This window comes from Coenobita brevimanus, chromosome 61 (assembly GCF_032717465.1).
Source record: "Coenobita brevimanus isolate Jiangsu-jjx chromosome 61, ASM3271746v2, whole genome shotgun sequence".
NCBI classification, from domain to species: domain Eukaryota; kingdom Metazoa; phylum Arthropoda; class Malacostraca; order Decapoda; family Coenobitidae; genus Coenobita; species Coenobita brevimanus.
Window position 1 is genome coordinate 36,268,658 of NC_137014.1, and position 72,089 is coordinate 36,340,746.

General features: G+C 41.5%; 4 protein-coding genes across 4 annotated transcripts in view; 1 reads left to right on the top strand and 3 right to left on the bottom strand.

Moving 5' to 3' along the window:
* Positions 1–27,784: 27,784 nt before the first annotated feature.
* Nacalpha (nascent polypeptide associated complex protein alpha subunit) lies at positions 27,785–44,827 on the bottom strand. Its single transcript, XM_080275321.1, has 5 exons — positions 44,763–44,827; positions 43,571–43,707; positions 39,186–39,437; positions 30,362–30,457; positions 27,785–28,349 (listed from the first exon to the last, which is right to left on the bottom strand). Exons 2-5 carry the CDS (start codon positions 43,667–43,669, stop codon positions 28,167–28,169), a joined length of 630 nt encoding a protein of 209 aa, XP_080131447.1. The 5' UTR covers positions 43,670–43,707; positions 44,763–44,827; the 3' UTR covers positions 27,785–28,166.
* A 1,405-nt stretch (positions 44,828–46,232) lies between these two features.
* Positions 46,233–57,704, top strand: LOC145403642 (protein D2-like). The gene is made up of 6 exons (XM_080275322.1): positions 46,233–46,323; positions 47,446–47,510; positions 48,442–48,565; positions 51,323–51,460; positions 52,432–52,512; positions 54,510–57,704. Exons 2-6 carry the CDS (start codon positions 47,451–47,453, stop codon positions 54,638–54,640), a joined length of 534 nt encoding a protein of 177 aa, XP_080131448.1. The 5' UTR covers positions 46,233–46,323; positions 47,446–47,450; the 3' UTR covers positions 54,641–57,704.
* A 4,521-nt stretch (positions 57,705–62,225) lies between these two features.
* LOC145403819 (sentrin-specific protease 8-like) lies at positions 62,226–63,296 on the bottom strand. Its single transcript, XM_080275499.1, has one exon. It carries the CDS (start codon positions 63,294–63,296, stop codon positions 62,667–62,669), a length of 630 nt encoding a protein of 209 aa, XP_080131625.1. The 3' UTR covers positions 62,226–62,666.
* A 99-nt stretch (positions 63,297–63,395) lies between these two features.
* The window catches only part of MED31 (mediator complex subunit 31), a 15,052-nt gene continuing 6,358 nt past the window's right edge, over positions 63,396–72,089 (bottom strand). The window contains exons 2-4 of the mRNA XM_080275500.1: positions 69,004–69,141; positions 66,092–66,188; positions 63,396–63,669 (exon numbers count right to left, since the gene is read on the bottom strand). Of these exons, the coding sequence (XP_080131626.1) occupies positions 63,396–63,669; positions 66,092–66,188; positions 69,004–69,141 (509 nt within the window). The remainder of the gene's footprint in view (positions 63,670–66,091; positions 66,189–69,003; positions 69,142–72,089) is intronic.

Consider the following 72,089-nt stretch of genomic DNA (forward strand, 5'->3'; position numbering starts at 1 on the left):
TTCTTCTTCCTCCTCCATCATCCCTTTCTTTCCTCCTCCTTTCTCACACACTTTTCTCCTGTCCTTCTCACCTCACATTCATCATCATTATTATCATCATCATCATCATCGTCACCACCACCAACAACACCACCACCACCACCACCACCATCATCATCATCATCCCTCCCATCGTGCTCTCTCCTCCCCTCCCCTCCTCCCTCACAACTCACTCTCTCCCCTTCTCCCCTCTCTAATTTGCTTCCTCTATCATCTTCCATTCCTCCACTTCCCCTCTTTCGTCATCAGCCTCTTTCCCCTCTTCCTCGTTTCCCCTCTTTCCTTCTTCGCTTTTGACTTTTCCCTTATTTTCCTTCCTTTGTTTTTATTACCTCTTCTTTTCTTAACTTTTTTCCTTGTGTCTTTTGCTTACTCTCTCTCTCTCTCTCTCTCTCTCTCTCTCTCTCTCTCTCTCTCTCTCTCTCTTAGCATTTTGTTTCCCTCTTCCCTTCCCTGCTTCCATCTTTCTCTCCTTCCTTCTCTTTTCTCTAACTCCTCCTTCCTTCCCCTCCCCCTCTCTCTGTCTCTGTCTCTGTCTCTCTCTCTCTCGGCTCTGTGGTGGGATTTCCTAATTAAATTCCAACTATAATTGAGGTAAAAGTGGGTTAGAGTGGGATGGCAGGGAGGGAAAGAGGGATGAGACAGGGAGAGAGGGAGGGATGAGAGGGAAGGAGGGAGAGAGGGAGGGAAGAAGAGAGGGAGGGATGAGAGATGGAGGGAAAGAGGGAAGGAAGGAGAGAGGGAAGGATGGAGAGAAGGAAGGAGAGAGGGAAGGGAGGGAGGGAGGCAGATAAACAATGGGGATGAGAGATGAAGGGAGGGAAGGATGAGAGAGAGAGAGAGAGAGAGAGAGAGAGAGAGAGAGAGGGGGGGGGGGGAAACTTGTGTAATCATAAAAATAAATACAAATGCTACTGTACTGAAAAAGGTTAAACAAAAAAATAAAAAAAAATAAAAAACCTCAAGATATCTATACAAACTGCTTAGATTTCCAACTCAGACTTTAAGATGTTTTCAAGACGGCATTACAAACCTCAAAACCTCAGCATCTTTTTCTCCCTCAATGTTTTCCTTCTGTCAGGTCTTCTTATTCTTATTATTCTCAGCGTGGGAGGGTATTAGTGTCTGGAGTGAGGCTGTTTTGTTGGTCTGCTGAGATAGTTTGAGAACATTTCTGGAATTTCATTATCGTCATCGAGACAGTATTAGTTATCATTATTATCGTTATCGTCGTCGTCGTTATTATGGTCCTTGTCATCATTATCGTCATCATCATCATCATCAATCAGCATTCTACATCACCCCCATCATCCTAGCCTCCCTCCCCTCTCCCCATTGTATCAGTCAGTGGCCACCCTGATCCCTCCTCTGATTGCCCGTTATTAAATACACAACAGGCCTGCGTTAAGAGCCTATCGATTCTGAAGCTCCGAAGATGCCTCCTCCCCACAATTACTCCCATTTTGTGTGTACATTTGTGGAAGCCATATCTAAGTAACGGGACATTTTGGAATATATATATTTTTTATCATACAGGCTGCACTAGGTCACTGATAAAACTCCAGGTGTTGAGTTTCACGGGGAGATAAGGCGCTTTCCTGCCGCCCAAGACGTTCATTCACAAAATTAATAAACAAATATGGTCTAAGATTTTTTCCCTGTCTTTCCTGGTCTCCTTCTTTCATTTCTTCCTCTTTCTTTTTCCCTCCTCCCTCCTCCTTCCTTCTTTCTTCCTCCTCTTTCCCTTCTCTCTTTATCCTTCCCTCGCTTCTTTATAAACCTTTTCCTTCCTTCCTGCTCCGTAATTCCATCCATTCTTTTTGGCCTTTGTGTGTGTGTGTGTGTGTGTGTGTGTGTGTGTGTGTGTGTGTGTGTGTGTGTGTGTGTGTGTGTGTGTGTGTGTGTGTGTGTGTGTGTGTGTGTGTGTGTCTACATATATATTATTCATTTATCATCAAAATCACTATGCGTTTTTATCAGATCATCCATTCTCAGTCTTCTCTCTAACATTCATCTCTCCCTCTCTCTGCCTCTATTACTTCTCTTAATATCTTTAATTCCTCTCTTTCTCACTCTCAATATACCCTCTCTCCTACATTTTCTCTCCTTTCTCTCATTCTCTCTCTCTGTCTCATTTTTCTTTCCCTCTTGTTTCGTTTCTATATTTGTATTTTTATTATGAATATCGTCTATTTTCTCTTGCCGTCTCTTTCTTTCTGCTTTAATCTCTCTCTCTCTCTCTCTCTCCTTTGCTACGTCGTTCTCTCCGTCCCTCATCTCCGTCTATGTCCACTCACACCTCCCTTCCTTCCTTCCTTACTCTTTCCCTCCCTCCCCCCCTCTTCTCTCTCCATCCTCTCCTTTCTCTCCCCCTCCCCTTCCTTGCAACAGCCTCCCATTCCCTCTCTCCCTCCCTCCTCCACCTCCCTCTCACTCCTCCTCCTTCCCTCTCACTCTCCCACCTCCTCCTTCTCTCCACTTTTCCTGTCCTTCTCTCATTTCTTCTTTCCCCCCCTCTCTCTCATTTCCCCCTCCCTCCCTTCCTCCGCTCCCTCTTTCTCTCTCTCTCTCTCTCTCTCTCTCTCTCTCACTGAAAAATTGATTGCTACAACATCGCCCTCCACTCAGCGCAGGAGGGAAAGAGAGGGAGAGAAGGAGAGAAAAGGGAGGAGGAAGGGAGGAAAGGGAGAAAGAAGGAGAGGAAAGAATAAGGGAGAGAGAGAGGGGGGGGAGGGAGGACTGGAGAGAGCGAGAGGAAGGAAGAGAACGAGTGAGAAATCAAGGGAAGGAATGTGATCAGAGAGAGAGAGAGAGAGAGAGAGAGTCAAGCAAGGGACGCGCCGCTTTATTTTTTCCATCCAATTTTGAACGCCCGGTCAGCACCAACCAAACAACCAATCAACCACCCACTCAATCAATCAACCACCCATCCAACCAATCAACCATCCATCCACCCACCCAACAAACCAACCACCTACTCACCCACCATCAATCAATCAATCAACCACCCACTCACCCACCCAACCAACCAACCACCCACTCACCCAACCAACCAACCAACCACCCACTCACCCAACCAACCACTCACCCACCCAACCAACCAACCTCCCATCCACCCATCCAACCAACCAACCACCTACTCACCCACCAAACAATCAATCAATCAACCACCCACTCACCCACCCAACCAACTAACCATCCACTCACCCACCATCCAACCAACCACCCACTCACCCAACCAACCACTCACCCATCCAACCACTCAACCATCCATCCACCCACCCAACCAACCAACCACCTACTCACCCACCATCAATCAATCAATCAACCACCCACTCACCCAACCAACCAACCAACCACCCACTCACCCAACCAACCAACCAACCACCCACTCACCCAACCAACCAACAAACCACTCACCCACCCAACCAACCAACCTCCCATCCACCCACCCAACCAACCAACCACCTACTCATCCAACCAACCATCCAACCACCCACTCACCCACCCAACCAACCAACCTCCCATCCACCCACCCAACCAACCAACCACCTACTCATCCAACCAACCATCCAACCACCCACTCACCCACCCAACCAACCAACCAACCACCCACTCACCCACCCAACCAACCAACCACCCACCCACCCAACCAACCAACCACCCACTCACCCACCCAACCATCCAACCAACCACCCACTCACCCACCCAACCAATCAACCACCCACTCACCCACCCAATCAACCACTCACTCACCCACCCAATCAACCACTCACTCACCCACCCAACCAACCACCCACTCACCCACCCAATCAACCAACCACCCATCCACCCACCCAACCAACCAACCACCCACTCACCCAACCAACCAACCACCCATCCACCCACCCAACAAACCAACCACCCACTCACCCACCCAACAAACCAACCACCTACTCATCCACCCAACCAACCAACCACCCACTCACCCACCCAACCAATCAACCACCCACTCACCCACCCAATCAACCACTCACTCACCCACCCAATCAACCACTCACTCACCCACCCAACCAACCACCCACTCAATCAACCAACCATCCACTCACCCACCCAATCAACCAACCAACCAACCACCCACCCACCCAATCAACCACCCACTCCATCAACCAACCACCCATCCACCCACCCAGTCAACCAACCACCCACTCACCCACCCAATCAACCAACCATCCACTCACCCACCCAATCAACCAACCACCCACCCACCCAACCAACCAATCAACCACCCACTCCGTCAACCAACCAATCAACCACCCACTCCGTCAACCAACCACCCATCCACCCACCCAGTCAACCAACCACCCACTCACCCACCATTCAACCAACCACCTACTCACCAACCCAATCAACCAACCATCCACTCACACACCCAACCAACCAGCCACCCACTCACCCACCCAACTAATCAACCACCCACTCACCCACCCAACCAACCAACCACCCACTCACCCACCCAACCAACCACCCACTCACCCACCCAACCAACCAACCAAACACCCACTCACCCACCCAACCAACCAACCACCCACTCACCCACCCAACCAAACTACCCACTCACCCACCCAACCACCCATCCACCCACTCACCCACCCAACCAAACTACCCACTCAACCACCCAACCAACCAACCACACACTCACTCACTCACCCAACTAATCAACCACCCACCCACTCACTCACCCACCCAATCAACCAACCACCCACTCACCCACCCAACCATCCACCCACTCACCCAACCAACCAACCACCCACTCACCCACCCAACCAACCACCCACTCACCCAACCACTCACCCACCCACCCAACCAATCAACCAACCCCCACTCCCCATCCCAAACTACCCACTCAACCACCCAACCAACCAACCACACACTCACTCACTCACCCAACTAATCAACCACCCACCCACTCACTCACCCACCCAATCAACCAACCACCCACTCACCCACCCAACCATCCACCCACTCACCCAACCAACCAACCACCCACTCACCCACCCAACCATCCAACCAACCACCCACTCACCCAACCACTCACCCACCCACCCAACCAATCAACCAACCCTCACTCCCCATCCCCCCACCAGATGTCTCCTCTGTACCCCACCCCGCTATAACCCCCACCACAAAGTTGGAGGGGGGTTATGTGATTATCTGTGTCTGTCTGTTTACAAGATTTATCAAGAAGTAAATATAGGATTACAATTAACTTTGGTGGTTCAGTAAATGAGTATGAGAATGACGGAATTTAGGGAGGAAAAGGAAATACGAGAGAGAGAGAGAGAGAGAGAGAGAGAGAGAGAGAGAGAGAGAGAGAGAGAGAGAGGCTGCTAACTTTTGTATTAGGCAACCCCTCACATGATGCGGCTTTAGCAAAAACTGAATAAATAAAAATGAAAGATGAAGCACACGAACGGACCAATTTCCACATTAATCCAGCTGTCTCTCCAGCTAACTCCACATTCCCCTCCTCTCTCTCTCTCTCTCTCTCTCTCTCTCTCTCTCCGTAACTCCACATGCTCCTCTTTCTCTCCACGTAACTCCAAATGCTCCTCTCTCTCCACGTAGCTCCAAATGCTCCTCTCCTCTAACTCCCTTCCACTCCCTTCATTCGTATTTGAAGTCGACAGCATAAAAACCAAAGTTAGTGATTTTCAAACGTTTTAAATCCACAATATTCAAAAATTTGTGAGATTCTGTTACCTAACGACTTTTTTCTCACTCCCCTGTATAACGAATGAAAGAGGAGAGGGGAGGGGGGAACGGAGGAAGGGAGACAATGGAGGGAAAGATGGAATGGAGGGAAGAAGTGAAGGAAAAGAGGGAATGAAGAGAAAGGAATGGAAAGGATGGAACAGAGGAAAGGAAGAAACAGGGGGAAGGAGAGAAAGAGGGATAGGAGAGAAGGAAGGAACGGGGGGATGGAAGGAACGGACGGAAGAAACAGGCAGAAGGAGGAACAGAGAAATGGAGGGGGAGGGAAAAGAGAGAAGGAAGGAATGGAGCAAAGGAAGGAACATGGGGAAGGAGAGAATGGAAGGAATTGAGGGAGGAAGAGGAGGGAATGGAAAGGAAGCAACAAAGGGAGGGGAGGGACAGAAGGACTGGAAGGAGAGAGAGAGAGAGAGAGAGAGTGAGAGAGAGAGAGAACCCTATACATATTTTCTTTTAATACGCAGACTACGAGACTGTGGGCATAGACTAAGTAATCCCTTCCCGGAAGACCAAGGAATCCTCTTACACGCAACAGATGGCCCCACGCACTTTCACATGTCTCGACTTGGACACTCACACCGTACCGTCCGTCCGTCCGTCCGTGTGTGTGTGTGTGTGTGTGTGTGTGTGTGTGTGTGTGTGTGTGTGTGTGTGTGTGTGTGTGTGTCCTGCCCTATCCTGGGATCGATATCGCGTTCTTTCGGTCCTCCGTCCACTATCCTACCACCAGATAACCTCCTCCTCCTCCTCCTCCTCCTCCTCCTACTACTACTACTACTACTACTCCTACTTCTACTACTACTCTACCTTTGATGACTGCACACACACACACACACACACACACACACACACAAAATAATCCTTTCCAATCTTCTCCCCTCCACCTTCCCTCTCTCCCCTCTTCATTCCCTCTTCCTTTTTTCATCTTCCTCTCTCTTTCCAGCTCTCTCTCATTCACCTCCACCACTCCTTTTCTTTCTCTTCCACTTCCTCCCCATCCTCTCATCCACTCCCCCTCTCATCCACTCTCCTTCCTTTCCACCAGCTCGCAACCATCTTTCACCCACCTCCTCTCTCTATTTTTCTAACTTTCCACCACTCCCCTTCTTTTTCGCACTTTCCTCTCCCTCTCACCTTCCTTCCTTCCTTCTTCCTTCCTCTTTCCCTCCCACTACCCATTCCAGCTTCCTCCATCGACTTCTTCCTCCATTCCTTCCTGTTCTCTTCCTCACCCGATTCCTGTCCCCTCCTCTCCTCCTTCCACTTTCCCTCTGCACCCCCCTTCTCCCCTTCCATTTCCTTCCACACACCTCTCATTTCTCTTCCACTTCCACATCTCTCTCCCCACCCAATGGCTCTCCACTTCTCTCCCTTCCCTCTCCTCTCCCTGTTCACCAAACACATCTACCTCTTCCCTCCTCTTTCCACCTCCTTCATCTACCTCTTCTCTCCACTTACCTCAGCTACTTCTCCTTTCCCTCCCCTCTCCTCTCTCTCTCTCTCTCTCCCTACCTACCTACCCACCTCATCCACGCCCTTTACCCCTTTTCACCTTTTTCCCATACACTCCTTTACCGCGCTTCTCTCCCCCTCTCCCTGCCCCTCCCCTCTCCCTCTCCCCCCTCCCCCCCACTCAGCCATATTGCTCAGAACTGCCTTCCTTTGATGGCTCGTGGTCCAACAATGAAGAGAGAGAGAGTGGACCGGAAAAATGGACCCCTCGCTGTCAGTGTATGGTCCGTCCTGCTTTTTATCGAGAGAGAGAGAGAGAGAGAGAGAGAGAGAGAGAGACAGACAGACAGACAGACAGACAGACAGACAGACAGACAGGGGAGGTCAAAGGGATGGAGGTGGAGGAGGAGGAGGGGACAGATCAAAGAGTTAGCTAAGAGTCACATATAAACAAGCGATGGTACTTGTGTGTGTGTGTGTGTGTGTGTGTGTGTGTTTTATCCTCAAGAGTCTATTCAGAAATTTGTCTATGGAAATCCTTGGCTTTTGTTCCAGTCGTAATAAAAGAGCACTTGTGACACAACGTTTTCACACAGACTCTCTCTCTCTCTCTCTCTCTCTCTCTCTCTCTCTCTCACACACACACACACACACACACACACACACACACACACACACACACACACACACACACAGACTGACCGATTTAGATAGATAGACAGATAGATGGCTAAGTATTGCACAAGCTAATACCAGTAAGCAAGACGAGAGGAAGACGAGAGGAAGACCAAAGAGACGGGGAAGTGATTGAAGGACAACAAAGATGGAGGAGATGATGAAGAAAGAAGGAAGGAAGGAGAGAAGGAGGGAGGGAGGGAAGATGGAAAGAAAGAAAGGATGGAAGGAAGGAGAGAAGGAGGGAGGGAGGGAAGATGGAAAGGAAGGAAGGAAGGAAGGAAGGAGGGAAGATGGAAAGGAAGGAAGAAGGAAAGAGAAGGGGAAGAATATGAAAAAAAAAAAAAAGTTGAGGAAGGAGAGCAATAAACATGAGAAATAAATAAATTATGCTGTTAAGTCTGTAAACCAACTTCTTTACCTCTCGCGTCGCTGGAAAAATAGTATGTTAACTTTTGGCGGTGAAGTTTGGACTTCTGGCGAAGAGATTTGTAGTTTTGGCGAAATTGGCGGTTTTGGAGAAGCGAGGTTTGGAATAATGAGTGAGTGAAGTTTGCAGTTTGGGTGAAGCTTGCAGTGCTGGCGAAATCTCCTCCCTCTCTCTCTCTCTCTCTTGGGGGGGGGAGGGGGCGAGGTTTGCATATACTGAAGTTCATAGTTTTGGCGGAGTGAAGAAGTTCAAATTTTCCGTTAAGTACTCGTAAAGTTTACCATTTTGGCGGGGCGCTGATATAACCATGACGCGCCACTGCCAACACACAGGCCGCCTTTTAACGCAATTAGGCGTAATGTGACTCGCCTCATTACGGATAATCAGAGAAGCATTCATTTTGGTGCGTATATTTCAAAGGGCGGGTCACAGGCGCGGGAACCGTGACGGATGTGGCGGAATAACTAGACTGCCGGGTCGTAAAGAGGATCCAGTATTATTTTGTAAAGGGATTAGGATTCTCTTCTTGTATAAATGATTGAACATGCTTTAGATAGTCGATAAATACAGAAGAGGATCGAGAGCTAGGATCCTCTTCTTGTATAAAGGATTCAATAAGCTTTACAGTCAAAATCAGAGGAGGATCGAGAGCCTATCCTACGTCCAATTACACTACACCTTCATTTACATTCCTTATATTTTTATAGGTACGTGGTGGGATAAAAGAAACAATAGAGCACCTAATTGTTGAATGCAACAACTACAAAGAGCATAGGGAGAAGTTAATAGCATCAGTAGTAGCGGTGATAGGAATGGAGGAATGGCAGAGAAGACTTGAGGAAGAAGATGGGGGGATATGTACAGTACTGGGATTATATGGGGATAAGGAAGAAACAGGGAGAATAATGAAGTTTGCTAAAATATTTCTAACACAATGCTGGAAGAAAAGGCAACAGCAAGAAGGACAGTAAATAAAAATATAAAAAAAATGTTACGAAAATTGAAGTGTGATCAAGAAAAGAGAAGAGGATAAGGAGCAAGAAGAAAAGGAGGACCTACGAAGCGATACAAAGCGACAGAGGTCACAAGAAGAAGAAGAAGAAGAAGGTTGGGGAAGCTGCATACTGACCAGAAGAACCCTAGGTCGACCCCACGCTCATGCAGGGACCAGTTTAAATACACGAATATGGTTAAACTGAGCTGATTCTTTTTCCACAAGACTCTTCAACTTGTCACAAATATACGTAACCTCAAACCACCACCTCTCACAGTATTATCACTATCAAATATTCCCCTTATGGCAGAGGAATATCAGTAGCCTATTTATCGATGCTCCCTATATGCCGTTTTCTTTTCTTTATTCTTTTAAGGCCAGACTCCAAAAATATTCCAAGGTCTGATGCCCCCTGATGGAGCGCTTAACGAGGTGGCCATCTGTACTCAATGAGCGGTTTGGGGGTCATCCCGGAAGCAAGGTCAATCCCTCCCTCGTGGCGTGGTCCCTGCTAACCCAACGCAATTCAGGTTAACGCAGCCTAAATCTAGACTAACTCAATTCAACAACATCTCATCTAATCCAGCACCCTCAACTAACCAATATTAATCTAGCCTAATCCAGCACAGCCTAATCTGACCCACCTTTAACTTAAAATAATCAAACCTAATCCAGTCTAATCTAACCTAACCCATCTGAACTTACCTACTCTCCTTTAAAATGATTTAGCTTTACCAAACTTAACCTAACTTAACCTAACCTAATCTAACCCAACCTAAATTAACCTAACCTAACCTAACCTTACTAATTAAACCAAATCCAGTCAAATTTAACGTAACTTAGTCCAATCTTAACCTAACCTAACCTAATCTAACTTCGGAACGGACGATATCTCAGGCCCAGAATGACCTACCCTGACCCCATCAACCAGTAAACACGTATTGCAACAGCCTCGAGGGAGAATGGTCATAAAAGAGGTCATTAAGAGTCATAACAGCATCTCATTAAGCCTCATCACACACTGCACGGTTTAGTCGTCGGTTCAAGAGAATTTTCTGGTGACCCCCCTTAATGAAGTAAAGAAAACGGGGTATTGGTTACTAGGATACGTGTGTTATAAAAAGTAGATTGCTAGTAAGGGATATTGTGTGTGTGTGTGTGTGTGTGTGTGTGTGTGTGTGTGTGTGTGTGTGTGTGTGTGTGTGTGTGTGTGTGTGTGTGTGTGTGTGTGTGTGCAAAATAAACATTCTTAAGCACATCAAGAGTATCTTGCATGTGCAGTATTTCACACACACACACACACACACACACACACACACGCACGCACGCGCACACACACACACACACACACACACACACACGCACACACGCACACACACACACACACACTTGATCTAGCGTCATGTGTGGGTTTTGGGGAGATAAACTTCAATTAACTCATTTTTTTATTTTTTTATTTATATGCACACACAGGGAGGTTTTGAACGTGAGTGAGCTGGATAAAAGAGAGAAAAAGATAGAGTATCAGGAAAAATTGAAAGATGAGTGGAACGCAGTGAAAGATCGGGAAAATGGCAGTGTGGAGGAGGAATGGCAGTTGTTTAAGAGTGCTGTGGTGGGGCATGCAGAAGAGGTGTGTGGTGTGAGACGTGTGGGTGGTGGTGTAAGAAAAGGAAGTGAATGGTGGTGCGAGGAAGTAAGTATGGCTGTGGCTGAGAAGAGACGTGCATATGAAGTGTGGCTGCAGAGGAAGGATGAGTTGTCATATGAAAGGTATAAGGAAAAGAGGAATAGGGCGAGAAGGGCTGTGCGTGATGCTAAAATGGCAGCAGATGAGAGGTGGGGTAGGCGGCTGACAGAGAATTTTCAACAGAATAAGAAAATGTTTTGGAAGGAGGTGAAAAGGGTGCGAAAGGGAGAGTCTGGGAAGGAAGAACGAGTAAAAGCAGAGGATGGAAGGATGTTAACTGAGATGGATGCAGTAAGGAAGTGGTGGGCAGAGTATTTTGAAAGATTGTTAAATGTAGAGGAGGAAAGGGTGGCTGAGATTGTGGCGGATGGAAGGGTGCAAGGAATAAATGTGTTGGGAGAGTTGAATGATTCTTTGATCATGAAGGAGGAAGTGGAGAAGGCAGTAAAAGAGATGAAAACAGGGAAAGCTGCAGGTATGGATGGGTGTGCTGTGGAATGCCTGAAGGGTGGTGGAGTGACTATTGTTGACTGGTTAGTAAGATTGTTGAATGTGTGCTTTGTGAAAGGTATGGTGCCAATTGACTGGGCAAGTGCTTGTGTGGTCCCGTTGTATAAAGACAAGGGTGATAAGTATGAATGTACTAGCTTTAGGGGTATAAGTCTGTTGAGTGTTGTAGGTAAGGTGTATGGTAGAGTGTTAATTATGAGAGTTAGAGAGGGTACAGAGGGAGTGACTGGTGATGAGCAGTGTGGCTTTAGGAGAGGGAGGGAATGCGTGGATCAGATGTTTGCTGTGAGACAAGTGTGTGAAAAGTATTTAGCGAAAGGCAAGGATGTGTTTTGGGCATTCATGGATTTAGAGAAAGCATATGATAGAATTGATAGGGAGGCTTTGCGGACTGTTTTAAGATTGTATGGACTTCATGGTAGGTTATTAGAAGGGGTGAAAAGTTTTTATGTAAATAGTAGAGCGTGTGTAAGAGTGGGAAATGCTGTGAGTGATTAGTTTCCTGTGAGAGTGGGTCTGCGACAGGGATGTGTGATGTCGCCTTGGTTGTTTAATATTTACATGGATGGTGCTGTAAGAGAGGTGAATGCAAGAGTTTTAGGTGGAGGTCTGAGTCTGGTGAATGTTGATGGTGGAGAGTGGAATCTGAAGCAGCTGCTGTTTGCAGATGATACTGCACTGGTGGCTGATTCAGAGGAGAGATTGAGACAGTTGGTAGAGGAGTTTGGAAGGGTGTGTGAAAGGAGGAAATTGAAAGTAAATGAGAATAAGAGTAAAGTGATGAAGTGTACGAGGTTGGTAGATGGTATGGGGATGAATATAGTTTTGAATGGCGAGTTGCTTGAGGAGGTAGAGTGTTTTAAATATCTAGGGTCACATGTTGCTGTGGATGGAAGAATAGATGCAGATGTGAAGTTTCGAATAAATGAAGTAGGAAAGGTGCTGGGAGGAATGAAAAAAGTGTTTAGATGTCGTTCGCTTAGAATGGATGTAAAGAGAAGGCTGTATGAGGGTGTTGTGGTACCGACTGCGTTATATGGGGCTGAAACATGGAATATAGGTGTAGCAGAGAGGAAAAGCTTGAATGTAATGGAGATGAGGTGTCTGAGGAGTATGTGTGGAGTGACGCGTATGGATCGAGTGCGAAATGATGAAGTGAGAAGGAGAACTGGAGTTGTTCGGGAGATGGTTGGTAGAGTTAAGCAGAGGGTGTTGCGATGGTTTGGGCATATGGAGAGAATGGATAATAAGCGATTGGTGAAAAAGATAACTAGATCTGATGTGAGAGGTGTAAGGCTGAGAGGAAGACCACGAATAGGATGGATGGACAGTGTGAAGAGAGCACTGGATGCGAGAGGAATGTCTGTTGAGCAAGGAAGAGTGGCTGTGCGTGACAGAAATAAATGGAGAGAAATTGTGAATGAATAAGTGATGACGCAGCCCTGAGGGGATATTCTCCCACATTTGGTCTGATCAGCTAGTCAGGTCAGGTGCGGGTAAGGGGATGGGTCTGTTATGATGTGGCAGGGGTAAACCAGTTCTGCTGTAGGGCCCTGCTGCTGATGTCACTGATTGCATTGCGCGGTTGACCCTTGTGCGGTGAGGATCTGTCCGTTCTCCCCTTTGGGGCTAAGATGCGAATGAATGTGTTTGAATGGATGAGTAAATGGGGAGTGTGTCGTCCTGTCTCGGCTACCTCCCTTTCCTTAGAGGAAGCAGCCTAGGTATATAGATAGATAGATTTATATGCAACTCAGCTTAATGAAATCATATTAATATTTCCCCCATACATTTATTTATTTATTTATTTATTTATTTGCGTGGTTGTGTGAATTATGCAAAGCAGATGGAATGTGTCAATTAAAAAAAGGATAGAGAAAAAAGGCTGTGAAAAGATTTAGAAATGAAAAAGAATTAAGTTGTTGAGAATTTATAAAAGGCGAAATGGAAAATAGATTCTTTCTCTCTCTCTCTCTCTCACGTCTTCAAGTAATTGGGTGGTTCCGGAGAAAGAGAGGAGGGGAATGGAGAGGGGAGGGGGAGGGGAAGGGGGGAGGGAGAGGGGGTGGGGGAGGGGGAGGGGGTGGGGAATGCAAGGATAAAAGAATGAGAGTATTGTGGGAGAGAGAGAGAGAGAGAGAGGGGGGGGAGGGGGTAGGAGGGTGGAGGCGGAAAGAAATGATTATATATGGAAGGCGAGAAAGAAAGAAAATTTTAAACAGCTGTAGATTAAGCCCTTCACTACGATAACATTTTATTATTATTATTATTATTATTATTTATTATTATTATTATTATTATTATTACTATTATTATTATTATTTATTTATTTACGATTAGCGAGACCCTTAATAAAAAATAAAAAAAAGATATAACTGAGGCTGTTCAACCCCTTCACAGAGAGAGGTCACACTGAAATTTCTGAAAACCGTCTGAAGGGGAACAATAACCAAAGAAAAATCGTCTGGTGCATAAAACAGAATGAAAAAATGAACCGTCGTAGTGAAGTGGTTATCGGCGTGTCAAATGAAGTGTCAAATGAGGAGTAAATGAAGTGTAAATGTGTCGTATCAAGTGTCGCATGTGGTGTAAATGAAGTGCCAAATGTGGTGTAAAAGACCTGCAAATGAAGTGTACCTGAAGTGTAAAAGACCTGTAAATGAAGTGTAAAAGATCTGTAAATGAAGTGTAAAAGGCAGGTAAATGAAGTGTACAAGACCTGTAAATGAAGTGTAAAAGGCCGGTAAATAAAGTGTAAAAAGCCCTGTAAATGAAGTGTAAAAGACCTGTCAATGAAGTGTAAAAAGATCTGTAAATGATATGTAAATGAAGTGTAAAAAAAAAAACTGTAAATTAAGTGTAAAAGACCTGTAAATGAAGTGCAAAACATCTGTAAATGAAGTGTCAAATGAAGTAGCAGCTTTAAAGGCAAAAATATCCTGTTTTATATGCACGGGAAAAATGTTTATGTTTTATGAGTGAAGCTTAGCCTGAGGGACGCCAGATTAGCCGTCAGTTATACAAATCCTTCGCTTTTCATGATAACAGAGAATGAAATAACGCTATAAATCACACCACACACACACACACACACACACACACACACACACAGCCAACAGTTCTTTAATTCTGAACCCCAAAATACGGATATAAATAACAGGACATACAGTAAGACCGTGACCAAACTACCTCTCAAATAAATAAATAAATAAATAGAGGTAATATCCAAGTTTTAATAGCCTGTGGACCGCCCCTATATGAAGGCCAATTTAGTCAGTATATTCAGTATATTCCTCTATATATATTATCAAAGGGAACGCCTGTTAGATGTATATGATGGAGGGCGATGGAGAGTGTTTATATGATTGCTATCGTAGGGAGTTTTTATTTAGCTTACAAGGGAGAAAGCCAGCAAATTCTCTCTCTCTCCCTCTCTCAATGATCCATGACTGGAGGGTTGATCTGACTAAGCAACCGGGGAAAAGGGAAAATAATGCCTCTCTCTCTCTCTCTCTCTCTCTCTCTCTCTCTCTCTCTGTTCCCATGAGGCACGTATTTATCTCTCTATTTATCTATTTATCTATCTGTTTATCTATTTATTTTAGCAAGAATATTAAAACAAATTCATCTCAACTTTCTCTTCGCTTTTACTCTGGCTAACAAACAATTACAATCATATATTTTAGGAATTACCTCTAGTACTATAAGAATCAATAAACTTATCTAAACATCCTTAAAATCCAAAAATTCTCCAAAATAAAAAATAAAATTGTCTGGAGATGCGAAGATTGGAATAAATAATAAACAATTGAATAAACAACCGGGTCAAAGGGTGAAAGTTTTGACCTCGCCCTGTGACCTTACCCCCTGACCTACTGTTCTCAAAATCGGGCCACTTCCTTCTTGGCTGACCCTCGATCCTTCCACCAAGTTTGGTCAGAATCGAATAAAAAGTCTGAGTTATAGGGACGAAATTTTGACTCTGTACGAATCTGACGGTGGACGAATGTTTAACTTTGAATACCGCGCGTGTAGGTGTAAAAAAAAAACGTCATCGAAAGGAACAGGTTTAATCTGACACACACACACACACACACACACACACACACACACACACACACACACACACACACACACACACACACACACACACACACACACACACACACACACACACACACACACACACACACACACACACTGAGGCTCCCGGATGAGATTGCAGATAAGAGGGCCTGATTTTTTTTTTTTTTAACGAGCTGAAAGTCAAGATTAAAGTTCCAGGGAAGAGGAAGTCAAGGAAGTCAAAATATCTCTGGATCTCTTCTGACTTCACCCAGCTCCTCTTGACTTCATCTCGACGTTTTTTTTTCTCCTCCTCGAACGGTTTATTTTGCTAAGGAGTCAAGAAAATACGTTCGGAAATCTTAACCAATAATTTTACACGAATACATCCTTCATTATACATTTTTCATCTCCCTTTGGACCAGATTCTCGTTTAGGACACAAAAACCCACGCTGGCAAATTCTCATTCTCTCTCTCTCTCTCTCTCTCTCTCTCTCTCTCTCTCTTTGATGTTTTCCAGGTTATTTCAAGCAAGTCAGTGGAGGAGAAAGACCACACTATATGGCTCTACATCCTCTCCTCGTCGCTTCATGGCTGGTGCAACTCTCTAGTACTGTTTCATTGATACAACTCAGCATTTAAGATGGCAATTTTAGGCCAAGTTATAGCAAAAGCAGTATAGTTACTTTATTATGCTGGAAAACTGAATATGGAAGTTACCCCTTACTCCTTAAAGTGGCATAAATGAAATAATAAGCAAAGGAAGTAAGGAAGTGTACCAATAAAGGGATGGGAAGGGAAATCAAGTTATTAATAATACTTGCAACATTACGGGAAAAAGTGTTTATTGTTTACTACACCTCTTTTACTCTATAAATTGGCCTAAAATTGTCCTCTCCTTCTTCCGTGCCGAGTTGCGACAATAAATGAACAGCAGAATATGATGCTAGTCACGAAGATATGCTGTGGAAAGGACGTCGAGCTGTAGTACTGCCACTTTCTGCTACTGAGCCACGTGAAATAAGCTGGCACAAAGTAAAATCTAGGCCAAGTTAGTGTAAAATAAATAATGTCCACGGTATCGATATGGGTGTTTCTCTTAATTCTTGGGGTGTTATTTCTCTCTGTGTAACGAAAATGAACAAATGTATAAAAGGGTACGCAAAGAACGCTAATTAATTCACTGTTCCAGCTAAAATTACGAAAATAACAGCCTATAACATGTTTGCTAATTATCGTCGTAGCGTCCGTTTAGGCACGTTGCTCCTCTCTCGCGGCATTTTCTGTCTTCCCTCCGTCAGTGGCGCCAATTCAGCTTTTCATAAATAATTCCCTGCACGGCGATGGGAAAATTATAAACGCCAGTGCACGAATTAATCCTTTAAATGTCATGGCGGCCGCTCCCTGCCCAGCCCAATTATGAGCAACGTTTAATATTTTGGTCTGTGTGATTGAGAGGGCGAGCGCGAGTTGGTCAAGGCCCGGTGGGAATTACGGATCGGCGCAAGTTCAGGATGGTTTTAAGCCGAGTTCACAGCTTGGCGATGTGAGCCATGTTGACGGTCGGTGCTTCAGGGTATGTTCACTTGTAGCCTCTCTCTCTCTCTCTCTCTCTCTCTCTCTCTCAGACTTCACCAGCATCTCCCAAAATATAGACAGGATCGTTCTTTAAATGCCATAACCTATAACCAAACCGGTTTATACGGTTATTTGCATTACATAATCAGTGACAGTACTTTTATTTTTCTTTCTCACTCTCATCTTAAATGTCAGGACCAACTTGCCTAGCCCCGGGTTCCTAGGCTCCTCTATGGGGCGACATAGGATTGGATGATGGACGGATGGATGGATTTACTTTCACCATTAAAATATCTACAACAGCACCAGTACACAGATACATAAAATAGCTATCTTTTAATGCAACACAGCTATCCTAATATTATCACACTCATTATACATTGTACACGAACACTCCTGCCACACTCACAAGTCGGGCAACGATGTCTCACGAGGCTAAACATAAATCAATAATAATAATAATAATAATAATAATAATAATAATAATAATAAAGAACCAGGGTAACCAGACACCTCTCAAAAACTGGATTCAAAATATTACGTACGGATGAGTAGGCAGGATGGGCGTGGCAAGATGCAAATGATGATGATTCAGCGCATGAGATAACTGAATGAGCGTTTATTTCTTTCCGATGTCTGTTTCGGCGTCAGGTGTAAAGAAAAAAAAGGAAAGAAAAAAATAGATTATGTGATACCGCCTTGATTTTTTTTTGGGGGGGGAGGGGGGGGCTCTCAGTGACTGTCATTATTCAGACTTGTAAATTTTTTTATCTTAAGGTTTCAGAGTTTTATTTCAAGATGACGATGATGATGATGATGAAATTACGATGATGATAATGATGAAGAGCTACGACGTGAGAGAGAGAGAGAGAGAGAGAGAGAGAAACATTACAAAGAACTCATGACCACCCTGGCTGACCTAATTACAGACAAATTAGTTTAGAGGTCAATTAGTGGACGGTCTTTTCTTGGGGTCACGTATCAGGCTAAGTCACATCCAGTCTGTCTATTTTCCGTGCATTTACGTTCAGTGTCAGGTCAGATCAGGTCAAATTAAATCCAGTTTTGCAAGTTGTAATCCAGTTTGGGGGATCCAGGTCCAGGAGATTAGTTCACATCCGTTCAGTCTTAATCACATCCATTCTGGTCACATTAAGTTAATCTGGGTTCATTAAGGTCTGTTTTGGTCTAATAAAGTATGTTTCTTTCTCTCTCTCTCTCTCTCTCTCTCACACACACACACACACACACACACATACACCGTCCCTGTTCGCCGTCTTTATTTACCCTTACTAACTACAACTATCTATACATCCACCTCAGTGCACTCCCTCTTCATAAATACACAAATATACAAATACACCAGGAACTGAAACGTCGCCGTGAACAGGCGGAAAATCAGACGTCGCAGTGAACAAGCCCGTAAGCCAAGCCAGGAGCCGTTCACTAATGTAATATGAACTCTGATGAACAGTTCAGTTGAGCGTAGGAAGCAGTGTTCAATTATGGTTTATATGTCAGTGCGATTTGCTGTTTAGATTAAGTATCAGACAGTGGAGAGAGAGAGAGAGAGCGTGGTGGTAGTTGAAATATAAACAGGCTTAACCAGGTAAACACAGAGCATAACTAAAGCCTTTCATCACACACACGCACACTCACATCATAACATATACTACGGTATATCCTCATGAACACAGCCGCAATCACCACTACCATACCACCAGCAACAGCGCCCCGGCCACTGCTATCACCATCACCACCACCACAATCGCCACCAGCAACAGCGCCCCGGCCACTGCTATCACCATCACCACCACAATCGCCACCACCATCACACAACTAAAATCATCACAATATTATTACCACGATCGACGTGTGGATTTGTGGATGTGTGGAGGAGTATGTATGTGTGTACGTGGGAGTGTAGGCATGTATGTGTATGTGTCTACTGTGTGCGTGTGTGTGCGTGAATGTATGTGTTTATGCACTGATAATATAACCGATACGTAATGAAAAATCGCGTCCACAGATATACTCAACAACAAATTCCCAGTACACAATGCTTACACCACAACATTAAGAAGCCCAGGTCATACTCACAGTGCAGAGTGCGTTGTGCTTGAGGTAGATGGTGTGTGTGTGTTCTCTGCAGCGGCGCACACAAGGGATGGGGAGGGATGAGGTGGAAGGGGGGCGATATGTGGCCATTGTCGCTCCTCCTTTAAAAAAATCGTATGTTCGCATGTGTAATGTGTCTTCGTCCAAATGTTTTGTCCCTGGAAAAAGAGAAAATCGTAAAACTTTTTCATCCGGCAAAAAATCTGATACTAAGGCAATAACAACAGGAACAACAACAACAAAAACAGCAATAATAATAATAATAATAATAATATACTAATCTATAAATCAGATTTGTTCCTGAATAACCTATAAACGTTTATGTCCTAACAAGAGAAAAAAGGCAAAAAAAATTTTCCCAGGTGCTTAAACAATATCTTAACAAAATAATAAATAAATCACGTTCTCAAAATACATCATCACAATAAAAACTAAAATGAAACAAGTCCTCAAAAAAAAAAAAAAAAAAAAAACTCAAATGTCAGCATATCGTCAACAAGAGCCTCGTAATCTCGCCAAACCCCACCTCAGGATCATCACCACCGCCGCCCCCTCTTCCCCCTCGCACAGTTCCAAAGTGAGGCCCTGACGAGGAGGCTGCAGGGGTTCACAGGGTTCGAACTACATGGTGAACCCCGCAAGTGAAGCGTTCGAAGCCCCAGACGACCGGGCTTGGTTGACTCGAAGCATTTTCCCTGTCTGTTTACTACGGGGGTTCTCGTAGCTTCACTAGGCTATGTTATGCCCTTTTTACTCTAACTTGGCCGCAAACTGCCATCTCTCTACCTTGCATGCTGAGTTGTAACAGGAGATTGACAATGGACGGGAAAATGATGCCAATCACGAAGAAGTCCTAATGAAAGGAGAGCCATTGTTAAGTCTTCCCCATTCAGTTACGTATAATAAGCTTCAAAAGGACGAAAATCTGGGTCAAGGTAAGATAAAAGGGGTACAGTTCTTCTCCCTTCAAGATTTTCGTCATTTTGCTGATTATTTACCGGAACTCAGCGGTAAAAAAAAAAAAAAAAAAAATGCATCACTACGCCTCGCCATTCTTTCCGTAATACTTCGTTGGAACTTGCATCGTATTCCGGCGTTAAATTCAGCATCATATTCTAGTGTTCGTCTCTTTTACAGCTCAGTATTCAGGATTGACAATGCGGGCAATTAAAAAAAAAAAAAAATCTATATACTGACAAACTTCACTCAGAGCACATGGATATTTAAGGAACATGCATGAATGAGAGAGAGAGAGAGAGAGAGAGAGAGAGAGAGAGACAGACAGACAGACAGACAGAGAGACATAAACCGTGGGCCACTCCACTGCCTATCACATGCACAATAAAGGAACAATCGTGAAAATGAAAACAAAAGAAGATCTGAGGACCATTCCTTAGTGTACACTCCCCAGAACCTCCTCCACTGCCGCCTCATATGCTTTCTCTCTTCACCATCCTCCTCAAGTACGCATCCAAGATTTATTATTTACTATTATTATCATTTATTTATTAACATACGATGAACCAGACGGGAAGAAGGGAGGGGAGAGACACAAAAATTGGTTAGCGATACAGCTATACTATTTTCTGTTTTATTTACTCTGCCTCCTTGACCCAGCCTCTTCTCTCCCAACGAACCACCCTATGTAAAGCAAAAAATAAAGTAAAATCCTTCCTCTTCCCCTTTGATGGCACAGTACTTTCTAGATAGGTAGGTGTATACTACGTGTCCTTTTGCGACTCTCAAAGAAGCATTATTATTATTATTATTATTATTATTATTATTATTATACGTGTCTGAGCCATATCTTTCAAATTCTGAGAGTGGGGAGATGAATTCGTCGACACAGTTTTCCTCCCTCTCTTGAACACGGCGTTAATCCTCTTTTCCTTCCTTGCCCCCCTCCTCCCACGGCCTGATACTCTGCCTCACGCTGCCTGGTACTCTGATTCCACAGCCTGATACTCTGTCTCACGCTGTCTGATACTCTGCCTCACGCTGCCTTAACCACCTGTGTTGTGTGTCTCTGCCTTCCTTCCATACACACACGACCCTTCCCCGGAACGCCCTTAGTGAGTGGGACTTGAAGGAGCCGCCTCAAGCAAGACATACCGCCCTTAGAGGAACGCCTTCATGTGGTGGCACAATTATAATTAGGTGACTCCACTGCCTAGTTAATCCTTTAAAACCCTTGCGATGGTGGACTGCAGATGGAGAGAGACAACGCAGCCTACAGTCCACCGGGTCCACTTTCAGATCACCATCCACCCACTGTCCACCCTGCAAAGAGCTAACTGTTACTACTTCACGTATGCAACAGGTCAACTCTGGAACTTTCTCGGTGTGCATTTCCTACTGACTATGACCTCCAGTCTTTTAAACGCAGTGTGTCCAAGCATCTCGAAACGAGCGGATCTTGAATTTGGCTGTTTTTATTTTTTCTTGGGAGGAATGATCTTGCGGGCCCTGGCCTTTGGTTCCTTCTTCCTTATATATATATATACTGTATATATAAAATACTTAGGATTGCACTCTGGTGGACTTGTGACTTTGCATGTTTCTATGATGATAAATGGTACTGTTATCATCATTACCAGTTTAACAATAATAGTTATAATAATAATAATAATAATAACAATAATAATAATAATAATGATGATGATGATGATAACAGAAATAACACCACCACCACCAACAACAACAACAACAACAACAATAATAATAATAATAATAATAATAATCCCCTCTACCTCCTCCCTGACGCCACTCTACTGTACACCTGTCATCGACGCGTGACCTCCTGACCTACCTTCCAGAGACAATTAATATCCAGGTGTGATACTAGGCCCGTTAATTGAGAAGACCAGGTGAGAAGCGTCTATTACTGGAACACACCGTCGGCTTATCAATTCCCTCTATATTAACCCACAGACACCAAGGACTCACTCAGATGAACTAAATCTGACACACACACACACACACACACACACACACACACACACACACACACACACACACACACACACACACGGCGGCTGGTGAGGGTAGGGTGCTTGCTGTAGTTTTTTTTTTTTTTCCCACCCCTCGGTAGTAGCCATAGTGACTTTTAATCAGTACTAAGTTCACCATAGTTATCCCTTAAAATTTAGAGAAAACCATTCCTTCACCTTTGCTGTAAGAACCATAGTGTGCACTTACATGGATGCACTTACACGAAATCAAAGTATTATAACATTAATTCTATGGCAATTATGATTTATACTGTGCATACACGAGAGACGGTTAGCTTTCTTGAGGCAGATAAAAGAAATGCCGTCTAGTAACATGCTACAGTCCACAATAACCACACGTCCTTCAATTACTGTAAAACACGTGGAATTTAATTATTTAGAGAAGAATTAAGTTTTAAAGATAGAGTTATATCTGATGACAAAAACACATGATTATACTTATTCGGAGTTTCTTGTGCTACCATAACTTCACTTAAATTTTATCTGTGTATCAGTCACTTGGAAACGCCTTCGCATCACGCCTATGGTCTACGTTGTTTGTTGTCCTATTTATGGGAGGTCCATGGGTGAGGGAGATTTCCTTCATTCCGTGGGCTTACAAGATTCACTATACTATACTCGGTTTACTTTAACGTGGCTCAAATTTTTCTTTCGCATTTTTTTTTTTCTCGTGTAGGCCTATCCCCTCAGGGCTACCAGGGTACGGGGATAACTCCCCATCCCTTTCTCTGGCCTGTCTCTTTTTAGGGACTAAAAAACTGAGGAGGGGGATGTGTCTATTATCCTGTGGCTGGGGTAAACCAGCTTTGCTGTCGGTCCCTGCTGCGGATGTCACTGACTGCACGGCGCAGTTGACCCTCGTGCGGTGTGTTGCGGTGAGGATCTGTCCCTTCACCCCTTTGGGGCTAAGATGCGAATGAATGTGTTTGAATGGACGAGTAAATTGGGAGTGTGTCGACCTGTCTCGGCTACCTCCCTTTTCCCTGGGGGAGGCAGCCTACGTATATAGATGGATTTCTCGTGTACACCTCACATCTATAAAAGTCTAAGCAAATTTGAATAAAATCGTCGGGTGGTAGCAAGAACAGTATAAACAAAGCGTCATCGTACTGAAAGGGTTAAACGAGGAGGACTGGGCAGGTATACGGTGATTAAAGTCAATTATTTCATCATTACAGGATGGTTCGGAAATAGCTCTCCATTAGAAACTCACCATGTTTTGCAGGGACGGCTCAGTCTGCTTGTGTGGGCGTGGCAGTGCAATTAAATGAATAAATGATGTTCTGTAAACATTTTTAACTTTGACCAACACACAGGATACCACCAGGTGAGTATCTAAAGGAAAAATTGTTAACATCATTGAGAAGCGAGGCTATGATGATGATGATGATGATGATGATGATGATGGTGGTGGTGGTAATGAACTAGATCCTATAATACTCGGTTTGCTTTCATCTGATGGAACTTGGGAACTCTAACACAAAATACTTCCTAAGTTTTTGTTGCGTGAAATTCTATAGAAGTCTCCTTGGTTACTAGTCAAGCCAACCCTCCAGTCTGACTACACATGGCCATCAACCGAGCTGAAAGGGTAAAAACAAACCAGCTAGAGTTTGGACACGTTTTTGAGGCGATTTTAAAAATGGTTAGAGAAATGACCTGCTGTGAGAAAGGACGCGAGTTCAATCCCAGATAGCAGTAGGAGCTGATCTGGATTCCATAAAAACATTTTCCTAGTCTTTTTACTGGGCAGTTTGCGGGTCGTATTTTCGTTTACTTTGGATACGGTATTTCGTAACACCTCCTCCTCGGTTATTTACCTTGCCAATTGCACCTTAATATCCTTTTGCATCTCGATAATAAAAGAAAAATAATACACGAGACAATATGTAGGTAAAATATGCAAAACAAATCGCTACGGGGAAAATGCTATGAAAGCTGTCTGTGGCAACGAAAATACGGTTGTGTATCGCGTCCCCGTGCGAGGAAAAAAAATAAATAAACCAAGCGGGAGTTCGTACCACTCCGGGTTACCTGTCACGTCTCAATATATTGGTTTTTCCCATCTATTTCAGGGCTCATTCAATAGAGCTGCAGAAATAGCATTTGCAGGCTGCGTAGATGAGAACTAAACCCAAAGTATGTTCCTAAACCTTCCATGAAATACAGGTTGTGGATGCTTCTTTCTATATGAAAAACACACGGTAGCGGTAATTCCTATTTTAGCATCATATCGCACATACATTATAAAGGTAACAATCTTTGTGAAAATACTTTTTCCTTAGAAAATCTTCTTTCGTGCAATGGACACTGAGGATTAAATTTTATTCTGGCTATGGTGAGACTATTTCAGTAAAAGGAAAACGATGACGGGTAAATGACTAATTGGAAATGTTTAATATATATCATTTTTTTTTTTTTAATGTGTCCGACTCTGGCCAAAGGCTTCAGGGCCTGTTTCTCGGGGGCAGTAGCCTATCCCAAGGCCCAGTAGTCCTCCTACACCTCCACATGTCACCACTTCGGTGCTAACACCCACCGTCCATATTGAATACATGCTAGGGCAGTCTCATACAGGACTGGTGTATTGGTATTAGCGGGGGTACTTTTATGACATGTCGGCGGGTCATCTGGTATATTAAACCCTCAAAAAGGTACAGAGACATGATGGAACTTATCTTGAAACGTATGGGACACATCATAGATATAATGGAACACCTCGTCCACTTTTTTTTTCCTTTTTTTTTTCACCGCTGCTTAAAGTGTCCCGTGCGGACGCATTCTCCATACAATTTAATTCAGTAAAAGTTCCCTACCACACGATAAGTTCGTCCCACTAGGAAGGATTCGGCGCTTAACATTCAGCGTCTCCGCCATTCCTCTTGCCCTCGCCTCCTCTCTCTCTCACGGCATACAAATCACGCAGTCATTTCCAAGAGCCGCCAAAAACGCACCTTTGGCCAAATGAGGAATTTAATTTTGAAGCAGAATAAGATAGGGTTTTCTGGGAGATTGCAAAAGCCGTTCAATTATTCTTTCTAGGAATTGCTTGAACCTGAGGGTTTTGCTGGAGAAAATTTTGCCATTCATTACATATATTTTTATGCTTATATATAGCATGCACCTTCATGACTGTAACACCTATTTCGATTATAGTAAAAAAAAAAAAAAAGCAGCTATTTCTGATCGAAATAGTAGCCTACAGTTTAACATATAAGCTCGTGCTGGAGAAGGGCGCCTTTATGTGGTGGCACTAATATGATTGGGTAACTCAACTACCTGGTTATACAGACGTCCTTCATCTACTTTCCTCTACCCGAAGCGGAAGATGGTGAACTGTAGGAATGGGGCAACTTTAGTCTGCAGTCCACTGGGTTCACACTTCAGATAAAGCTGGAGCTACAGCAACTTCTACAACTATTACTACTGCTACTACCACTACCACCACTACAACTTTACTATAATAATAATAATAACAATAATAATGTTCCTAAATTTGCTGATTGACCAAACCATAATGTACGGTAGGCAGCTATTTTCCCCACTGGTAGTTCCTTCCTTTTAGCAGAATTAAGAAAATGTATTGCATGCCCAGTGCTGTGGACACAAATCATCGGCACCATAAACATCATCAGCCTATATCAGCCCATTGCATAACAAAGGTTTTTTTTCCAAGTACCATCTTTTTCCATTCTGACATGGTTGTTGGCCTCTTCCTTCCTAGCCCCTATAGTAGTAGTGGACTCTCTAGACTGCCGATGTTTCTTAGTATTGAAGACTACATTATTATTAATTCTTCACTGTTACCAGCTGTAAGTAATTCACTAACTTCGCGGAATTTCTGTCCTTACGGGGCCCATTTCCCGTACTTTAGCTCTTTCACTGATTACAATACTACTGCAGCGTTTCCAAAGTATGCGACTCATCTTGATTAGCAACGTACTCTGGTGTTAATCTCGTTATGGTTCAGCATTCAAGACTGAGAGATGATAGTTTTACGTCTAGTTAGTGATCAGAGTATAAATTTGTTGCTGAACATTGTTAATAGTGCGATACGTGTGTACGGACTGGAAACAGTCACTGCAGCAAAATACAAGTTTACAGTTTTGCACCTACCTTCTGCGACTTCGTAGTTTTCCATTGGAAGATAAGATATCGAACTGTCACTGTATCACAACACGATGTATAAATGTATGGCATAAGTTAGATAATTACAACCAGAGACTTTTAGCAGGCAACCGACGTCAAGCCGTTTTCGTGCTACTACGCATGTCGGCAATGCGCAGTTACCTTAGTCTACTCTCAGATTTGGTACTTGGCGTGAATTCTATCGTAAAGAATCATTTAGCACAATTCTGGCATAATCCTGCAATGTCTAGAATAAAATTAAGAACATTTCTTATATGAAGACCACCGGTTTACCAAGTTTGCGAATTTGTCATTAGATCAAGATATTTCCACTTTTGCTTACGGCCCTACGCTCCTCATGCCACAGGGCAACCGAGGATTAGATGATGGATGGATAAATAAGTATTGCATTGAACGACATAAGAGTACCTAAATCTCAGGGATATACCTGCCAAGACATCTGAAATGATTGCCGAAGAAGGGCAAGACTTGGACAATGAGTGGATACGCAAACACTGACGGTGAACTTTCAATAAAAGGGTACTCGACCAAACTGAATGACATCCAGATACTGTATAGCAAGACTGAGACAGAAATTACAGCACTGGACAGAAAGTGTGAATTCAACGAAATCCAACTTCCCCTAGGCAGATTTTACTTTCATGAAAATTCATTAACAGCATGCAATAGTTTTTCTGTTCACCCCATATAGTACATACTTAAAACCCCTCAAACCCTTGTTCATTTACTCATGCATAGTCCAGATGCAGAAATGCAATAAATTTCTTCCAGTCCTCTTCACAAGTTTTCTCCAACCTTACTGCAAAATCCTGTGATGAGCACATCTGCCACCACTCATTACCCTGCTCATCATAGTTATCTTCCTTTGGTGTCACTTCTCCATGGAGTACCATTCCTATTAAAAACAATAGATTTATTCCATGATAATTTTCATATCCTTATCAATCATATTTTTACCATCATAATTACAGCTTCTCTTCATCATCCAGACCTCCTTTCCTGTCCAGACAGCTCAAGTTTTCCCGATCCAAATTGGTCATGCTTCCATTCTCTCAACATTCAAGCCCCCAGAATCCTGGTTCTATCTGATACGCCAAAAACTTTCACCACATTCTGTAGCAGTATTCACCACTACCCAGCTGCGTTTCATAATACAGTACACATGACCCTTATCACACGATGTTCCTAAATCCTGCTGAACAATTAACCCTCCCAGAATTGCTAAGTTTCTTCAAGTACACTCTAAATCCACCTATCCATCCTCTCAATCATTACGCCCCATCAGAAGTTATACAAGGTTAAACATCCAAAAACAGCCTTGTTCATACTATTTATTTTTATAGATGTAGTTACATTCGTTATATATACGGAAACACAGCAAGAATCAAAAGTAACCATGAATCAACCGTGTTGTGTCTGCATTCAAGAAATGCACTTGTCAATGCCAATTATTATTTTTTTCCAAGGTTGCTAATAAGATGATTATAATTATTCTTTTTGGAGGATAGTAGTGATGGGTATATAATTTATAGTATATGTTTGAAATAACCAGTTACCAGCATAAATTTGAAGACACACACTTCAAATGCAAAAATATGGAAGGAAAAACACAGTGACAAAGCAGAAGAAAGGGTAAGACTGGAATTCGGGTAATAAGGACTGCAAAGCTTTTCAAGTAATAATATGGGAGTAGAATCTCATCACATCGTCAAGTCCATGATAGCGTTTACTATGTCATTATTATTTTTCTTAAGCGCCCGAACAGCCTTTGCACGAGACACATTAGCTTGGGATACAACCAGCTCAATGTCCTTTTCTTCAAGCCCACCCTCGTCCACTTCCTCCTCATCTTCATCCTCATCCTCCTGTATAACTGTTGGCACCTGTTAAGTGAAAGAAAAACATAAAGGGACAGTTACACAAACACACATTATCTGATTAAGTCCTTGTTCTATGCTCACATTTTCTGGTAGGAAAATGTGGTCAGGATGTCATATGCTGCCTTTTTCTTTTTTCCTTCTTAGTGCATATCAATCACAAATAGTTGCCTTTTTGCTACCTATCAAACTCCATTGCCCAGTTACCCAAATATCCAACAACTCCCTCTCAATCCCCCCAAAAAGATGGTGGACTGCAGGAGGCAACTTGGCAACTTCAGAGTCTGCAGTCCAACAGGTACATGTTTAGATGAACAACAGCCATTTCCCCCAACTTACTTCTAATTGCATGGAAGTAATTGTTATATTTTGGAACACATCCCTAACATACAGTGTAAAGAGGACTTACTTTATGTATAACAAAGTATCGTACCAACTATGTCTTGGTAATATGTTATTTCCTTTGACTCATAATGAAAGATATGACAAAACCCATTCATATTGATAAACTTATTTCCTGGATTCCTCTTATTATTTCCAAATTATTTTGTTACATGTAGGAAAGGCCTCCCTTAGTTTACAAAAGTGATTAAAGAACAGCCGGGAAGGAAGGCTGTTGGTTCACTGAAAGCAGTGATGAGAAATAGGGAGGTGAGTATGGAAGTTAAGAAGTCACTGCATGATAATATTGTGATCCCTACCCTGACGTATGGAAGCGAGGCATGGACCCTGCTAGAGAGGAAAAAGTCAAGACTGAGAGCAGTGGAAATGAGTTACTTGAGAGGTGCATGTGGAGTGACATGGAGGGATAAGTTAACGAATGAAGAAGTGAAGGAACGTTGTGGGGTGGATGTCGATGTGGTGGAGAAAATTAAGAGAAATACACTGAGGTGGTTTGGACATGTGGAGAGAATGGAGAATGAAAGACTGACTAAAAGGGTGTATGCGGGTGAAGTGGAGGGAGAGGAAGACTGAGGATGAGGTGGAGGGATGGAGTTGAGAGGCATATGAGGGAGGGGGGAGTGAGTTGGGGGGAGGGCAGTCAAATGGTGGGTGACAGAGCAACTTGGAGGCATTCCGTCTGTGGCCACCCTTTGCGGGATTAGGGCGTTGGGCTATAGATAGATAGACAGATAGATGAATGAACACTCTATCTACATATGTTTTGAAAAGTCTACCCTGCCTCTAAAGAGAATCATCTGGTGACAGCAAGACAAGTACAAAATGCATGTCTGAATGACTACAATAATCAGGGAATGTTGAAACTGTCATTACCATCACAACCTCTCTTCATGCTTCCTCCTAAAAACTGCCACACAAGATGGCTAAGATCCACTCCAGGCTATTTCATCCCCCCCCCCCCTCTCTCCTTTCTAATGAACTGTACCCAGTTCCACTCTGCTTCCAAACCACATGATGGTTTTTCTCTTCCAAAAATACCTTCAACCTCACCTTCAAAAACTTTTTCATGTGGCATTCAACATGCATTCTATTATCATCTTGAGCAAACTATCAACTTCCTCATGCACCTAATCTCCATCTGTACTATGAAGCTCATCCTGTTTTCTATTTTCTACTCATAATGCATACTAAAATCATCTTAACTTCTAATATTAAAATACTGAAAATGCAAGGTCTAATATATACACTGTACGTATATCACAAAATATACAAAGTATAGGACATACTTGTAGGTATTAAATAAGTCAAAATGCATTTAAAAGAAATATTTTAACAAATGGGTGACAGATAAATGCTGATGTGATTATCAGTCATAACTTCACTGCATATAATGAACATTTGATGACTGTACATGTGTTCCTTGTAAGATTTGTTGTGGTAATCATGTTAAGTGGGAGATACATGAGGAATTTTTGTACTTGGGAATTCCTAGGTATTCATAACTCCCCAAGTTTCTCATATAACTACTGCAATTCAAAAAAAAAAGATTTATTAGCTATTTAAAAAAAAAAAAAAAAGATTTATTAGCTATTTTTCACAAAATAAACTGTACTAACCGTCGTGTGAGCAGCTGTATCAGCGGCAGGGTTACCTGATGGCTCCTTGAACTTCTCTGCTGCTGCCATCTGAGCCTGCTGACTCATGTCCTCAATCTGTAGATCATAGGGAAATGTATAAATGTATGCCAAAGAAGGGCACAGACATTATTGTGTACAGATTATCTGAAAACAATATACTGTAACAACCAAGGAAATTCAGGACAAATACCATATCATCCGAGTATTAAACTCAAAGCCTACTTATACTGTAAACATAAGTTCACTCATCACAGTGTAAAAGGCATCAGTGAAAGTTAGTACATTAGCATTTTCTCAAAACTTAAAAGTCCCAAGAACCTCAGACACTGAAAAGTCCAATTAGTTGAGGCTGCCAAAGACCTGCAGCAGTATGAAACTCTTGGCTTCAACACTGGCATGTACCTGTAACAGAGTCCCCATCATGTGAGTGTAGACTGCGTGGCCAGTTACTAGGTTTGTAGACTCACATCACTCTTGCAAAGTTTCCTTTATAATATGGTTTGAGAAAAGTACTGAAAACATATCCACGAAGTCTATATGCTCCTAAGTGACTATGTTCACCATAATACCAATTTTAATTTATATGATTCAGAAACGACTGCTGAGCCACTATATCACACCTTTCCCGGACATAGCCAAGTTCCTTTAATTTTATTCGTTTTATTGATTGGATAAAAGTGAAGGGAGTTTGCCAGTCTGTTAGTGAACCAGGGGATACCACTGGTTCACTGTGCAAGGATATACTGTGCCTGCATCAGACCTGTGCTGCTGTATGCTGCAAAGACATGTGCACTGACAGCAAATTTGGAAAGGCTCCTGTTGACTTGTGATCACAGGATGCTGAGGTCTATGGCAAAAGTTAAGTGGAGAGACAAAGTGTCAAATGAGGAGGTGAGAAGATGAGGAGGAGTGGAGAGCATAGAGGACAGGATTCGGAGTATGAGACTGAGATGGTTCGGTCATGTGTGCAGAAGAGAGCAAGATAACATTTTGAGAAGGGCTATGGAGCTGGAAATAGAAAGAAGGAGACCAGTGGGATGACCAAAGAGAACTTGGAGGCAAGGGGTTACCGAAGATATGAGATGTTTAAATACAAGAGAAGATGTGGAAGACAGAGATAGATGGAGACGACTCATATCACATCCAACCCCAGCACTGGGAAGCGAAGGATGCTAAATGAAGATAATGATGATGGTCCAGTGTATGACAGGAGGGGGTAGCAGTGTTATTTGTAAACAAAACACTGTACAACATACTTAATTGATCTCCATTGGAGGGGTTAAATGTGCAATTTGTAAACAACAAAATACAGTATGCTTAACTGATCTCCGTCATAAAACACAACCAAGATAAATTTTTCTTATAATAAAATACAGTGCAGTGTATATCTTCCAGTTAAACAGGGTAAAATATGAGGCATGTTGCTTTAATGGTATTGGATGCCTACCACTAAGAAGTTACATCAGTGCTTCAGACCTTACAGGCCTCTCTGCCTCTCATAAATATTTAAATTATATACTTATGTGAACTCAGCAGAAAAAGGGCATTTGACTGCATGTCATACAATGGGATTCTAAAACGTGCATGTACCTGATTCTACAAGAGATTTTTAAAAACAAATGTGAACTGATATGGTGGCTATTATGTTTAATGTGCACGAGAGAGTATATTAAGAGCAACAAATGTGTGAGAAGAGTATAATAAAGAAATAAAATAGGTGGTGAATTTGGAATAAACAGGAATGCACACTACTCACAAAAAGTAACAACTGAACCAGGAAAATGGTACAGATGTAAAGTCTATTTTGAAAAAGTCATTAACAGAGATGACAGTTGTGTAGAGGTTACTGTGATTGGTTGTGGCTGTGCCACACACAGGAGAGAGCTGCCTCAATGAGACAATGGCAGTGAAGAATACTACAAGTCAATGCTCCGAAGGGACTGAAGGATAAGAAAACAGCAGTGTTGTGGGGACACCAATATGCCATTTGTGGATCTCTGGGGAAAAAAAAAAAAAAAAAAAAAAAAAAAGGCAGGCAGGCATTGGCAGAGTTTGTGGAAGGTTTCAGTCATCATAAATACAGTATTCTCTTTCTCTCTCTTTCTCAGTTCCTGCATCCCACATCAAAATCAATGGATCTTGAATCTGGCTCTCTGTTATCTTATTTTCTCTTGGAGGGAGTAATTTGCAGCCCCTGGCCTTTGGTTCCTTCTTCCTTGCATTAAAAAAAAAAATGAGATTCTGAAATAACTTATTTTCAGCACAATATACACCATAATACAGCTTCAGTGATACAGAAAATTCTGGCTTTGCGCAGTGGCAGTATCGTAACCAATGAGGTCTTGCCTAAGTGACGTATTTGTTGCTGCTGTAAAGCTCGAAATTGGGAAAAGTTTTCAATACCATCTCAGCACTTCTGCGGCACCTCGGTTTGGGTTACCTTTCCTCGAAGGGTAGTCAAGTCGTACCCCACCTGCTCGTGGTGACCTCGCAGACACCCTGTTTTTTTTTCCATTTCTGTTTTTTGTGCTTTTTTTCCTTCGGTTTTCTTTTTTCCTCCTAAATTAGGGTGACACAAACGGGAGCGGCGCTACCCGGGTTTTTCCCGGGTAGTATTCTATATACGTTTTGCTGTTGTTGTCATTTTGTTTTTTTTGTTCTCCCTTATCATTAGTAAACAACACCAGTGCCTTCGCTGCAGTAGGTCTGTAGCAAAAAGTGCAAAAGCACTGAAGTGCGCCTACTGCAGCGAGTGGATTCATATAGCTTGTGAAAATTTGGATGCAGGCGACTATCCATTCATGAAGAGGAGCCACCAGCTGGGCTTTCACTGGCTGTGTAGCCAGTGTGTTGCACCAGCAGACGAGGTCTTGGCTGGTGGAGGAAGTAGTACCAAGAAGGAGTATGAAGATAAAGTCATTGGGCCAATCTTTCAAGCAATCAGAGACGTATCAAATAGACTGGAGGCACTAGAGACCAAGGTCTCATCACCTATGGCGGTCACACAAGATCAGGCCAAGTCATTTGCGGATGCTGTTCGCGGGTCTCTCGTGGGGGGAGGGAAGGATCTGCCTGGGGGCGTGATTGAGATCAGTGCTCATGGCCAAAAAAAGCCATTCATAGTCAGCATGTACTGATTGTGAAACCAGAGAGTGGCGCTAGTGCCCTGACAAATCAGATGGGACCAGAAGACATCAGAGGCGTACTTAACTCGGTACCGGTTGACAGCTGCCTTAAGACCAAGGCTGGTGGGCTGGTAATGAAGTTTCCGTCAGCTGAGGCCAAGGGGGAAGCAACTGGGGTGCTGACTGATCATTTTGGCTCTGAGGGCACTATTTGCATATCAGAGCCAAAGAAAATGTTGCCTAAAATGACCGTGACAGGCCTTTCCTCTTCCTTTGATGACTCTGACATCATCCCAAATATTCTGAGAAAAAACAATAAAATTAAGATGCTCGTTGATCGAGGTTGTACCCTCAACCTTCTCTTCACAAGGACAAGGAATGACACCAAAACTGCTGTCTTGAAGATGTCGCCAGAGGTGAGATCCTCCATTGTAGAACAGGGCAATTACATCTATGTGGATCTTACAAGATGCCGCGCTTTCGATAGATTCTGGGTTACACAGTGTCATCACTGTCAAGGCTTTGGTCATACATTTGAGAGATGTTCTAGGAAAAGTGATGAACCTAAATGTGTCTTTTGTGCTGGAGCCCATAAATCTAAGGACTGTAGTAACAGAAATTCTCCCAAATGCATCAACTGCTCCTCTTTAACCCCTAAAACGCGGATCGTCGCATTTGCGACGCTCAGCCATAAGGGCAGGACGGCGGGTCGTCGCGTTTGCGATTTTAGTAAATTTTGAATAACCGCGGGCAAGCAGGCTCCAGCTGGTATTGTCTATCAGTACCACCACCCTCTAGCTACAACTAGCATACTTTACCTTTGTACTACTAACCTCAGTTATTGCCAAATATCGCATTTTCCCCCCGTCCCCCCCCCCACCACGGCCCGGCCAGCCTGGCTGCGATACATGGCAGCGCTCTGAGCGCTCAGAACTGTAAATCTGCGATCTCCTCTCACAAGCAGTTTATGCTACAAGGAAACGCTTATTTCCCCAGTTGTAACACTAGCTTTTTTTCTCACGGTTTGCCTCTGTTTAGCGTCAGTTTACTGCAGGCTTTCAAAGTGAGATTATGGCGAGTTCTAGCTCTTCCCAGTCAGTGCAAGCGGCCGACAGGAACGAGAATAAAGTGGCGGACGTAAGGCAGAATAAAAAGCGCTCCGTGGTGATCTTTTGGGAAGTAATATGATTGAAAATAATGTAGTATACATATTTTTAGCTGTGAAAATGGAAATGTTTGTTGAGTGACGGGAAGACCACCGCCACAGTGCATGTCGGCTGTACGCTCCGTTGATTTTAGCCTTATTTTCAGTGCTTATTGTACAAATACGGATTCCTAACTACCTTTACGTTGTAGTATAAAGTTTCCTGTGACAGAATGAGGCTGTGGTAGAGGGGAAACCGGGTTGCTGGAGGTGTGAAAGTGAAGATTTGGTTACCCAACTTTGCAAGTCTCCACAAGTCCTTGGGTAGTCCACGAAGGCTCAACACCTGTCTCTGGAGAAAGCTGAATGTAAGTACTATCTGCCATACCAAGTATAATGTTCTAGGGTTAATCTCTGATTTTTGGCGAATATTTTCCTACAGGTACTCAGACCGCGATACAACCCCGCCACTCGGGGGGGGATCGACTGTAAACAGCCGCGTTTTAGGGGTTAAGACATCAAGATGCTAATTCAAAGTCACAGGTGGTTGCCCATTTTGCTTCAAGTAGAGAATGTCCAATTATGATTTCTCATAGGAATAGATTGATTGAAAACACCAATTTTGACCATTCAAAAAACTGACTACGTCCCTCTTGAACCAGTTAAGGATAGGTCTTTTAAATATTCGTTCCATCCGTAATAAGATAGACTATATTAATGAAACCCTAAATCAGTACGAGCTTGACATATTGTGCCTGACTGAAACCTGGTTGTATGAGTCTGATATCGATATTATTCGTAATGCCTTGCCTAAGACACATTCTATTATTAGTATTCCCAGGCCTGCTGCTGACTATCCAGGAGGAGGCGTAGCACTCATCTACTCGGCGGCACTTGCAAACGTTTCTCTCATTGATTCAGACCTGACCCCATCATCATTTGAATTTATGGAAGTATCAATAAATTTCCATCAGAATACCATTAGAATTGCAATTGTCTATCGACCAGGTCATCCGGGCAGAGATCGAGGTTTTATGGAGGAGTCTGGGCAGTTTCATGAAGGGTTTTCTCTTAAACCTGGAGGACTTCTTGTTTGTGGTGATTTCAATTATTGGGTTGACAGTCCAGAGTCAAAACCATTTTCTTCAGAATTCCTTGAGTTGATCACCCAGAACAATTTTTTCAATCATGTGAGTAATCCAACTCATGTCTCAGGACATGTCCTTGACTTGATCTTGTCCCCTGTTGGTTGCAGGTGCGTATCAGATGTGGAGGTTGACTCATTTGACCCCCTCATCTCTCATCATGCTCTGATCACTCTTAGTTTTGATGTCCCAAAATCCCCTTCATATAAAAAGGTCATCAGGTTCAGAAATTACAACAATGTTGACCGCCAGTTGATGTGTTTTGAAATTGATCAACGTTTAAACTCCATCGATTCTTCAAGTCTTTCTTCTGGTGAATTGGTTGATATTTACAACAACGAGCTCAGGTCAATTTTTGACCATTATTGTCCTGAGGTAGTAAAAACAATCACTGTACGTGATAATTCTCCGTGGTATGGTCCATCCATTAATTCTTTGCGTAGACAACGTAGAAGGGCAGAACGTGAGTGGCGCTTGCAGCGGACCGAAGTAACTCGTTTGCATTATGTTTTTGCGAGAAGAGCAGTCGTTCACACTGTAAAAGCCCAAAAGGCTAGGTATTATCAAAATAAAGTTGATTCATGTGGTGGTGATAAAAAAAAATTGTCTGCAGTTGTGAACAATTTGGTTGGTCAGAGGAATGTAATTGTTAAACCAACTTCTTTATCTGATGCCCAATTGGCTTCTGATTTTGCTTCATTTTTTACAAGTAAGATATCTCGCATAAGAAGTGATTTAGACAGCAGTTCTCCTAGTGAAGTGTACTCAGTTGACTTCCAGCCACGGTGCACCGGGGATCATTTGCTTTCAACATTTCATCCACTGGATGTAAACAAAGTCAAATGTTACATCAGAGAACTTAATAAAACATTTTGCTCACTCGATCCATGTAACATGTCACAACTGCCTGATGTGTATGAGCATGCTGCAGACTTTATCTGCAACATAATAAATAGATGCTTCTTAGAAAGTAATTTTGTGCAGTCTGAGAAACGTGCTTTGCTTAGGCCCCTAATTAAGAAACCTGGCCTTGATGTCGAGAGCATGACAAATTATCGTCCTGTCTCTAACCTGTCTTTTTTATCCAAGATTATTGAGCGGGCCATACTTGACCAACTCTTACCACTACTGGAACACAACAGAGTTGTTCCTGTTGTTCAATCAGCATACAGAAAATACCATTTGACTGAAACTGCACTAATAAGGATTCAGAGCGACTTGGTGGCAAACACTTGTAGTGGGATGTCCTCTCTCCTAGTTCTTTTGGATCTGTCTGCAGCTTTTGATACAGTAGATCATAAACTATTGTTGGATGATCTGTATTTTTATGGCGTTCGTGATAGTGCCCTTTTGCTCCTTAAGTCGTATCTGTCGGACAGATCTCAGAGAGTGGTTGTTGATTACGCTAGCTCTGATTCTGCTCCTCTTCTATTTGGAGTCCCTCAAGGATCAGTTTTGGATCCAATTCTATTTACTATCTACACAAGTAGTTTATCGTCTTTACTTGATGCTCATGATGTGTCCTATCATTTTTATGCTGATGACACCCAGCTCTAAGTTAAGATGTCAGATATCAACGATACGAAGATAAAGTTTGAATCTCTAATGTCTGATATTAAGATTTGGATGGCTAAGAGGAAACTTAAGCTGAATGATGGTAAAACTGAGATCATCATCATCAGAGGAAACAGAAGGGGTGATGACACTGACAATGCCCTGGCTTTGAACATTGGCGTGTCACAGCTGCATCCAGTCAGTTCTGTTCGAAATTTGGGTGTTTATTTTAATTCTAAGTTAAATTACAAAGAACACATTAATCAGGTTGTAAGAGGGTGTAACTTGCATATCAGAAATCTGTATTCTGTGAGAAGATTCCTGAATAGACAGTGCCTCCTAACATTGGTTCATGCAGTGGTCTTGTCTCGTGTTGATTATTGTAATTCACTGTGGGTTGGTCTTCCAAATAATATACTAACAAAAGTTCAGTCTGTGTTGAACAGGGCGGCACGGCTTATCTTTGGTCTCCCCCCGAGAACCTCAACTACCCCGTTTCTGACTGAGTTGCACTGGTTACCAGTAAAGGCTAGAATTGAATTTAAACTGTGTCTTATTACATTCAAGGTTCTTAAGTTTGGTGAACCGAAGTATCTTGCTGAATTGTTAAAACTCCCATCGACACGCCCGGGTGTGATGTTACGCAGTGAAGATGATTCCTTGCGTCTTGACGAGCCAGGAGCCATTCACCAGTCATCTTTCTCTGATCGTTCTTTTGCATATAGAGCCCCTAGATTATATAACAGATTGCCATTGTCCATAAGACAACTCTCTACTGTTGAATCCTTTAAGAGACAGCTGAAAGCCTTTCTTTTTCAAAATGCTACGACCTGGAGAGGTATTATGACAGATGATTATAGGGTTTAATTTTTGCCACTTTCATGTATATATGATGTAGCTTGTATTATATACAAGAAATGTCACAATTCTTGTAATTGTAAAAATAACGAGCGCTAGTGAATTCCCAAAAGGAAGAACTGGCGCTTTTGAGAAACAAAAGGCCAGATTATTATTATTATTATTATTACGTTTGTCATCGTCGTCGTCATCATCATCATCCGTAACTCCTTTCCCACCCTAGGGCAGGGTGAGGAGTAGCAATGTCCAGACAGCCCAAATCTGCCCAATCCAATGGGCCACACTTTAATTCACTCATCATTCAAGCCCCCAGAATCCCAGCTCTATCGGATATGTCAAAATCATTCACCACGTTCTGTAGCTTCACATAATCGTATCTGCTAAGAGTCATTTCTGATTTTTAATGTTCTTTGTACCAGTGCTATACAATTTTCACAGACACCTTCTCCCAAAGTGAAAGATGATATACTGCTAATGTACCAGTATGACAAATTTCTGGGCATTATCTTGACTATTTTTGTCACCATAGTGGTTCTCCTCAACTGGAGGGAAACTCAGCCTCAAGGGGCCAATTAACTCGTGCATAATTACAATTGCCATACCAGCAAAGTTCCAAGTGCTCTGAAACTGACCCACTTCTAAAGCATGGGTAAACTAATGGCTGGTATGCATTACATCTAACAGTAATAAGAGCTTATGAACTGAAGATTTTCCTTTAGTGTTCATAATAGTACTCCTGTTTTCCACATTTACATGGAGTATTCATCATCATGAGCATGGCTCCTTGATACTAATGAGGACATAAAGCAAAGATGAAAAGATGTCCAGAATGCAATAAAGTACTTATAATGGAAACTAAGAAGATAATGAAAGTTACAGGTATTTTGTTCCTGCAGTTTAACTAACATCTTGTGTAATATAACATTAAAACAGTATCCTTCCATAATTTTATAGACATGTGATTGGAAAGTACTCACCTTAGCCTCCCCAAAAACAATGTATGTGTCTGAGGCTGGATTCTTGAAAACATCTGGCTTGTTGATAACAAAGAGGATGTTCTTGCTCTTGCGGATGGTGACACGATTAACACCTGGTACCTGCTTCAGCCCTAGCTTGGACATCAGCTTGCGAGCCTTCTTCTCTGATCGGCTCTGCTTGGCTGCCTTTGCTGATTCTGTGACTGTGGGAGCTGAAGCTGATCCCCCTTGTTCCAACTCCGGAAGAGAATCCTGGAATTGTTTATAATTATCAAGTAACGTCCCAAGCTTCAAGGATACCAACCTCACAAACATACGCACATAAATTATTTGTGTCTGGTGAAAAACTCAAAACTCAAACTCCTGAAATTTAAAACATGTTCTGAGCAGTGGGACATAAACTGCACAGCAGCAATAAATATACACTTTCTCAATGGCCCCTTGTTTTCTTTTCAATGACTGTTAAAGTAAATGAATGAGGAGTTTAAACTTCCTTGCAAAACTCTCTCCTACCAACTTCTGGCCACCCATCATGGTTATAATGCACAGTATTAGAAATAACTTACAGTATGTTAAACCCTGAACATTAGCAACCCAAGAAGCATGTATCTGCTCATAATACACATCATTCATGATGATTTCTGACATAGGATTTCAAGTCTTTACGCTTACGATTCAATTTTTGCCTATGAGATCTCAGGCCACGACTATCTATTGCTAACACTGGCCATACACAAGTCTCCGTCATTTACTTGGTTCAAAATGGCTAACCTGCTCACTATACTATTCTGTTTTTTCTTCATCTGCATATGGTATACTACCCCAGTCCCACCAATGGCCAGCAACAGAATGCTTCATTTCCCACAGATTTTCTTCCCTGAGCAGCCCAAGTAAGGGCACCATCACTTTATGCCTTTCTGCTCATATATATATACATACATACACACACATTAAGTCCTCGTTATTTGGAAGCATTTTACTTCGACACCTCGTTTTTCGTGCTAGAAAAAAGTTTCCGAGTTGTCTCGCAATTTGCTAATTTCCCCACAATTTGATACTCCCAGCTGGCAGCCGACACTCAGCAGACGATGCGTACCGATGCTCAGTCTAGGCACTGCCCATTTTTCTATGCAACAGTTTTCCATGATCTTTATAAAGCAGGTCCAGCGGGGCAGCAGACACACCTGAGTTGGTTATTGCTTATGATCGTAACGTATGATCTTCAGCCGTGTCGTGAATACACAGCAGGTCCAGCTGGGCAGTTGACACTTGAGTTTGTTATTGTTTGTGATCGTAACATACGATCTTCAGCCGTGTCGTGCTACTATTTCTTAAAACAAAGAATCGTTACATGTTTCTTGTAACACTATTTATTTTTGTTTTGATGGACAAATATCTGAAATGGATGTAAAATAAAGCTTATCGATATTTAAGGAAGGAAATAACAACCATACCAATACAAAGATGGTAGACTCAGCCCACCAATTTTTTATTCTATTTGACTGTATTACAGCCTCTCTTCCTAGTACCAGTATAATAATGTTGTTATAATTTCTCCCTTCCTTTTAGTAACAAATAGGGCATATAAAATGATCGGGGTTTAGTTGACCTACTTTGATGTCAAAAATTAAATAATCTGTTGAAAAGTGGCAGCTTTTCCTTGATTAGTGACATTGGGAACTAGCCCATCCACTCTCAACACACCTTCACTTGCCACTCAAGCCAGTCTTCATTTTATTTCTGGTAAGGATTTTTGGTGTTGCAGCTCTTTATAACAGTTTTAATGTCCTTTCAGGCACATGTTTATTGTGTTATGCTGTTTTAGCAGTTGCAAACACACTTCATTTAATTTTGGGTAGGGCCTGTTTGGTGTTATAGTACTTTCTGATAAGGTAGGTATATGTCCCACCGGAACGCTCCTCTATTTTTTCCGCTGATTCTTAACTTCACAATACGATGTTTCAAGGTTCATGAGGTTTTGGCGGAACATCCAAGCCGCGAAAAACGAGGATCTACTGTATACTGCATATATATTTTCTCACTTGGTAACAGTCTTGGTTATGCTTGCCAACAAACAAATATGAGATATGCATACATTTTACAGTACTTTAAGCAACAGAAGCACTTAGCCAAGTCAGTTCCCCTTCTTCCTGACAGTCTTATATTTTTCTTGTCATTTTTGGGGTGGTAAATGAGTATTCAACATTACATTTCTTTCCCTGTTGTTTTTAGCCATGTTCCTTCCAGTATATCAACTGTTTCTCAAGTGCAGGAGCAGACACTTACTCCAAATATGTTCTGGACACCTTTTGGTACCTCTTCCTAACCTAACATTTTAACATAACCTAGTAATTTAACCCGTGGGATGCGACAAGGGGTCGTGCAGACATCCCCTGTGGTGCGGCAAAATGGCAATTTTGGTCACTCTTACAGATTTCTGTATACAGTAATCCCTCCAATATCCGACGTAATAGAGCCATAGGTAGGTCCGGATATTGGTTCTGTCCGGATATTGGGCCCCAGCTTATGGACTTGTACTTATGGACCCTAACTCAGAGAAACACCTATACAACTCCCTCTGGACATGCATAGCACCTATTTAAGACCCAAATCACACCAATAATGCACATAAATGACTGAAATAAATGCAAAAGAACCATAAAATGAGGGTTTAGAAGTAGGTTCATACAATATTAAACATTCTGGTGACTGTCTCCTGGACTGGTACTTATGGACCCTAACCTAGCCTAACTCAGAAAACCCCCTCCCTACTGCACATGCATAGCTCCTAACACCCTATTCACACCAATAAAGGACATTAAAGAGTGAAATGAGGTAAGTATAGTATGAAAAAAAGTACAGTATGAAACATTCTTATGTCCGGATAGTGGGGATGTTCGGATATTGGGCGTCCGGATATTAGAGTGATTACTGTACTATATGTCAGTGAATAGGAAATTGAATCATGCAGTCTCCCACGGAATTCTCTCTCTCTCTCTCTCTCTCTTTTTTTTTTTTCTTTCTGGAGGTTTTGGAGAACTGCCAGAAATTGCATTTCTGGCAGGAACATGAAAACTAAGCTTTGAGAGAGAGAGAGAGAATGAGTGTAATGCATATTTGGGCAGAAGAGACAGGCTGTAAACAGGCTTTTGCCTGGCTCCACGTTCGGCAGGTGGGTTGCCAGCTCACCCGCACGCTGAAATATGAGCTTAGAACGGTACTTTCACAACCATTATGTACCATCCTACTTCTGTTCCATTCCTCCTATTGACATTACATTTGATTTTATGCTATTCTAAACAATTCTGACCCACGACTGCCTTTCATGGGGTGATAATATTGCAGAAAATGCATTACGAAGTGTGTATTTTGGGGTCATTGATGCTGGTGCAATTTAGAACCTGGGCTCAAGTTAGGGGGTAGGAATGAGAGCTACCAGTTACCCTAATACTCCATAAATTTCGTGTCACACTGATCCAACAACTTTTGTGGTGTGCTGTTGAAAATCTCGCTCATAAGAAGTATGTCACAGCTTTCTGAGACACCCCCACACGAGGTATGTCGCAACCCACAGGGCAACCTAACCTAACCAAGCAATTTAACCTAAACTAACTTCACCAACATTCAATAAAGTTTTAGTAAGTCCACCATTACAAACACTGGTGAGGCATAAAGAACAGAACAAGGAGGAAAAGTCAACTGAAAAATACTGTTTGCCACTGTGAAAACAGAAAAATACAGAATATAAACTGGATTAACAGGAAGTGAATTGGTAAGGTCCTTCTGCTGCTTAAAAGTAAAACGTACATTTACCCAAATATGGTGTGATTTTTTAAATAAGCATCTTCGCATAAATAATTACAGTATACAGAAGGGTGGACCTTGGGATACAGGTACTGTCATTTGGTACACATGGAGAATTTTAGCATATGTACAGTATCTACCTTCATGCAAAACTCATGCCAGGATATACTGTATATATATATATATATATATATATTTTTTACATTACTGTGCCCATTATTCTACGCAACTTTTCTATGGTAAACATTCATCACATAATGGCTGTTCAGTGATATTAGCATAATCTATCCTACCATGTTCACAAAGATCCAGGGCTTGACTCAGCATGATAGCCATTTCCGAACGTAAACAAACCCAAATATTCACCGGGAATGAGATTACCGCTTACAGATGTGCACAAAAAAAGATACTGCCTAGAATATGCACCATAATGTAAGCCTCCTGATTTTTCCCAGCATGTTTGATCCAAAGGTTAAATAAATAAATAAAAAATGCTGATATTTCTGTGAGTCTTAAGGTATGATCATCTCAACAACTTCAGATGCTCAAAATTAAATATCCTTAAAAAGCATTTGACATACCTCTGAGCCGTCCGAGTCTGAGCCCGAACCCGCATCATGGTCCCCTGCCGCCTCAGCCACGGGGGTGGACGTCTTCTCAATCTCAGTCAGCTCAGGCATCGTTGATGTGGTACCTCTGGTAGGCAGGCAGGATGGACCTGAAAAAGCAGGCCGATGCTACACACTGTACAGATCTCTGATAACCTAAGAAAACAACAGGGCTACTAAAATTTAAAATGCAATACAATTCTGCTCAGAAAATCTGCAGGCAATACAACCATTTCACTTCTGTATACAACCTGATAAAGAAATTATGAAATATTCCTTTATTTTGTACAATACCTTGGTAGGCCTACCTGTATGTAATGTTTACCAACATCCAAGATCCTAGCATCTGATAAATATTGGGGTACAATTTGGAAAAAGCTCTTAACCAACTTTCTCATTACCAGTAATAATAGAAAAACGCAGGAAAAATATGCCAAAATGTGTTGGTATTCCTGCAAGCAACTAAGGTATACTGGTCTGGCACACTATCAACTCCAATTTACTACTCAATTTAAATAACATACCTTCCTGAACTATCCAACTTAACCCAAGGTAGGTTAAGTTGGGATGAATAAAAAAAAAAAATAATAAAAAAATACGGTGCAATACTGGGTTAGGCTACCTGGTGAATTTGGGTTGGGTTTTAGGGATGTTTACTCGATTCTAATACTCGGTCTGATGCTGACTAAACCATAGATATTTTTAATGCATTTATTTATTCACGTTTAACTAAACTGCGTAACAATATTTGGCTCTTCATTAAGTTTCTATTTATCAGCGACAGTACCTTATGACTCATGTAAATAAATGGCGGTAAAAGGCGTCACCAAGATGCACCAGTAACATTGCTTCTTCTGCAAACAATTTAAGTGAATTCTAAAACAATGACACAAGAACTATACAACCAACACCTTACTCTTAAGATGACGTAGTGACGAGAGGTGTTATCAGGCGGCACGTGAGTTGAGCAGCAACAATGAAGGCCTTCCTGATACGGTACGCTAGAAGTAGTTTCGTACATACCTCACTACTCGGGCATTCAGTTGTACATGGATATCAGCTTGGACGTAGTAGTGAGCTACAAGCACTGAACGATAACTTCATGTAAACTACGGAGGTGCACGATGCCTGATGGTGATATTATAATACTGATACTAATACTCACCAGCAAATCGTTCGGGGAACGTCTCAGGAAAGGACTGACGAAAGCGACGATCGTCCCGTGCTGCCATCTACCGATCACCGCACTGTCCACACACAATTTTGTAGAATATCACCAACAAATAATGAGAAATTGCACCTATCATTGAAACTTTTGACAGATATAATTTATAGGACAAAATATTGCATAGATACGAGATTGGCGTACAAACAAAACATGTAGGCCTACTGGCGCGATTTTTAAAAGTATATCAACTAATATTCATCTATAAAAAAGTTAATATTGCGGTGATTTGTCTATCTGGTGGGAGGAGTAGAACTGCAAGAGAGAGAGAGAGAGAGAGAGAGAGTTCCAGCGTACTGTCGTATTGATTTAGGCACATGAAAGCAAGGGCAATAAATTACAGTTACAACTTAAACACGATCTATACTGTAGCGTTGGCAACTGTATAACATTTACACTATTGCTATAGCAACGGTAGGGAGGAGTTAATGGCAATTGCACAGGGAGGCATCACAATCCTTCCTGCAGGCACTGCTTGGGTGAGGTGACGGTCATTTCGGCAGTTCTTTGAAACTAAATAGAATGTGAGTATAGTAAAGTGTCGCATTATCCAGCACACACACACACACACACACACACACCTTGGTATCTTCCAAACATAATAAATTATGTTGGACGAAATATTTCCAAGGGATGATACCTGAAAACATGTACAGTATGTGTGATTTCTGTGGCCACACATTTTGTTCACTTCTGTTCCACCGATCCGTGGCTGAACAAAATGCAGTATTTGTATACTGCTGCCATAGGAACAGTGGGAATGAAGTATGTTGCACTGCAATGCCAACTGCAGAGAGGAGCAGTGTTGCCACCCCGGTATTTGCCCGCGCAAATGGGTTATGTTTGAAGCGTGCAGGGCCCTACTCTTCTCTTTTGGGGTTATTTTTGAAAAGTCAGACCTTGGTGCAATGCATTAATTTATTACTGTTTTATGATTATTTATTTATGAAATGGTGTTTCTTCCCCCCTTTATCCATTCTATCTGAGAGGTAAAATACATCGGCTGGTATACAAGTATTAAAACTGACATTTATTGCCTATATTGAAGGTTCTGTGGAATACAGATTATCTTACTGCACTTTCGTAACTTTAGTTTAAGCATGAATCATAAGATATTTTTGTTCATACAAATTAGATCTACTCATTTTCAAAATTTGTAACTCAAATTTAAGCACCATTGTTATTACACTTTTGGCCTTCAAAGGATATATGATACATTTAAAGGATCATGGCGTATATATGCCTAAGGGGATCTAGAGCTAATATAGATAATCTGGTATATTCGTAAGGTAAACTGGGAGATCGAAGAACAGATTTTGACGGATAAAGTTTAGATTACTTTTGAACATGCCGCGGTTTTTAAGGGCGATTTGTGGCAGACTGAGTTGGCAACAGGGGTGGGGGACTACGGGGGGGGGGTCTGGCTGGCTTGGGGCGTGCATCCTCGTGACAGTGCATTGCTTGGACGGGTTGTCTTAGTGGCCGTTTATACGAATAGAATGTGAGTTATTGGTTCTTTCAAGTGTTGTTTTATTAACAATACGTATACTAAGTGGAACGCTATGTAGATAGGTGCTGTCACTTCTAGATTTTTAAGCTGATCGTTTTAAACAACTGTTCTGCCGCATCGAGGTGGTGGTTTTGAAGATGGCAAGGGAAATACAATACAGATTCAATACCGGTATGGAAAGATTTTGTTATGTCTCCCACAGCTGTGTTCTTAATAGCTCGGTGCCTTGATGGTATCGATCGAGAACCGTAGTGTCAGTGCTTGTCATGGTTGCAAGTCAGCATTAATGTGTCCAAGTTTATCTTCCTTCACCCTGACACTCCAAGGACACAGCACACACACACGTTCAGACCGTTAGAAATACCTAGTGAACCCCTTAAGCTTGAGGACATCTTTATATAAGGTAATTATGTACTGGTAATGTACTTTAGAACAGTATTAACCCTCCTGTATTTTATAAGGTAGGCAGTTTTGTACCCTACAAGTTTAAATTTTGGAGATTTCTGTTTGCCACGATATATAACACATTGTACTACGGTAACCTGTATTTCTCTAAGGAACATGACACGTGAGTATATTGTTTGATGGTAGAGCGGGGTGGTGTGGAAGGAGAAGGTGGTGAATAGCACTAGGTTAGGTTTGGTTTGGATAGTTTATGTTGGGTTTTGTTTGGTTATCTTTAGGTTTGGTAATTTGGAAATAGGCAGTTTATATTAGAAATAAAGGCTAAAATTGAATGAATCACAAAATACTGTACCATCTAAATATGTCGCAACAAAAAAACGATGATAATGTGTCATATACCGGTATATTGATCTGTGTTTCTCAGGGGATATCGGTTGAATCTACGTTCGTGGACGTCACTAGGTTTTACATCATTGAACAATATCAGGAATGGTCAGTTTTGGGTGTCATTTGAAAATTTAACATTGTGGCAAGTGTGAAAAGGTTGGGCTGAAGCAAAGCCAGGTCATGGTTTTGGGGTTAGTTTGATTTTGGTTTATGTTATGAAATTATGCTTTTGTACAACTGCAAGATCAGGAGATTTCTCTTTTCCCAGTTGATATATCTTGCATTGTACAAATTTTATTTTTGTATTTTATTATTTTTCAGAAGCCATGGAGGCAAACCAGGTTGTGCCCGATGTTATCCCCTCTGCTCCACCTGCTGTTGTCAAGGTCAGCAATCCTCTCGCTTCAAAACTAGAGATACATAACTCCTCTCACTTCAAAACTGGGGATACATAACTTCTCTCACTTCAAAACTAGAGATACATAAATCCTCTCACTTCAGAACTAAAGATATATAACTCCTCTCGCTTCAAAACTAGAGATACATAAATCCTCTCACTTCAAAACTAGAGATACATAAATCCTCTCACTTCAAAACTAGAGATACTTAAATCCTCTCTCTTCAAAACTAGAGATATATAAATCCTCTCACTTCAAAACTAGAGATATATAAATCCACTCACCTCAAAACTAGAGGTATATAAATCCTCTCACTTCAGAACTAGAGATACATAAGTCCTCTTACTTCAAAACTAGAGGTATATAAATCCTCTCACTTCGAAACTAGAGATCTGTAAATCCTTTCACTTCAGAACTAGAGATATATAAAATCCTCTCACTTCAGAAAGGGAGATACAGTATATAAATCCTCTCTTCAGAACTAGATACAGGTATACTTGGTACATAGAATCAACTTTTGTGGGTCTCACAGATTTGCAGATTGCCCCTTTATGGAGCCAAGTCTGAATTTAATGGGTATGGATGTAAGAAGTTGGGGTAAATATGTAGCTGATGACTTGTGATATTTTATGCTTTCAGGTCCCAGATATGGTTTATTAGATACAGTATGTGCAAACTTGCTCACAAGGGGTGATTTGCGGCTGTAGAGGCATTTACGGGAGGGCGCACCAAACATTTGCAAAAAATCCACATTCGCTGGGGTCTGTGTCCCTTAACCTTCGCGAATGTGGAGGGCCTGCTGTATAGTAATGTGTCCAAGAGTTATTATTGGCAAAATGGAAAATAATGTCTTGGTGATCTTTTAAACTAGTTTACTAGTTAGAGTATAAGATTTTGTTTTTGTTCTTTTGTAATGCAGGTGAAGTTTGGTGATGTTGAGGTAGACCATGGTACTGTCTTGACCCCAACCCAGACTGAGCATCCACCCACTGAGCTCTCTTGGCCTTGCGAAGATGGGGCTCTCTACACACTCTGCATGACTGGTTAGTTGTTTTACACTTGTGTGCATACACACACAAACACACACACACACACACACAATTTATATGAATATGTATTAGGAAGGAATGTAAGAAAATGTTCTGAAAAGAGGTAAAGAGAATTAGACAGGGTGGCAATGAAATTATAGTCGCGACGCACGACTCTGAGGATGTCATTATTGTACCCTGGTAACCTGCCATTCAAAAGTGGGTCCGATTTCAAATCATATTATACACGAATCATATTATTATGCACGAGTATATTATACATGAATATTATTATACAAGAACATATTATAAATGAATCACGTGCGTCTCATATTATACACAAAATCAGACGCAATTTTGAATGGGCTGGTTGCCAGGGCATGATAATAACAACCTCAGAGTTGCATGCCGTGACTATTGTAGGGGAGTGAAAGATAAAAATGGTAGATTGCTAGTTGAGAAGGGAGAAAAAGTGAGCAGATGGAGAGAACACTTTGATGAATTGTTGAACATAGAGAATGAAGGTACAGTAATGCGAGTATAAGTGGTTGGGGAATGGCTGGGAGAAGGAGGGAGGTGAGAAGACAGGAAGAAATCACTAGGATGGAAGTTGTGGGAACTATGAAGAAAGTCAAAATGGGGAAAGCCCCGGGAATTGATGGAGTGTGTGGTGAAATGCTTAAGCATGGGGGAGAGATATTAGTAGAATGGATGTGGAAGATGTGCAGATTGGCTTGGGAGGAAGGTAAAGTCCTGGAGGATTGGATGTAAGGTATAATTTTTCCCTTGTACAAAGGGAAAGAGGAAAAAGAAGTGTGTGGTAATCATAGGGGCATTTGTCTTCTTATAATAGGAAAAGTATACGGGAGGATACTTATTGACAGAGTTAGGGAAATAACAGAGGAATTAGTTGGAGAAGAATAGGGAGGCTTTAGGAAGGGAAGAGGTTGTGTAGATCAGATATTCATTCTTAGATCTTTAATGGAAAAGTGTCTAGAGAAGGGAAAGAAGTTGTATGTGGCCTTCATTGATTTGAAGAAAGCATAAGACAGGGTGGATAGACAAGGATTGTGGAAAGTATTAAGAATATATGGAGTAGATGGGGAGTAGATGGGAAGTTGTTGAATGCTGTGAAGAGTACGTATGAGGGTGCTAAAGCTGTAGTGAACTGAGTGAGTTTTTCTGTTTGAAGGTTGGGTTGAAACAGGGATGTGTCATGTATCCTTGGGGTTGTAAAAGAGATACAAGGTAGGGCAGTGGGTGTTGGAGTGGCCCTAATGAGAGAGGGCAGTGTTTGGAAGCTCCCTGTACTGTTGTTTGCAGATGATACTGTGTTGTTAAGTGAAGACGAAGGGGAGCTGCAAGGCTTGGTGGGTGAGTTTGGGAGGGTGTGTAAGAAACGAAGTTTAAAGGTGAACGTAGGGAAGAGTAAAGTTATGGTCTTCGAGAGAGGTGAGGTCAGTGAATGTACACTGAGATTAGATGATGAGGAAATGGAAAATGTGAGTATGTTTAAGTTCTTGGTTAGTGTGATGAATAAGGATGGAAGTTTGTAGGGTGAAGTGCTTGAAAGAGTACAACAAGGAAGAAAGGTTGTTCGTTCCTTGAAAGCAGTGATAAGAAATAGGGAAGTGAGCATGGAAGTGAAAAAGTTATTACATGACAGTATTGTGATATCAACTCGGATGTTTGGAAGTGAAGCTTGGACGTTGTTGGAGGGACACAAGTCAATAGTGAGAGCAGTTGAAATGAGTTATTTGAGAGGAGCCTCTGGAGTCACATGGAGAGACAGACTGACAAATAAGGATGTGAAGGAGCGTTGTGGTGCGGATGTGGATGTGATAGGAAGCATTAGGAGAAACACACTGAGGTGGTTTGGCCATGTGGAGAGGATGGAGAGTGAGAGATTGATGAGGAGAGTATATGTGAGTGATATGGAGGGGGAGAGAGGGAGGGGAAGGCCAATGATGAGATGGAGGGACGGAGTGGAAAGGTATATGAGAGAGGGGTGTGTGAATTGGGAGCAGGGTAGTGAAATGGTGGGGGACAGGGTGACATGGAGGCGATTTGTTTGTGGGCACCCCGTATAAGGGATTAAGGCATCTGGCAATAGATAGATAGATAGACAGTAATTCATTAGAAAAATATAAATAATTTGTGCCGATGATGGGACTTGCAAGATGGAGCCAAGAATTTGGGGGCTTCAAGGATGTATAAATAGTTGTCTAGCCCACATCACAGGTCAGAGGGTTATTATTGCTCCCACTTATCATTTCCTTTTCCTTGTTTCTGGATCCCACCTGACCTCATTTAATTGGGATCAAGGATCAGGATGGTGATGATGTTGATATGTTGCATAATACAGTCAGTCCAAATACTTAAAGGATTCATTTCAGAATGGTTCAACGTTCTCTATGCAATTGTTACTGTAAACCAGAAGAAACTGCAATTCAGCCATATAGGTAACAGTAGAGCTTCATTAAGCACTCTTTCTGTAATGTATTATTGATAGTTATAAAAAAAAGAATACACAAAAGGCCATCTTAAACTGATGACCACCCAGTGAGCTTGGAGATATATTTGGCACTATATTTTTGTCATCCTCTGATCATTTGATTCAGCCTAGGATAGACTTTTTGATCTTGGGTGTTAGATATAACCTTACTAAATTCACTATGAGCTGAATGAAATTGGTTGTAGCAAGAATAAACTACAAAGGACCACTAAGCTCAAAGGGTTACAGTTGATTGACTAAGCCCTGGTATGTTACAGACCCAGATGCCCCAAGCCGGTCCAGCCCCAAGTTCCGAGAGTGGCATCACTGGCTGGTGGTCAACATTACTGGATGTGATGTGGCCAGTGGGGAGACACTTAGCCAGTATGTTGGTTCAGGTCCCCCAAAGGGAACAGGTAGGTGTGTGGGAGTAGGTTTGGTGATTGTTAACCACTTCATCCAGGGAACTTACAGGTAATCCTCATTGTTAGTCAGATATGCTTCTGAAGTTATTACAGCTTTTTCCATGGTCCATTTATATGTGTTGCTGATTGTTAACTGTTTCAGCCAAAGAATGTACAAACTGTCCATGTTGGTTAGGGAATTGTCTAAAAAAGTTTCTTTTTCTATATAAATGTTTTTTAAATTGAGAGGAAGGCATATGAGCTGTATAGATAGCAGGAAAACAGTTGGCTATCATTTTGTAATTCACTTTATTCATAGATGAAAATAAGAAGAGGCAACTTTGAGAAAAATCTAGAAAAATTCCCCTATGGTGCAAGCTTGCTTGGAAATAGATTTGTTTTTATCAGACTGAGTCTTTCCACAGTTGATGTGATGATGAGGCTGAGTACAGATATGACATCAGTTCTGGAAATAATATTCAGAGAATGGGTACCAGAAAGCCTTTGATAAATGTAAATCAGGGCATTGTCAGAAGATGACTATTGTACTTGGAAAAGTTTATGCAAGTGACAGAAGGAATAAAAATGATTTAAGGAATAAGAGGAGCATGTACAGCCAACAGCAGTTATTAGCCTCAGGCATATGATTTGAGCCAGTGATTTGGTAACAGACATTATTTAATGCCATCAATCTAGCTACGTATTGTATTGATTTATATTTGCCCTCTCATTCAGGTCTGCCAGATTACCAAATGCTATTCACATGTATGGAGTAAATTTCTGCTGTCAGTTGTACATCTGAAGTAACTGTGTGACATTTTAGTAGTGCCTCATCCCATTTGTTGCCCCAGGATGGAGCAGGATTGCGTAGCCCAGCCGATGGACCCCACACTCCAGATGGAGCAGCGTTGTAAAGCAATGGATGGTTAGGTGGATTATTTTCATTATTATTGTTATTAAGTACTGTATTTCTGAATCATCAGGTCTTCACCGCTATGTGTACCTGGTATACAAGCAGAATGGCAAGCTGACTTGTGATGAACCTCGTCTCACCAATCGTTCAGGTTGGTTTCTTCATGTTATTTATGGACCAACACTTTTGTTAAATTGTTATGTATAGTGCTATATACTTAATCATTGTTTAAGGTTTTGCTGTTGTTTCATTATGCAATTGATGATGAATTCGAAAATTTTCTTAGTGTTGGTTGTTGTTCATTATAAATTGCTCAGAAATTATTATTACAGTATTTTTATTTCTTAAGCTGTCATAAACCAGAATTTTACCTCCCTTCCCCCTCATAGGTAGCTTCTCGTCTGCATACACTGTAGGCTTTAAGGAATGACTATACGGTATAGTGATCCATACCAAAACGTACCCATATATACTGTAGATTTGAAAATGAAAGTAGCTTGTCATCTCAGAATGGTTGGCATGCTTAATTTTGGAATGATACACTCTGAAGTCAGGATACAGTGCACCCTCACACAGTGCGAATTTATGGGTGGCAGAAACCCTCGCATTCCACGATTTCGCATTGTGTGAACCAAAGAACTTATGGGAAAAATGGTATATGGTGGACAGCCTACCCAGGGCTTGGGCTTTGGGTCCCCTTCCAGCATACTCAACCCTGCTAATACTTTGTCCAGTAGTACTTCTAGTTGGACCAACAAATAGAACACCATGCACCTTTATTTAAGTGACTTCTGGGCTTGTTAAGAAGGGGGGGGGTAGAGGCTCAGAGCGTCTACTCTTGCCCTGCTTGGCGGGGCCTTCCATTGTCACTGTCACTGCTGAGGTCTCCTGGAGGTGCGATAAAGCCTTCAAAGTCGACAGCTGAGACCATGATGAATGGGTGGATACTACTATGATCCTAAAACAGACCACAGGATGTGGGGTACAACTTGTGTTCTTGCTGCAGTATGGAGGAGAAGTGTCTGTTTACCCAGGAATGTCAGTAGATGGCATGCAGATAGCTGGCCAGCTGCCCGCCATTTTGAATTTGGTTGGTTGCCAGCCACCTACCTTTGTGTGACTGACTCGCATTGTCCCGCCCAACACCTGTAGTAATGGAGGGAAGTCCATTTTTGTCCTGGAATCATACAGCCGATTCGCATGTTGGGAAGTTCGATTTGCAGATTTCGTATTCGATAAAAATAAGCATTTTCTGGGTTGGCCTCACATTGTAATAATGGTGATTCGCACTAAGTTCGCATTGTGTGGGGGTGCACTGTACAATGTTATGTGATGCAGTAATCATTAATGAGTGATGCACACAAGGAGAGATGTTTTTAGATTCTTCGGTCATATATGTTTCAAGATTCATTTTTCATACAGCATTCTGTACTTTCAGTGGGAGTATACATTATAGACAGCATACCTGCTGCTGCCTGTCCTAACATTGAGAGGGCTAACCTTCTGTGCTAAGGGATCTTTGTATGCAGCATGTTAGGAGTGTAGCACTGCATGGTTGTGAGACCTGGGTTGTATTGGAAGAGGATTTCATGGGTTCAGACATACAGTAATGACAGTGATTGGATGGATGTGCAGTGCATTTCTGAATGTAATGCCTTGGGGAGCTAGGTGTAAGATAGAAGAGGTATGAGGAAGGATGGAACTGGAGGGTATTAGTGTTGTGATGGGGAGAGACGGGTTGAGATGGTTTGGGCATGTGGAGAGGAAGGGGGATGATATTTGGGTGCAGCAAGTGAGAAATGTTAACATGGGGGGTAGGGTTGCAAGAGGCAGATCGAAAAAAACCTGGGACGAGGTCATACAGTTTGATCTCAGGGATGAGGGACTGAATAGAGAGGCTGTCAGAGATTGAGCAGCATGGAGGGCTGCTGATAGGTGACCAAGGCCAACATATGCAAGCATGTTGGAGCTTTTATAAACTAAACTAAATGATGTATTCATATATATATATATATATATATATATATATATATATATATAATACACACACACACTGATGCTTCATTAATGATTGATCTTCTTTAGTGTAATGTTTGTAGTGTCTACATAAGGTATGTAATGAATCACTGGTTAAAACATTTTTTGCAGGTGCAAATCGTGGGTGCTTCAGTATCCGCAAGTTTGCAGAAAAGTATAACCTTGAACTTGTGGCAGGCAACTTTTACCAGGCTGAATATGACAGTTACTGTGACAAACTGCACAAGCAACTCAAGGGTTAAGTTGTGCAGAGGTTGCAGTGGTAATATGGAGTGCCTGACTCTGCATATTAGTACAGTACATTAATCACTGACTCTCCTATCAGTGTACTGTATTACTTTTTATTCATGTAATGCCAGATGTAGTACATTTTGCCTGTTGTCTAATCAGTGGAATTGGAGAAGACTTTTTTTGTGGCATGGGTCAGTCAGTACCATGCCATAAATGTGAGTGATTATTCAACATGAGTATACAGTATTAAAAATGCCAGTCATACTATTTGCTGGTTATATGTTTTATACAAAGAAGAAGTATGGCTTAAATTATAGAAATAATTTTGATATCCATCAGTAAATTGTTTAAGAAAATGATTTGTTTAGTTACCTTGACATTGTGATAAGAGGATAAGATAGGAGGGTCTTTGAGTTTCATTATGCTTCTCTTGCCACTTCACAAAAACCCATGATTTTAAGTAGTTAGCTAATTTTTGAGCATATCACTGTGAAGGTAAGGAACTTACCACCATATAACTGTTTTGTAATCATATTTTGTTAATGAATTACTTTTCTCTCTGAGACAACAGCCATGATTAAGTGATTTTGGATAGGGAATCTGGGGGACACTTAACTCGGCAAAAAACCCCGGTTATGTGGTTACCACCCACATTCAGTGTAGAGACCATAAGGCATCCCTACATTGAATGAGTGGATGATGGGCACCCCCATCCACCCTATAGGCTGTCTGGACATTGCCACTCATCCTGCCCTAGGGTGGGATAGGAGGTCCAAATGATGATTACTTTTCTTAGTCATTTACATTTAAATCTGGATTAGTATTCCTGGGATGTTTTGTTATACATGTTATAAATAAACAATTTCATTTTGATGCATATGCATCAGTTTTCACTATCCAGTACTTACCCATGTCAGCAGATTAAGTTCTTTAGAAAAATAGAAACATCTTTACACTCGTAAAATGCTGTACACCTAAGCTTCCTCCTCTCTGACTTCTGTTTACGCCGCAGTCTTACAGCATCTGGTAATGTATACAATTCAGGTATTTCAAATACCAGTATATATATTCTTCTGAAAGTTTTTTTCTTTTTTAATTGTTACTTTGGATTCTACAGTAAACAGATGCCTAACACATTTTCACTTTTGTTCATAGTAAGCCTGCCATTTTGTATTGAAAGAGGAGAAATTACGTGCATCAAATGTTCAACCTAATTATGCTCAGTAAATTTGTTTGTTTTCTTTGTAGTGTTATTTACGTGATTGTCATTGCATCATTCCTTTAGTGATTGGGTCCCAGTAATTAGTAAACTCAGTATTTAGTAAAGAGATAACTTTTGGAGTCCTATGTTTCATGTGGAAAAACTCATAAATTTTACCAGGGTCCTCTGGCAGTTGTGGAGTCAGATGTTGGTATACTGTACTGTTGATCCTCAGTTATCTGACCCTCATTCAATGCATCTCTGGATTAACAGCATTACCTACTGCCTTCGTACTTTTATTTTCATTACAAACTGATTGGTCATGTTTTCAAGAGAGGATATAGTACTGTCTTCATTTGAAATTAGGGATTTTGGAGAAAGCAGATAGTAGTGTTTAACTGTATTCACTAATCATGATAATGACAGTAACACTTAGGCTTTGAAACAAGGTAGTTGGTTTAGAAAATTGTTAGTCTTGCAATGAAAAACTAAAAACTGTCAGGGACAATATTGATCCTGTCCGTAAATCAGAAAGATGCTATTCCTCACTACTTTCCATTTTGTTCAAACTGATTGCATTTGTATGCTAAGATAATATTGATTGTACTGTAGTACTTATTTCTTTGTACAGCAGATTAGACTCGAGTACAGTTCCGTGCATATTATTAAGAAAAATCATCCAGACCTATTTTCCCCACCTGAGGATGCTGTGAGACAGGATCCAAAAAGCAAATGAGAAAACATAGTAGAGAGTGAAATGGACATGCACTCACTCACCAAAAAAGCTGCTAAAACCCTGTCTCCACTCCACAGGCCTGATCATCTGCAGTTATACTGTATATTCATATTAATACTGCATGCGCTTCACTTTACCTACCAATCAGTCTGTTGACTATCACTATAAAGGTGTCAGATCCTTGTCAGGTGTCAGATCCTTGTATAATTCATGTACCTCATGATCTGCCAGTTCCCCAACGTCATTAACTGCTGCTGTCTCACTCATTTACCATGTCTATACATCATTCTTGGTCTACCATGTCTCCTTCCACCTTCACACATAGGCCCATAGTCTTATCGGTTAAGGAGGCTCCCTAATGCTTCTTCCTTAACGATTTATTTTTCCAAACTACTCATTAATATCCCCTGGTTTGCTTCATATGTCTTTTCAACATCGAGCAAAATCATGAGTAATCAGTAAGGAAGAGGTGTCAGTAAGCTTTTTAACCATAATCAGGATACCGCCCTTAATCTCGTACATCTGCAAGGTGGAGTCAGGATGCCAGGGGTTTAGATGGTGAGTGAATGAATGTGGCCAATTTTACTGGACCTGTTGTTGTTTAATTGTCTGTCATTATGTTTCTTTCATTGGTTCTGGACCCAAACTCATTCCATCCATAGGTTGGGGAAATAAGAGAGAAATAAAAAAAGTATGATGATGATGATGCAACCTAGAGTTCCATCACTCACTGTTGAAATTTCAGTATTAGAAGTAAAACACTCAGGTTTCTCTTAACCTCTAGAATCCTGTGACGTAATTTTTAGTTACTGTAAATTTTTCTATCTCCACATTACGTGAGATGCTGTGTAAAGAAGCATGTTGAAGAAGACAGGAGAGTGTGTGCATTGACTTTATGGTCATCAAGAAAATGAATGTAGACAAGGGTGGTAAACATAATAAAACATAATATACCTGTATACATGCGAGTTTCACAATGGAAGAATGCTTAAGCCGGATGAAGGTGGTTGGATATTGTAACTGTGAGAATGTGAGGTTTTCAAGGTGATGAGGACAGGAACTGACAGGAAGATGCAAAGTGCACTGATATAGAAAACTATCCCCCAAATATGTGAAGAATTGTTTGGTCTGTGAAATGAAGCTAGAATTCCAGGGATTTAATGATATGTGATTATCTGATGTAATTCACTAGGCATACTATTGATAGTTCTCCTTTCACGGTTTCCTTTTCCTGGATCTGGTCATACCACTTTTAGGTGGGAAAAAGGGTGAGGATGACATTGATGGTAAATACCTGCTAGAATGCTAACAATATGCTCTATGTATGTTGTACTGTGATACCATTCCAGGGAAATGACATCTGAAAGTCTCTGGCAACCTATATAATTGCTGGGGTAAATTACAGTATTATATCTTGGGAAAATGAAGTATTTTTCACTGTAGGTCACATTTGTCAGTTTTACTTATTGTGCCTAATTGCTTTTTTCCACTGTTTTAAGGAACCTAGTCTGTTGTTCATTAGTGTCTGAAGACACGAATCCCACCACTGGAATTAGACCTAAAGTGATACCATACTGTTGGAATATTTGCCTCTAAAACACACATGCTGGTTACATAAACTGAAAGGATAGCCATGAAATCAATGTTTTAGTGACAATGGTAGCGTAGTGCTTGTGTATCTGAGGTGGAAGTCAGTCAAACCTGGTGTGATTCTGGTGTTGGGACACTGGTCTTTGAACACCAGCTGTAATCTAGTGGAGGCTTCACTTAGTTCTTTACCAGTGGAAAAAGTGTCACTTGTCAACAGTGAGGCACTGTAAAATTTGTACAGATGAAAAATTACACTGAAAAATGCTTTCCAGCACTTTGTCAGGGTATATGTTGAGGGGAAGGGGGAGGGTGACTAGCTGGGCAGAAACAGGTATGACTGTGGGAAGAAGGAAGAGTCTCAGGGGCTAACCAAGGAAGATGAGGGATAAGTTCTGCATGGAGATCTCTGGGATATGGGACTGAGTTGGGAAATAGTTCAAAATCACAACAAATTGAAAGACCTACATATGGTAGCATGGTAAATGGTCTCTAAATGTTAATGTCACCATAATAATAATGCAAAACCGAGATGGATAGGGGCTGAAAAGTCGTGTAACAATAAGGTCTTGCAAGTCCTGGTTTCTGTTAATTTTTTGGTTTGACTCATTCAATTTTTGGTTGCAAGCAGTTTTTCTTGTTTATTTACAATCTCTTAAGCAGATACAGTATCCAACTAAACTTCCATGGGAGTCTGGCTGAACAGCCCCGAGTCCCTTAGGAATGCCATGGCCGAGACGGGGCTTTCCCACAGAGCTCTCAAAGAGTGTATGTTGTAGACTGCCTAGGGAACAACTACTACTACTACTACGTCCATAGAAAAAATGAACTGGCCATTTACCAGTCCTACTTTCCCAGTTTCACCAATAGCAAAAGTAGCTCGCTGGTGCAGTGGTAACATTCTCGCTTGCCATCTGGTAGACGGGAGTTCGCGCCTCGCTCAGGTTGCGAAAAGTTTCACTGACGAAGTGGGTGGTTACTGTCCCCCTTGAGCAAGGGGACGGGTGTGTGCGTGTGTGAAGGTCACAGCCTTGCCCTTAGATCGGACTATATGAGCTCTCAGCTCCCTTCCGGGAGGGTAAAAGCTGACGATCACGACCATCAGGTGATCCTGACCGACCCGGTGAATTAGATCCTGTTATACAGCAGGGGCTTGACTGGAATAAAAACTTTTTTTTTCACAGTCCTTTACCATATTTAGCCCTCTTCTTGGCTTACCACACCTCCCACCAAACTCACTTGTTCACACCCTTTTTACTAAGCTATTTATATCCATTCTCTCCCTATTACCATACCATCTAGGCACACTTTCTAAACCCTACAGTCTTGAGTTCCTTATAGTTGGTCGTGGTACATGAAGTTCTCTCACGTTTCAGAAATGAACTCCCACTGGAGATGAGGTATGTTGATGGCTTGGAGTTCAATGCACAGAATGCAAGGAAGGTGGAGGAAAGATTTAGGAAATGGAGAGAAGGAATGGGGCACAAGGGTTTGAGAGTAATTGCAGATAAAACGTGATGATATCTAGGGTTGGTGGCATTACTGCTAATGCAGACCTACTGTGGCCATGCAAAGCTTGCCACAAGGATGTAAGGAATAACTCCATTTTGTGCAATATTTGTGATAAGTGGGTGCATAAGAGATGTACAGGTATTAGAAGTAGACTGCTAAATGTTAAATCAGGTGTGCAGTGCGTCAGGGACAGCATTTAGAGAATGATAGGCGTGAAAGGATTGAAGAGAAGAGAGGTTTGGAAGTCAGTGAAGCTAGGGAACTGACAGGAGATCGAGCTGGCTGGATGAATGTTGTAAGAAGTGCATGATCAGGGATTTTGGCACCCCTCTTTAAAATGGCAGCATCTGGATTGACTTTGTCGGATATGATCATGTCAAGCTACAGAACATGGTGAATGTTTGTGGCGAATCTGATAGACCCAGGATTCTGAGGGCTTGAATGATGAGTGAATGGAGGTGTGGCCCATTGGACTGGGCAAATTTGAGCTGTCTGGACATTGCTACTCCTCACCCTTCCCAAGGGTGGGAAAAGAAGTCCAAATGATGATGATGACGATGATGATGAAAGGATTGATTTTGCTGTTGAGTCTCTTGAGTGCATGGAAGAGTCCTGTTATTTAGGGGACATGTTATATGCTGAAGGTGGGGCTGGAGCTAGCTCTCTGGCTAGGGTAAGGAGTGGTTGGAGGAAGTTCATGGAGCTGTTGCCTCTCCTGACAATGATGACTCTGCCTCCATGCTAAGGAATCTTTGTATGTGGCATGTGTTAAAGTGTAATGATGTACGGCAGTGAGACCTGGGCAGTAAAGGAAGAGGATATTCATAGGCTCAAATGTACAGAAATACCACTGATTAGATGGATGTGTAGTGCATCTTTGAATGCGAGGCCTGAGGAGGCTAGCTTTATGATGAAAGAGGAGGAAGGATGGGGCTGGAGTGTATTGGTGCTATGATGAGGAGGGGCAGATTGAGATGGTCTGGGCATGATGGAGGATGACAATTGGGTGCAGAAAGTGAGAAGTGTTAACATTACGGGGTAGGGTTGTGAGAGGCAGACTGAAAAAGACCTGGGACGAGGTCAGTGTGACCTCAGGGATAAAGGACTAAATAGGGAGGCAGCCAGAGATCTAGCAGCATGAAGAGCCACCATTAGGTGACCAAGGCCGATGCATGCAAGCATGCTGGAGCCTTCATAAACAATACAATACTTTATGATGGTCGGGTTACTGTTGATAAGACAGGATGTGCCAGAAGCATGAGATTATATGGCAATATAATGAAAGCAAGGTTACAAACATTTTGGACCAAAAGGCATATAACAGTTTCCATCATCTGTGGTGTGACTGTCAGACTGTTTCATGCACCATGTGCATCTGATAGTTTTCTGATCAAGAGTACATCATGACAAGGTTAATTCAGACTGAATTAGAGCCTCCACAAACTCCTGAAAGTTGCCAGTGTTTGCCGGATCACTAAATAGCATTGGGTCACTACCTGCTCAGAGTTGGTGTACCTTCCTTTAAAAAAATTCCTATCAGGATTGTTACTCATGCATAAAGCATTATACCAGTATTATTTTCATCTTGGATATTTTACTGAAGCTCTAAACAAGATTTACGCTGAAAAGGTCTCCATAGAGATTACTAAAAGCCATGAAAGCTTATTGTGTGTTTTTGCATGCAGCACATTTTTAGCAAGCGTTTTGAATCTCGGTTGTTAGAAAAATTTATCATACAGTTTCCAAAGATTGTAATCTTTCATTTGGCAAATCCTGACATGATTCTATCCATTATACACTAAATAACAGCAAGAATTGTATGGCCAAAATCTTACGTGGCCGAGATCAGCGACCTGAATTTTTAAAGGCTTGGTAATCCTCTTGCTTTAAGAAAATGACTCATTTCTGCTATAATCTATTTTTCCACATATATTTTAGCTATGCAGTTGACCATGGCACTATATTTTCCGGATTTATCGGCTGGTTTCAAAGGTGCTGGTATCAGGTGTGGTGTATACACATCATCAGCGCCGCCCTGGGCCCCTGGCGGTGGGCACACAAACTACGCCATGCTACCCATGAAAAAGCGCCTCCATATGAGCTCCGAGGGTTCATATGATCTTAGATTGTTTGAGTACCATATTTCCTTAATTTGTTATGTAAGATACAATTTTGTTATACCCATATACCATTTTTCCTTACAAATGTACATTCACCACCTAAAAACATGACAGTGATCAATACTCAGGAACATAATACTTGCATGTAGCTGTCCCTAAACTGAGATGGATGCAACCTTCCATTTCTCTTATATTTTGATAAAGAAGCCAATTTTTCTCCAGTATTACATGTAGATAAATCAATAAATATCCTGTTTTCAGTAAAGCAACACAACAACTGTATAAAAGAGGGTAATTCAAGTTGACCCCACTTTTGCACTTTGCATTAAGTTATCTGGCGAGCGGTGGCATCTTTTTTTCAGTTTGTGGGGGCTCCCATTAGGAATCTGAAACCAAAATACCAGCAAGACAACATGTCAAATTTTTGCAGGGAGAAAGGTAATCTGGAGGTAATGAAATGTGACATGGTTATGAATATCATCAATGGACTATAAGACACGACAACAGTTCTTTATAATTTACTGCTGACTGATGTGCTTTCACATATTCTAGCAGATTTATCAGAATAGTAGTACAGAAACCTGAGGTGAGTGAAGCTTCAATCACAAAGAAGCTTTTATTCCATTTTTGCTAAGTAGTCTAAAAAGCTCATTACAAATTTAGACAACAGAAATAAAGGCTCTTCCATTCAATATTTAAAAAAATAAAGGATACATATACAAAATGAAGTTAATAATGTGATTACCTCCTGACAAACCACATACAATGCTTCACCTAAGGGCATCAAGCACATCACTCTGAAGCCCTTGAATTACTCTACAATTTATGGGCAGTATGGTAGTAGAAGGCAGTAAAAAGACCCATCTCACACAATTCTGGGGTCAGCGTTTCAAACGGTACACCAAAGACTTGATCAAGTCCCTCATGCGGTTAGCCTCCATGCGATCAACGTGACATATGCCAAGTGGGCTATTCTGGACTGCCTGCTCGGCTGCCAGATGAGCATAGATCATTACAAAGGCACCACAATCATAGCTGTTGTCCTGCTGGGTGCATGTAGCATCAGTCAGCACAGCAGGTGTATCCCTGTTGAGGTATCCATTGATCCTGTGCACGAGACATCGGGCATCTCTAGTATTAGCTCCACGCTGGGAGTCATAATGATACCACTTGTTGTCATAACGACTGTACACCAGAAGGCTCCAATGACTACCTCCAGATGCAATGAGAGATGAGTGGTCATTGACAGCCAGGAAAATGTAGTCCTTGTATCTGGCATTGAGAGGGTCAAGGAAGATTGGCAACTCATTAGCATCACCCATCTTTATCAACTGAGTAACCTCTGGACTCACAAACAACAACCTGGAATTTCCTCTAAACACATCATGTTGAAGGTGCTCAAACCAGAAGGAGATAAGGGAATCATTGAACCAGTTACGGCCTTCTAGCAGCCTCATGTCTGACTCATGTATGAGACAGTCATGGTAGCTAAGGATCACTCTATCACCCATCTTGCTGAAAACTTTGACCTAGCAAAACTAGCCAGCCAAACTTCCTTTGCCTCACTATGACGAGATGAATTACTGTGCTATGTACATTAGACTTGACCTTCACACCTTCTGAACTTGGCCATGTCCATTTATGAGGGCTTGAGGCAACTGGACTGGTGTGGGTGTTCCTGTTGGTGCCGTAGACTGGGACACTGGTGTCTGGGAGCCCTGTTGGTTGTGTCCAGTGTCCAACAGTTTCATGCGCTTACGGGTGTAGTGTTGCCAATGAAGCACTGTCTGGTCATCAATGAATTTACAGCACTGACCATTGACTATCTCCTTGCGGAAGTTGTCGTGTTGCAGTAAGTCCAGGAAGTACAGGCACATGGGGTACCTGCCAACACATACAACTGTTACAAACCTGTTTGTTATGAAAATGTACACATATTAGTTCCACACTCATTTACTTAACCAGTAGTTACATGTATTTACTTTTGCTTCTTACACCAGTTTCACAGACTACATTCTATATGACATTAATAACATCACATTTCAACACTACAAATGAACTAGTCTAGTTTGCATAATCTCTCCTTATCCTATCTTTGTGCAAGGGTACGGTTGTTTATTTCTTTCAGTCCTAGAGTAAGCCCGTGCAGTTTTACAAACCTCAGGCCAAGTCTATTACTTCAACAGGTACCTTTCTGAATAATGCAACAACACACACCATCCACCTCCAGTGTCTTCCACTCATATCATACAAAATATCTTTTGAATAACTCTCTCCTGGTCAAGGCAATTCCAGGGTGAACATACTGTAATGCATTGTACTTACAATCAACATTTACTAACTGACAGTTTCTACTTCTCAATTAATCTTGGAAAGACAAAAAAGAAGATTTGAACACCTTTAATTCCATGGTTCTATTATTATTATTATTATTATTATTATTATCAATAAATCAAATCAACAAGGGGTAACAATGTTAATTAAAATGCATCACTGTTCTGAAGAGATCAACAAAAAACCCAAAGGCAGAAAATGGGTAGGGTGGCCAGGATGGTGAAGGGCAGTGGGGCAGATTTGGGGTAGGAGGGCAGTGGGGCAGATCTGGAGACTGTGCAAAGGGTGGTGTTGTCTGTGTAGTATGGGCACAGTGAATGCTTAAATCAAAGCATCATCATCATCATCATCTGGACTTCCTTTCCCACCCTAGGGCAGGGTGAGGAGTAGCAATGTCCAGACAGCCCAAATTTGCCCAATCCAATGGGCCAGGCTTCCATTCACTCATCATTCAAGCCCCCGGAATCCTGGCTCTATCGGATACACCAAAAACATTCACCACAATCCGTAGCTTCATGTAAATGTATCTGATTGAGTCAATCAAAGCATTCTCCTAGAAAAAGAACAATCATAAAAAGAACAGAATATTCAACCATCCATCATCATTAAATCCTACGTTGCCCCATGAGGAGCGTAGCAGCCCGGGGCAAGGCAGATGGTCCTGACATTTAAGATGAGAGTGACCAGCCTCACTCATCCCTGAGTGGCATTGCATGAGCAATAAACCCCAATCACCCCTTGGATATAAACCTGCATCGGTTCAATCCAACTGGAGCACAATAATAATGTGTTTCTCCAATCTGTCCACTGTCTTTCAATGCAAGTAAAATGCCAGAAGTGTAAGGCTTTGCTATGTTTAGTATATACATTAGGACTTTCTGAGTAAAAGAGAAAGCCTTGGAAGAAAATGCAGGAAATGAATATACTGTATCTTCAAGACCAAATAATTGAGAGAAACAGCAAACAATAACAAGCACTGTAAGAAAGGGTAAAAAGTTCAGGGAACAGTTTGCAAGGAGTCAGTGAGAACTGATGCATACTTGCTTTTGATATACATACACTGAATGACAAAGAGGAGGAGGAGGATAGTTTTATGAATGAATGGAAGTACAAAGTTGGATGCAAAAATGCATCTACCTGGTGCATGGGTTTGGATGCAGGGAAAAGACTTGTGTGTGGGGGGTGGAAATAATGGTTGGCTGGTAAGGTTGGGTCTGAATATTTGAATATATGGGTAGGGAGAAAGTGTGTAGTTTTGTTAATGCCAGAGAGGATGAAAGAAGAGTGCACATAAGGAAAAGATGGCTATACCTTCTTATGGGTATTTGCCCCAGTGAATAATACAGAAGGGAGAGAAATGGAAGAGAATGAACTGTTTTGCAATCTGGTGAATGAGTACAGGAATTAAAAAATAATAATAATAATAATAATTGTATTGGGAGATTAGAATGGAGTGGTGAATGATGAAACAGATAGTACTGTGGCAAGGTGGGGTGTGCAATGAAGAAACTGAATGAGGAGCTTTTAACTGAAATTTAAATAGAAACAAAACACTGAGAATACACCAGACAGAGAAATGCAAAGGTAGGATTTTGATGCAAGTCGCTCAAAGTGAGATTGATGGTTAATGTTGGAAGATTTTGTGGTATGGAAGAGGATAGTGGAGCAGTACAGTACACTGGAGAGAGAGAGAGAGAGAGAGAGAGAGAGAGAGAGGTGAAAAAAAAAGCAACCTGCAAAAGGGTTCCCAGTAGGCAGCAAGGTATTTGAAATGAGGATGATTAAGATGCTCATGATAATGATGGTGAGAATGTAAGTATTGTAAATTTTTTAACCAATACATTTCATCCCAATTTAACACAACCCTTTTCCCCACCTCCCCCAATACTACTACAAAACAGCAAATCAAGGTTTTAGAATAACCTGGGATGTGATCCCCATTACCACTAAGTCACCTCTCTGGAACACTTACTTCAAATACTTGGCATACTCTGGCTCCTTCCAGTACTGCAAATACTTCAAGTAGTTGATGAAGGTTTGCTCCTTGAAGTACCCACGCTGGGCCAGAACTGCAGGCACAGAGGCAACAAGTTACCTACACAGTTACATCATTACCTTACTGTCCTATTGAAAATACCAAGATTTTAACACACTCCTGCAACACTCAGTCACACTCATATCCTCCGGGTAAAATTGCTAAGGGCACTTACAATACATCCCACACACTTCTAATTTAAAATTATATCAGTAAAGGATTATTTTCAGTGAACACTACTTTCTTATTTCAAAGCTATTAAAAATCATGTCTTGCAAAGCAGAGGATAAAAGTGAAAACTTGCATATTTTAGGAGCATTCAGGATGAAAAAAATAAAAATAAATAAATAAATAAAATCAATGTAGCTTACTATTATGATGATCAACAAATGTTACCAGTGCAGTGTTGGGAATGCTGAAGACAAGCATGCATAGACTGTGCTGTTGTGTTAATATCATATATGGACAAGAGCTACTTCCAAACCATAACTATAAAAGAAAGCAGCCAACTCACATCATAACCAGCAGCCCTGCTTCCTCTCACTAATAAGCTATCAAAAATGGAAAGGGTAGATTGCAGATGTATGACATAAGGAATGAAAATTTCTAACAAAACAATGGATCTAAGCACTGTTTGAAATACTGTACATCCTAAGTACTCTTTAAAAAAAAAAAAAAAAAAAAAAAAAAAAAAAATCAAATATAAAAGAAATAGAGACCAAGTGCCAGCTAAATCGCAATTCTAGCACTACTGTATCTAACAGTACAGATATCAATTTGATTATTATATACAGTACGTGCTAAGTATACTGTGTCTCCACTGAAGTTGCTAAAAAATATATAACAGGGTTCAAGATGAGAAAAATACATCTTAAACTTTAATCCTGTTCTAGATTTTTTTTTTTTTTTTTACATAACACAGTACAACGGAGCCCCAAGTTTAGCGACATCATTGTTCACGGTTTCATGGTTAGCAGTGGCTTGCAAATATTCCCAAACACCAGGTTTTGAGCAAAAACCCTTCCATTTGAAGCGAGAAGAATGTAAAACCTGCTTGAGGATGAGGAGTTCTGTGGATTTGTGCAGGAGCAGCAGACAGAAGAGATGCAACACAGGATGGATGTGTTGGGCGAAGAGGCAGAGGAGGGTGGAGATGCCAGAGGTGGAAAGGCGCAGCAGCCTCACCACCTGCCTCGGAAATTACACTCCCATCTCTTCCATTAAGCACCTCACTCCAACCTTCCAAGTGAGTTTCCTTGCCTATTATGTACTTTGTATTAATACTAGTTTCTTTTCTGGTGTGATCAATAAATGGGTTTTAAGAGGAAATGGCAGGGGACCCATGGGTTTTGGGGGGAGTTGGCATGGGACCCAGAACCAATCTGCCTATTTCCTGTAGGATCAATGCGCCAACTTTAGCGGTTTCATGGTTCATGGTACAGTACTTTTTACGGAACCAGTTAGGCGCGAAACACGGGGCTCCACTGTACAGTACTAGTATTGGCTTTACTTGAACTGTTTAATGACTTCACCACAATAATGTACAATACTAAGGACCTCAAAAGTTGTTGATGTGCTAATAACTTAGTAAACCCAGCAAAATGAGTATCCACACCCTTCTACCACTGTACAACACAGTATGGAACACACAGATTTCTGGTATGTGGCGCTGAATGCCGATTCATACCAGAAAAAAAAAGTTTATATTGTACTGCAAGTGTTACATGGTACACTTTGCTACTGCTAATACAGTTTTCATACAACTTTAGTGGTATGTACTGTATACTCAATGTGAAAATAATACTACTGGTATACTGTATTTATACCGGTTCTTTATATATGCACAAAGTAACTAGAATGTATTCCTGTTCAATATAAGAATAGTGATATCAAAGCTTCTTATATTGAAATTTTATATCTGGATATATTATGCTCTGTCAAATTCAATTACAGTACTGTGGTGATTACCTTGTGAATACCATATCTCTGAATTACTGCAGTCCACAGAAAATAGGGTTAAAAGCCTCAAAAAGCAATAAACTGTAGGTCACTAAAACTAAACAAAAGATATCTCCAGTAAAAGCCTGTAAAACTCACACTCCTGGACAGTCTAGGTAAGAGAGATTTAGTTTTCATGTACCACGCTCAGCTTGGACAATGTGTAAGAACAGCAAATACAATTATAGTATGCATGAACATTCTACAGCACATCCACCCTAACTTGGCAAAGATTTCAGTTATCTGCCAGATTTTTCATGAAGCTCAAAGGCAGCTTATGAATATTCTAATGCCCAACATATTTCCAAGGAACTTCTTCCTGATGAGAATCATATTCTAGAATTATCCCTTCAGCACAATGACAATGAAAATTACTCTTGATACTACTGTACCAGACAATTTCAATCAGATTAGGTACAAACTCTAGTAGTGCTGGGGCTAATGAAGGTTACATCTAACCCCTGCAATTCAAAAAGTATCTGTTAAGCTGATTATAAACATCAGGAGATGGCAAGAATAAAATTAAATTTAGGCATCTCTGGCTGAATGGGTTAATCCCTTGTTACAACTCAGTATTCAAGATGGAGATGGCAATTTTTGGCCAAGTTAAAATGGACAGAGCATAGTCATCTTGCTTTGCCCTACCTGACTCGAAGCTGCTGCCTGGCTCGGCTGGGCAGTGGCGGAGTTCTGTGTTGTCAATCACAACCACATTAAGGGCTACAACAACCACAACATATACAGTACACCTGCTATGAATTAAAATACCATACAGTGTTCAAGTATCATCTACAGGATGTGTGTTCTCCAACCAGCTACTGTAGTGTAAGAACAAGTGGTAGGTAACTTACAGAGGAGGTAGTTTGGGTTGGCCAGACACTGGACAAACTCCAGCTCTATCTGGAACCTAAGGCGCTGGGCATCCTCACTCTCACCTGCAACAGTGCAACCCATCACACTGCTGCATCGTCGCCTTCCCCCACTACCAACTTGGAGTAAAACAGTGGTGGCTTATAATGACATCATGGATTAATGTACCATCTACACATCAAGAGAATACTTGGTCAGTAACAGACTGACATACTGTAATTCCTCACTTAACACTGAAACTGTGTTTCTGACCACTACCATGTTGAGTGAAAACTGCTTAACCCTTGCCGAGCTGCAGACTTCATACGAGGCACAATGAAGGTTACCACTGGTCCAGCTGCAAGCCTCACATGAGGTACAATTTACATTGGTTATATAATAATGACAGGAGAGGTAATCTACCTCAAAATGAATCACCCTGGCAGGGGTCAAGGGGGGGTTATGTTCCACTGAAAAGGGGTATCTGCTGAAATACAGCACAGTATTAACAAATCATATTCAAGGCAGCCAATGTGTTAAAAAAAAGGAATGTTGTAACTGGGTGTACAAGTGTGTGCATTAAATAAGCAATTTAGAGAAATGATTTATATACAGTACTGTATTAAGATAAATTCTACTCTTAGTAGTGTTTACCCTGATGCTAAACTTCACATCCTGACTGCTTATGTGCAGTGCTATGTTGATTAACAGCTTTATAATGCAACACGTGATAAGTGAATGCTAAATGAGGAATTACTGTACGATAAACCAATTTATTATACATACAAGGTGACCTTCAGTTCTGGAAATAGTTCACCATGCTTTTAATAATTACTCATTATCAATAACATTTTTATAAACAATATGTACAATGATGCCACCATCAACAATCATGATAAGAAAATTTCAAACCTTAAATACATAAAATAACATTTCAATAACATGAGAATTCCTAAAGCATTATTCTCAGATCTTTGGAAATTGTAAAGGTCAGACTATGCTGCTGCCTTTCCTTTGTGCTAAGATGCTGTTCTTTGCATGCTTAAAATATGCTGCAGTTAAAATCTGCATAACGTAACACTATAATTTTGGTCAGATAAAGCAGGGCATATAAGAACCACAGTCCGGATGGGTCCGGCCCCAATTTATTTTCCCCATGTGATGTTCAACATTTTATGCCACTTCCACCATGGAAGCATTTTTTTGTTTTCCCCCCGATCCCCAAGATCACATGGCTACGAGGATGTTCAAGTGAACTTATGAAGCATTATCTGAATAAAATGCAATGCTATAGGACTACATACCCTTATACTGAACATTATTGTCCTGTGCTATCTAGTAATAAGACTCATGATACAGGGTCAAGTAAACTGGATTATTGTAGTTCTGATTTGAAGCAATCATTCTTCATTCAATATCCCATAGCAATCCAATTTCAACATTTTCCAAAGTTACTGGATCACCTGGAGAGATTGATGGTCCTGTCTTAGGCACGGAGCAAAAAGGAGGTTGTGAGAGCAGCTGACCCTAATGTGGTAATCCATCCATCATCCAATCCTACATTGCCCCATGAGGAGTGTAGGTTCCCGGGGCTAGGCAGTTGGTCTCGACATTTAAGATGAGAGTGACCAGCCTCACTCATCCCTGAGTGGCATTACATGAGCAATCAACCCCAACCATCCCTTGGATATAAACCTTCACCGGCTCAATCCGACTAGAGTGCAATAATTACCCACTAAACCACCAGGTGCAAAAATTTGGTAATATGGTTACCACCCAGCGTAGTAAATAGTTTCCTGGTTACAGGAAACCATTTACTCACTGTCACTCAGTGTAGAGTCACCCACAGGCAGAAGGAAAAGGAAAGAATGAAGGAAAGAAAGACAGCAGAGGGAGTGTAAAGTCACCTGTAGGCAGAAGGACAAGAAAAGAATGGAGGAAAGAAAGACAAAAGAGGATGGAAGGAAAGAAGGATGGAAGAGAGGAAAGGGCAGACACCCAAGAGCAGCAATACATTGAGTGGATGGTGAGCGCCCCCATCTACCACAAATATGGTAATCTGTCCCCTTAAAAGTACGTACAGTAATACCGTATTGTACAAGCAACATGGCTGATGGCTCTCTCCATTCTCATGATATTCAACAGGAGACAGTAGGCCCTGAGGAGGTGCAATACATTATCTCATAAGCAATAAAAGTGCTACTTTACTTCCTTGCGTGTTACTTTGGCTATGTTATACTTCATGACGTAAGTGAGTAAATCTCAGCAAGGAAGTATCACACTACTGGCATCTTCCCCTCCTACCATCTTAGCTAAACAGAGGATTCATAGAAGAAATCATCCCTCTGTAACTCAGTAACTCTGGGAGCATACTGGGACACCATACATATAGCCAGTCACTTTGGCATTCGTTAGCTGCGGTACTGGCATTCATTCTAGTCTGTGATAATCTAACCTCTAACATGTGAGAAATGAATTGAATGTTAACACTCAGACTCTTAGGATTTAATCTTGGCTAAATAAAATGCAGTCTTAGCTGGGATGGAAAACCCCAGTAATAAATGTCTGAACAATTAACAGGTTAAAGTGATGGCACACTCTTAGGCTCCCTTTCAGCTGAACAAAATAATCTGGTGGTAGCTGGAATAAGATACTAGAGAAAACCAAACCTTGGGAGGGTAAAGTAATATTACACTACTACAACCCATAATATGTGTGGTAAGCTTACGATATTATTATACAAACTTTCATAACTAGTGAGTGTTTGCTAAAACATTTTGTACTAATCCACAGTAGGCAGAATGAAAACCCTGACTGATAATGCATTACATAATTTCTGACTTCCTTTGAAATTATAACTCCCTACTCCCAGTAGCATTAGCAGTACTTCATATTTTTCAGCATCTAGTCAATTATCAAGTGCATAAATACACTTAATACATGTATTTGGGTTCCCCAACTCTACACATACCAACATTTATTTCTGCATTAATCTTTCATACACATATATACTGTATATATATACATATATATATATATATATATATATATATATATATAATGTTCTAAAAATAATTATCAGGTGTCC

Excerpts from the sequence above, each read along its gene's own strand:
- LOC145403642 (XM_080275322.1), top strand. The coding sequence starts at position 47,451 with ATGGAGGCAAACCAGGTTGTGCCCGATGTTATCCCCTCTGCTCCACCT. Across the intron at positions 48,566-51,322 it reads CTACACACTCTGCATGACTG|ACCCAGATGCCCCAAGCCGG; the intron begins GTTAGTTGTTTT and ends GGTATGTTACAG. Across the intron at positions 51,461-52,431 it reads AGGTCCCCCAAAGGGAACAG|GTCTTCACCGCTATGTGTAC; the intron begins GTAGGTGTGTGG and ends CTGAATCATCAG.
- Nacalpha (XM_080275321.1), bottom strand. The coding sequence starts at position 43,669 with ATGCCTGAGCTGACTGAGATTGAGAAGACGTCCACCCCCGTGGCTGAG. Across the intron at positions 39,438-43,570 it reads CAGACTCGGACGGCTCAGAG|GATTCTCTTCCGGAGTTGGA; the intron begins GTATGTCAAATG and ends AAACAATTCCAG. Across the intron at positions 28,350-30,361 it reads ATACAGCTGCTCACACGACG|GTGCCAACAGTTATACAGGA; the intron begins GTTAGTACAGTT and ends TTCACTTAACAG.
- LOC145403819 (XM_080275499.1), bottom strand. The coding sequence starts at position 63,296 with ATGGGTGATAGAGTGATCCTTAGCTACCATGACTGTCTCATACATGAG.